Raw genomic sequence first — 72,089 nt, forward strand, 5'->3', positions numbered from 1 at the left:
CTGATGTGTGCCTTGCTATAAGTTTAGCAGGGAGGTACCAAAGTAATCCAGAAGTGGATCACTGGACAGCGGTCAAGAACATCCTGAAATACCTGAAAAGGACTAAGGATATGTTTCTCGTATATGGAGGTGACAAAGAGCTCACCGTAAGAGGTTACGTTGATGCAAGCTTTGACACTGATCCGGACGATTCTAAATCGCAAACCGGATATGTGTTTACATTAAACGGTGGATCTGTCAGTTGGTGCAGTTCTAAACAAAGCGTCGTAGCGGGATCTACATGTGAAGCGGAATACATAGCTGCTTCGGAAGCAGCGAATGAAGGAGTCTGGATGAAGGAGTTCATATCCGATCTAGGTGTCATACCTAGTGCATCGGGTCCAATGAAATTTTTTTGTGACAATACTGGTGCAATTGCCTTGGCAAAGGAATCCAGATTTCACAAGAGGACCAAGCACATCAAGAGACGCTTCAATTCCATCCGGGATCTAGTCCAGGTGGGAGACATAGAGATTTGCAAGATACATACGAATCTGAATATTGCAGACCCGTTGACTAAGCCTCTTCCACGAGCAAAATATGATCAGCACCAAGGCTCCATGGGTGTTAGAATCATTACTGTGTAATCTAGATTATTAACTCTAGTGCAAGTGGGAGACTAAAGGAAATATGCCCTAGAGGCAATAATAAAGTTATTATTTATTTCCTTATATCATGATAAATGTTTATTATTCATGCTAGAATTGTATTAACCGGAAACATAATACATGTGTGAATACATAGACAAACTTAATGTCACTAGTATGCCTCTACTTGACTAGCTCGTTAATCAAAGATGGTTATGTTTCCTAACCATGGACAAAGAGTTGTCATTTGATTAATGGGATCACATCATTAGTTGAATGATCTGATTGACATGACCCATTCCATTAGCTTAGCATCCGATCGTTTAGTATGTTGCTATTGCTTTCTTCATGACTTATACATGTTCCTATCACTATGAGATTATGTAACTCCCGTGTGCCGGAGGAACACTTTGTGTGCTACCAAACGTCACAACGTAACTGGGTGATTATAAAGGAGCTCTACAGGTGTCTCCAAAGGTAGATATTGGGTTGGCGTATTTCGAGATTAGGATTTGTCACTCCGATTGTCGGAGAGGTATCTCTGGGCCCTCTCGATAATGCACATCACATAAGCCTTGCAAGCACTGCAGCCAATGAGTTAGTTGCGAGATGATGTATTACGGAACGAGTAAAGAGACTTGCCGGTAACGAGATTAAACTAGGTATTGGATACCGACGATCGAATCTCGGGCAAGTAACATACCGATGACAAAGGGAACAACGTATGTTGTTATGCGGTCTGACCGATAAAGATCTTCGTAGAATATGTAGGAGCCAATATGGGCATCCAGGTCCCGCTATTGGTTATTGACCGGAGACGTGTCTCAGTCATGTCTACATTGTTCTCGAACCGTAGGGTCCGCACGCTTAACGTTACGATGACAATTATTATGAGTTTGTGGCACTGCCGTTTAGGTCATATCAGAATAAAGCGCATGAAGAAACTCCATACTGATGGACTTTTGGAACCACTTGATTATGAATCACTTGGTACTTGCGAACCGTGCCTCATGGGCAAGATGACTAAAACAGCGTTCTCCGGTACTATGGAGAGAGCAACAGATTTGTTGGAAATCATACATACAGATGTATGTGGTCCGATGAATATTGAGGCTTGTGGTGGATATCGTTATTTTCTCACCTTCGCAGATGACTTAAGCAGATATGGGTATATCTACTTAATGAAACATAAGTCTGAAACATTTGAAAAGTTCAAAGAATTTCAGAGTGAAGTTGAAAATTATCGTAACAAGAAAATAAAGTTTCTACGATCTGATCGTGGAGGAGAATATTTGAGTTACGAGTTTGGTATGCATTTGAAACAATGCGGAATAGTTTCGCAACTCACGCCACCCGGAACACCACAGCGTAATGGTGTGTCCGAACATCGTAATCGTACTTTACTATATATGGTGCGATCTATGATGTCTCTTACTGATTTACCGCTTTCGTTTTGGGGTTATGCTTTAGAGACGGCCGCATTCACGTTAAATAGGGCACCATCAAAATCCGTTGAGACGACCCCTTATGAACTATGGTTTGGCAAGAAACCAAAGTTGTCGTTTCTTAAAGTTTGGGGTTGCGATGCTTATGTGAAAAAGCTTCAACCTGATAAGCTCGAACCCAAATCGGAGAAATGTGTCTTCATAGGATACCCAAAGGAGACTGTTAGGTACACCTTCTATCACAGATCCGAAGGCAAGACATTCGTTGCTAAGAATGGATCCTTTCTAGAGAAGGAGTTTCTCTCGAAAGAAGTGAGTGGGAGGAAAGTAGAACTTGACGAGGTAACTGTACCTGCTCCCTTATTGGAAAGTAGTACATCACAGAAACCTGTTTCTGCGACACCTACACCAATTAGTGAGGAAGCTAATGATAATGATCATGAAACTTCAGAACAAGATACTACTGAACCTCGTAGATCAACCAGAGTAAGGTCCGCGCCAGAGTGGTACGGTAATCCTGTTCTGGAAATCATGCTACTAGATAATGATGAACCTACGAACTATGAAGAAGCGATGGTGAGCACAGATTCCGCAAAATGGCTTGAAGCCATGAAATCTGAGATGGGATCCATGTATGAGAACAAAGTATGGACTTTGGTTGACTTGCCCGTTGATCGGCAAGCAATTGAGAATAAATGGATCTTTAAGAAGAAGACTGACGCTGACGGTAATATTACTGTCTACAAAGCTCGACTTATCACAAAAGGTTTTCGACAAGTTCAAGGGGTTGACTACGATGAGACCTTCTCACCCGTAGCGATGCTTTAAGTCTGTCCGAATCATGTTAGCAATTGCCGCATTTTATGATTATGAAATTTGGCAGATGGATGTCAAAACTGCATTCCTGAATGGATTTCTGGAAGAAGTGTTGTATATGATGCGACCGGAAGGTTTTGTCGATCCAAAGGGAGCTAACAAAGTGTGCAAGCTCCAGCGATCCATTTATGGACTGGTGCAAGCCTCTCGGAGTTGGAATAAACGCTTTGATAGTGTGATCAAAGCATTTGGTTTTATACAGACTCTCGGAGAAGCCTCTATTTACAAAAAAGTGAGTGGGAGCTCTGTAGCATTTCTGATATTATATGTGGATGACATATTACTGATTGGAAATGATATAGAATTTCTGGATAGCATAAAGGGATACTTGAATAAGAGATTGTCAATGAAAGAACTCGGTGAATCTGCTTACATATTAGGCATAAAGATCTATAGAGATAGATCAAGACGCTTAATTGGACTTTCACAAAGTACATACCTTGACAAGATTTTGAAGAAGTTCAAAATGGATCAAGCAAAGAAAGGGCTCTTGCCTGTGCTACAAGGTGTGAAGTTGAGTCAGACTCAATGCCCGACCACTGCAGAAGATAGAGAGAAAATGAAAGATGTTCCCTATGCTTCAGCCATAGGCTGTATCATGTATGCAATGCTGTGTACCAGACCTGATGTGTGCCTTGCTATAAGTTTAGCAGGGAGGTACCAAAGTAATCTAGCAGTGGATCACTGGACAGCGGTCAAGAACATCCTGAAATACCTGAAAAGGACTAAGGATATGTTTCTCGTATATGGAGGTGACAAAGACCTTATCGTAAACGGTTACGTTGATGCAAGCTTTGACACTGATCCGGACGATTCTAAATCACAAACCGGATACGTGTTTACATTAAACGGTGGAGCTGTCAGTTGGTGCAGTTCTAAACAAAGCGTCATGGCGGGATCTACATGTGAAGCGGAGTACATAGCTGCTTCGGAAGCAGAAAACGAAGGAGTCTGGATGAAGGAGTTCATATCCGATCTAGGTGTCATACCTAGTGCATCGGGTTCAATGAAAATCTTTTGTGACAATACTGGTGCAATTGCCTTGGCGAAGGAATCCAGATTTCACAAAAGAACCAAACACATCAAAAGACGCTTCAATTCCATCCGAAATCTAGTCCAGGTGGGAGACATAGAGATTTGCAAGATACATACGGAGCTGAATGTTGCAGACCCGTTGACTAAGCCTCTTCCACGAGCAAAACATGATCAGCACCAAAGCTCCATGGGTGTTAGAATCAATATTGTGTAATCTAGATTATTGACTCTAGTGCAAGTGGGAGACTAAAGGAAATATGTCCTAGAGGCAATAATAAAGTTATTATTTATTTCCTTATATCATGATAAAAGTTTATTATTCATGCTAGAATTGTATTAACCGGAAACATAATACATGTGTGAATACATAGACAAACAGAGTGTCACTAGTATGCCTCTACTTGACTAGCTCGTTAATCAAAGATGGTTATGTTTCCTAACCATGGACAAAGAGTTGTCATTTGATTAATGGGATCACATCATTAGTTGAATGATCTGATTGACATGACCCATTCCATTAGCTTAGCATCCGATCGTTTAGTATGTTGCTATTGCTTTCTTCATGACTTATACATGTTCCTATAACTATGAGATTATGTAACTCCCGTGTGCCGGAGGAACACTTTGTGTGCTACCAAACGTCACAACGTAACTGGGTGATTATAAAGGTGCTCTACAGGTGTCTCCAAAGGTACATGTTGGGTTGACGTATTTCGAGATTAGGATTTGTCACTCCGATCGTCGGAGAGGTATCTCTGGGCCCTCTCGGTAATGCACATCACTTAAGCCTTGCAAGCATTGCAACTAATGAGTTAGTTGCGGGATGATGTATTATGGAACGAGTAAAGAGACTTGCCGGTAACGAGATTGAACTAGGTATTGGATACCGATGATCGAGTCTCGGGCAAGTAACATACCGATGACAAAGGGAACAACGTATGTTGTTATGCGGTCTGACCGATAAAATATCTTCGTAGAATATGTAGGAACCTATATGAGCATCCAGGTTCCGCTATTGGTTATTGACCGGAGACATGTCTCGGTCATGTCTACATTTTTCTCGAACCCGTAGGGTCCGCACGCTTAAGGTTACGATGACAGTTATATTATGAGTTTATGCATTTTGATGTACCGAAGGTTGTTCGGAGTCCTGGATGACATCACGGACATGACGAGGAGTCTTGAAATGGTCGAGACATAAAGATTGATATATTGGAAGCCTATGTTTGGATATCGGAAGTGTTCCGCGTGAAATCGGGATTTTACCGGAGTACCGGGAGGTTACCGGAACCCCCCGGGAGCTATATGGGCCTTAGTGGGCCATAGTGGAAGAAGAGGAGAGGCGGCCAGGGCTGGGCCGCGCGCCCCTTCCCCCTAGTCCGAATAGGACAAGGAGAGAGGGGGCCGGCGCCCCCCTCCTTCTCTCTCCCTCTTTTCCCACCTCGCGAATCCTATTCCAACTAGGATTGGGGGGGGGGAGTCCTACTCCCGGAGGGAGTAGGACTCCTCCTGGCGCGCCCTACGATGGCCGGCCGGCCTCCCCCTCTTGAACCTTTATATACGGAGGCAGGGGCACCCCTAGAGACACAAGTTGATCCACATGATCATATTCTTAGCCGTGTGCGGTGCCCCCTTCCACCATAGTCCTCGATAATATTGTAGCGGTGCTTAGGCGAAGCCCTGCGACAGTAGTACATCAAGATTGTCACCACGCCGTCGTGCTGACGGAACTCTTCCCCGACACTTTGCTGGATCGGAGTCCGGGGATCGTCATCGAGCTGAATAAGACTATTCCTGAGCTCTTCGCAATGCTGAAAGCTGCGGAGGTAGAAATCAAAAAGGAGCATCAAGTGTTGATGGTCAACAAGACCACTAGTTTCAAGAAAAAGGGCAAAGGGAAGAAGAAGGGGAACTTCAAGAAGAACAGGAAGCAAGTTGCTGCTTAAGAGAAGAAACCCAAGTCTGGACCTAAGCCTGAAACTGAGTGCTTCTACTGCAAGCAGACTGGTCACTGGAAGCGGAACTGCCCCAAGTACTTGACGAGCCTAGCATATGCAGATATGGCCTCGGAACACTGAGATCGAAAGATCGAGCGTGAATCATATAGTAGATATGATCAACATAGCGATGTTCACCATTGAAAACTACTCCATTTCACGTGATGATCGGTTATGGTTTAGTTGATTTGGATCACGTGATCACTTAGAGGATTAGAGGGATGTCTATCTAAGTGGGAGTTCTTTAAGTAATTTGATTAATTGAACTTAAATTTATCATGAACTTAGTACCTGATAGTATCTTGCTTATGTATGTTTGATTGTAGATAGATGGCCCGTGCTGTTGTTCCATTGAATTTTAATGCGTTCCTTGAGAAAGCAAAGTTGAAAGATGATGGTAGCAATTACATGGACTGGGTCCGTAACTTGAGGATTATCCTCATTGCTGCACAGAAGAATTACGTCCTAGAAGCACCGCTGGGTGCCAGCCCTGCTGTTGGAGCAACACCAGATGTTATGAACGTCTGGCAGAGCAAAGCTGATGACTACTCGATAGTTCAGTGTGCCATGCTTTACGGCTTAGAATCGGGACTTCAACGACATTTTGAACGTCATGGAGCATATGAGATGTTCCAGGAATTGAAGTTAATATTTCAATCAAATGCCCGGATTGAGAGATATGAAGTCTCCAATAAGTTCTATAGCTGCAAGATGGAGGAGAACAGTTCTATCAGTGAGCATATACTCAAAATGTCTGGGTATAATAATCACTTAATTCAGATGGGAGTTAATCTTCCAGATGATTGCGTCATTGACAGAATTCTCCAATCACTGCCACCAAGCTACAAGAGCTTCGTGATGAACTACAATATGCAAGGGATGAATAAGACTATTCCTGAGCTCTTCGCAATGCTGAAAGCTGCGGAGGTAGAAATCAAAAAGGAGCATCAAGTGTTGATGGTCAACAAGACCACTAGTTTCAAGAAAAAGGGCAAAGGGAAGAAGAAGGGGAACTTCAAGAAGAACAGGAAGCAAGTTGCTGCTCAAGAGAAGAAACCCAAGTCTGGACCTAAGCCTGAAACTGAGTGCTTCTACTGCAAGCAGACTGGTCACTGGAAGCGGAACTGCCCCAAGTATTTGGCGGATAAGAAGGATGGCAAGGTGAACAAAGGTATATGTGATATACATGTTATTGATGTGTACCTTACTAGAGCTCGCAGTAGCACCTGGGTATTTGATACTGGTTCTGTTGCTAATATTTGCAACTCGAAACAGGGACTACGGATTAAGCGAACACTGGCAAAGGACGAGGTGATGATGCGCGTGGGAAATGGTTCCAAAGTCGATGTGATCGCGGTCGGCACGCTACCTCTACATCTACCTTCGGGATTAGTATTAGACCTAAATAATTGTTATTTGGTGCCAGCGTTGAGCATGAACATTATATCTGGATCTTGTTTAATGCGAGACGGTTATTCATTTAAATCAGAGAATAATGGTTGTTCTATTTATATGAGTAATATCTTTTATGGTCATGCACCTTTGAAGAGTGGTCTATTTTTGATGAATCTCGATAGTAGTAACACACATATTCATTATGTTGAAGCCAAAAGATGCAGAGTTGATAATGATAGTGCAACTTATTTGTGGCACTGCCGTTTAGGTCATATCAGAATAAAGCGCATGAAGAAACTCCATACTGATGGACTTTTGGAACCACTTGATTATGAATCACTTGTTACTTGCGAACCGTGCCTCATGGGCAAGATGACTAAAACAGCGTTCTCCGGTACTATGGAGAGAGCAACAGATTTGTTGGAAATCATACATACAGATGTATGTGGTCCGATGAATATTGAGGCTTGTGGTGGATATCGTTATTTTCTCACCTTCGCAGATGACTTAAGCAGATATGGGTATATCTACTTAATGAAACATAAGTCTGAAACATTTGAAAAGTTCAAAGAATTTCAGAGTGAAGTTGAAAATTATCGTAACAAGAAAATAAAGTTTCTACGATCTGATCGTGGAGGAGAATATTTGAGTTACGAGTTTGGTATGCATTTGAAACAATGCGGAATAGTTTCGCAACTCACGCCACCCGGAACACCACAGCGTAATGGTGTGTCCGAACATCGTAATCGTACTTTACTATATATGGTGCGATCTATGATGTCTCTTACTGATTTACCGCTTTCGTTTTGGGGTTATGCTTTAGAGACGGCCGCATTCACGTTAAATAGGGCACCATCAAAATCCGTTGAGACGACCCCTTATGAACTATGGTTTGGCAAGAAACCAAAGTTGTCGTTTCTTAAAGTTTGGGGTTGCGATGATTATGTGAAAAAGCTTCAACCTGATAAGCTCGAACCCAAATCGGAGAAATGTGTCTTCATAGGATACCCAAAGGAGATTGTTGGGTACACCTTCTATCACAGATCCGAAGGCAAGACATTCGTTGCTAAGAATGGATCCTTTCTAGAGAAGGAGTTTCTCTCGAAAGAAGTGAGTGGGAGGAAAGTAGAACTTGACGAGGTAACTGTACCTGCTCCCTTATTGGAAAGTAGTACATCAAAGAAAACTGTTTCTGCGACACCTATACCAATTAGTGAGGAAGCTAATGATGATGATCATAAAACTTCAGGACAAGATACTACTGAACCTCGTAGATCAACCAGAGTGAGATCCGCACCAGAGTGGTACGGTAATCCTGTTCTAGAAATCATGCTGCTAGATCATGTTGAACCTACGAACTATGAAGAAGCGATGGTGAGCCCAGATTCCGCAAAGTGGCTTGAAGCCATGAAATCTGAGATGGGATCCATGTATGAGAACAAAGTATGGACTTTGGTTGACTTGCCCGATGATCGGCAAGCAATTGAGAATAAATGAATCTTCAAGAAGAAGACTGACGCTGATGGTAATGTTACTGTCTACAAAGCTCGACTTATCGCAAAAGGTTTTCGACAAGTTCAAGGGGTTGACTACAACGAGACCTTCTCACCCGTAGTGATGCTTAAGTCTGTCCGAATCATGTTAGCAATTGCCGCATTTTATGATTATGAAATTTGGCAGATGCATGTCAAAACTGCATTCCTGAATGGATTTCTGGAAGAAGAGTTGTATATGATGCAACCGGAAGGTTTTGTCGATCCAAAGGGAGCTAACAAAGTGTGCAAGCTCCAGCAATCCATTTATGGACTGGTGCAAGCCTCTCGGAGTTGGAATAAACGCTTTGATAGTGTGAACAAAGCATTTGGTTTTATACAGACTTTCGGTGAAGCCTGTATTTACAAGAAAGTGAGTGGGAGCTCTATAGCATTTCTGATATTATATGTGGATGACATATTGCTGATTGGAAATGATATAGAATTTCTGGATAGCATAAAGGGATACTTGAATAAGAGTTTTTCAATGAAAGACCTCGGTGAAGCTGCTTACATATTAGGCATAAAGATCTATAGAGATAGATCAAAACGCTTAATTGGACTTTCACAAAGCACATACCTTGATAAGATTTTGAAGAAGTTCAAAATGGATCAAGCAAAGAAAGGGATCTTGCCTGTGTTGCAAGGTGTGAAGTTGAGTCAGACTCAATGCCCGACCACTGCAGAAGATAGAGAGAAAATGAAAGATGGTCCCTATGCTTCAGCCATAGACTCTATCATGTATGCAATGCTGTGTACCAGACCTGATGTGTGCCTTGCTATAAGTTTAGCAGGGAGGTACCAAAGTAATCCAGGAGTGGATCACTGGACAGCGGTCAAGAACATCCTGAAATACCTGAAAAGGACTAAGGATATGTTTCTCGTATATGGAGGTGACAAAGAGCTCACCGTAAGAGGTTACGTTGATGCAAGCTTTGACACTGATCCGGACGATTTTAAATCGCAAACCGGATACGTGTTTACATTAAACGGTGGATCTGTCAGTTGGTGCAGTTCTAAACAAAGCGTCGTAGCGGGATCTACATGTGAAGCGGAATACATAGCTGCTTCGGAAGCAGCGAATGAAGGAGTCTGGATGAAGGAGTTCATATCCGATCTAGGTGTCATACCTAGTGCATCGGGTCCAATGAAAATTTTTTGTGACAATACTGGTGCAATTGCCTTGGCAAAGGAATCCAGATTTCACAAGAGGACCAAGCACATCAAGAGACGCTTCAATTCCATCCGGGATCTAGTCCAGGTGGGAGACATAGAGATTTGCAAGATACATACGAATCTGAATATTGCAGACCCGTTGACTAAGCCTCTTCCACGAGCAAAATATGATCAGCACCAAGGCTCCATGGGTGTTAGAATCATTACTGTGTAATCTAGATTATTAACTCTAGTGCAAGTGGGAGACTAAAGGAAATATGCCCTAGAGGCAATAATAAAGTTATTATTTATTTCCTTATATCATGATAAATGTTTATTATTCATGCTAGAATTGTATTAACCGGAAACATAATACATGTGTGAATACATAGACAAACTTAATGTCACTAGTATGCCTCTACTTGACTAGCTCGTTAATCAAAGATGGTTATGTTTCCTAACCATGGACAAAGAGTTGTCATTTGATTAATGGGATCACATCATTAGTTGAATGATCTGATTGACATGACCCATTCCATTAGCTTAGCATCCGATCGTTTAGTATGTTGCTATTGCTTTCTTCATGACTTATACATGTTCCTATCACTATGAGATTATGTAACTCCCGTGTGCCGGAGGAACACTTTGTGTGCTACCAAACGTCACAACGTAACTGGGTGATTATAAAGGAGCTCTACAGGTGTCTCCAAAGGTAGATATTGGGTTGGCGTATTTCGAGATTAGGATTTGTCACTCCGATTGTCGGAGAGGTATCTCTGGGCCCTCTCGATAATGCACATCACATAAGCCTTGCAAGCACTGCAGCCAATGAGTTAGTTGCGAGATGATGTATTACGGAACGAGTAAAGAGACTTGCCGGTAACGAGATTAAACTAGGTATTGGATACCGACGATCGAATCTCGGGCAAGTAACATACCGATGACAAAGGGAACAACGTATGTTGTTATGCGGTCTGACTGATAAAGATCTTCGTAGAATATGTAGGAGCCAATATGGGCATCCAGGTCCCGCTATTGGTTATTGACCGGAGACGTGTCTCAGTCATGTCTACATTGTTCTCGAACCGTAGGGTCCGCACGCTTAACGTTACGATGACAATTATTATGAGTTTGTGGCACTGCCGTTTAGGTCATATCAGAATAAAGCGCATGAAGAAACTCCATACTGATGGACTTTTGGAACCACTTGATTATGAATCACTTGGTACTTGCGAACCGTGCCTCATGGGCAAGATGACTAAAACAGCGTTCTCCGGTACTATGGAGAGAGCAACAGATTTGTTGGAAATCATACATACAGATGTATGTGGTCCGATGAATATTGAGGCTTGTGGTGGATATCGTTATTTTCTCACCTTCGCAGATGACTTAAGCAGATATGGGTATATCTACTTAATGAAACATAAGTCTGAAACATTTGAAAAGTTCAAAGAATTTCAGAGTGAAGTTGAAAATTATCGTAACAAGAAAATAAAGTTTCTACGATCTGATCGTGGAGGAGAATATTTGAGTTACGAGTTTGGTATGCATTTGAAACAATGCGGAATAGTTTCGCAACTCACGCCACCCGGAACACCACAGCGTAATGGTGTGTCCGAACATCGTAATCGTACTTTACTATATATGGTGCGATCTATGATGTCTCTTACTGATTTACCGCTTTCGTTTTGGGGTTATGCTTTAGAGACGGCCGCATTCACGTTAAATAGGGCACCATCAAAATCCGTTGAGACGACCCCTTATGAACTATGGTTTGGCAAGAAACCAAAGTTGTCGTTTCTTAAAGTTTGGGGTTGCGATGCTTATGTGAAAAAGCTTCAACCTGATAAGCTCGAACCCAAATCGGAGAAATGTGTCTTCATAGGATACCCAAAGGAGACTGTTAGGTACACCTTCTATCACAGATCCGAAGGCAAGACATTCGTTGCTAAGAATGGATCCTTTCTAGAGAAGGAGTTTCTCTCGAAAGAAGTGAGTGGGAGGAAAGTAGAACTTGACGAGGTAACTGTACCTGCTCCCTTATTGGAAAGTAGTACATCACAGAAACCTGTTTCTGCGACACCTACACCAATTAGTGAGGAAGCTAATGATAATGATCATGAAACTTCAGAACAAGATACTACTGAACCTCGTAGATCAACCAGAGTAAGGTCCGCGCCAGAGTGGTACGGTAATCCTGTTCTGGAAATCATGCTACTAGATAATGATGAACCTACGAACTATGAAGAAGCGATGGTGAGCACAGATTCCGCAAAATGGCTTGAAGCCATGAAATCTGAGATGGGATCCATGTATGAGAACAAAGTATGGACTTTGGTTGACTTGCCCGTTGATCGGCAAGCAATTGAGAATAAATGGATCTTTAAGAAGAAGACTGACGCTGACGGTAATATTACTGTCTACAAAGCTCGACTTATCACAAAAGGTTTTCGACAAGTTCAAGGGGTTGACTACGATGAGACCTTCTTACCCGTAGCGATGCTTTAAGTCTGTCCGAATCATGTTAGCAATTGCCGCATTTTATGATTATGAAATTTGGCAGATGGATGTCAAAACTGCATTCCTGAATGGATTTCTGGAAGAAGTGTTGTATATGATGCGACCGGAAGGTTTTGTCGATCCAAAGGGAGCTAACAAAGTGTGCAAGCTCCAGCGATCCATTTATGGACTGGTGCAAGCCTCTCGGAGTTGGAATAAACGCTTTGATAGTGTGATCAAAGCATTTGGTTTTATACAGACTCTCGGAGAAGCCTCTATTTACAAAAAAGTGAGTGGGAGCTCTGTAGCATTTCTGATATTATATGTGAATGACATATTACTGATTGGAAATGATATAGAATTTCTGGATAGCATAAAGGGATACTTGAATAAGAGTTTGTCAATGAAAGAACTCGGTGAATCTGCTTACATATTAGGCATAAAGATCTATAGAGATAGATCAAGACGCTTAATTGGACTTTCACAAAGCACATACCTTGACAAGATTTTGAAGAAGTTCAAAATGGATCAAGCAAAGAAAGGGCTCTTGCCTGTGCTACAAGGTGTGAAGTTGAGTCAGACTCAATGCCCGACCACTGCAGAAGATAGAGAGAAAATGAAAGATGTTCCCTATGCTTCAGCCATAGGCTGTATCATGTATGCAATGCTGTGTACCAGACCTGATGTGTGCCTTGCTATAAGTTTAGCAGGGAGGTACCAAAGTAATCTAGGAGTGGATCACTGGACAGCGGTCAAGAACATCCTGAAATACCTGAAAAGGACTAAGGATATGTTTCTCGTATATGGAGGTGACAAAGACCTTATCGTAAACGGTTACGTTGATGCAAGCTTTGACACTGATCCGGACGATTCTAAATCACAAACCGGATACGTGTTTACATTAAACGGTGGAGCTGTCAGTTGGTGCAGTTCTAAACAAAGCGTCATGGCGGGATCTACATGTGAAGCGGAGTACATAGCTGCTTCGGAAGCAGAAAACGAAGGAGTCTGGATGAAGGAGTTCATATCCGATCTAGGTGTCATACCTAGTGCATCGGGTTCAATGAAAATCTTTTGTGACAATACTGGTGCAATTGCCTTGGCGAAGGAATCCAGATTTCACAAAAGAACCAAACACATCAAAAGACGCTTCAATTCCATCCGAAATCTAGTCCAGGTGGGAGACATAGAGATTTGCAAGATACATACGGAGCTGAATGTTGCAGACCCGTTGACTAAGCCTCTTCCACGAGCAAAACATGATCAGCACCAAAGCTCCATGGGTGTTAGAATCAATATTGTGTAATCTAGATTATTGACTCTAGTGCAAGTGGGAGACTAAAGGAAATATGTCCTAGAGGCAATAATAAAGTTATTATTTATTTCCTTATATCATGATAAAAGTTTATTATTCATGCTAGAATTGTATTAACCGGAAACATAATACATGTGTGAATACATAGACAAACAGAGTGTCACTAGTATGCCTCTACTTGACTAGCTCGTTAATCAAAGATGGTTATGTTTCCTAACCATGGACAAAGAGTTGTCATTTGATTAATGGGATCACATCATTAGTTGAATGATCTGATTGACATGACCCATTCCATTAGCTTAGCATCCGATCGTTTAGTATGTTGCTATTGCTTTCTTCATGACTTATACATGTTCCTATAACTATGAGATTATGTAACTCCCGTGTGCCGGAGGAACACTTTGTGTGCTACCAAACGTCACAACGTAACTGGGTGATTATAAAGGTGCTCTACAGGTGTCTCCAAAGGTACATGTTGGGTTGACGTATTTCGAGATTAGGATTTGTCACTCCGATCGTCGGAGAGGTATCTCTGGGCCCTCTCGGTAATGCACATCACTTAAGCCTTGCAAGCATTGCAACTAATGAGTTAGTTGCGGGATGATGTATTATGGAACGAGTAAAGAGACTTGCCGGTAACGAGATTGAACTAGGTATTGGATACCGATGATCGAGTCTCGGGCAAGTAACATACCGATGACAAAGGGAACAACGTATGTTGTTATGCGGCCTGACCGATAAAATATCTTCGTAGAATATGTAGGAACCTATATGAGCATCCAGGTTCCGCTATTGGTTATTGACCGGAGACATGTCTCGGTCATGTCTACATTTTTCTCGAACCCGTAGGGTCCGCACGCTTAAGGTTACGATGACAGTTATATTATGAGTTTATGCATTTTGATGTACCGAAGTTGTTCGGAGTCCTGGATGACATCACGGACATGACGAGGAGTCTTGAAATGGTCGAGACATAAAGATTGATATATTGGAAGCCTATGTTTGGATATCGGAAGTGTTCCGCGTGAAATCGGGATTTTACCGGAGTACCGGGAGGTTACCGGAACCCCCGGGAGCTATATGGGCCTTAGTGGGCCATAGTGGAAGAAGAGGAGAGGCGGCCAGGGCTGGGCCGCGCGCCCCTTCCCCCTAGTCCGAATAGGACAAGGAGAGAGGGGGCCGGCGCCCCCCTCCTTCTCTCTCCCTCTTTTCCCACCTCGCGAATCCTATTCCAACTAGGATTGGGGGGGGAGTCCTACTCCCGGAGGGAGTAGGACTCCTCCTGGCGCGCCCTACGATGGCCGGCCGGCCTCCCCCTCTTGAACCTTTATATACGGAGGCAGGGGCACCCCTAGAGACACAAGTTGATCCACATGATCATATTCTTAGCCGTGTGCGGTGCCCCCTTCCACCATAGTCCTCGATAATATTGTAGCGGTGCTTAGGCGAAGCCCTGCGACAGTAGTACATCAAGATCGTCACCACGCCGTCGTGCTGACGGAACTCTTCCCCGACACTTTGCTGGATCGGAGTCCGGGGATCGTCATCGAGCTGAATAAGACTATTCCTGAGCTCTTCGCAATGCTGAAAGCTGCGGAGGTAGAAATCAAAAAGGAGCATCAAGTGTTGATGGTCAACAAGACCACTAGTTTCAAGAAAAAGGGCAAAGGGAAGAAGAAGGGGAACTTCAAGAAGAACAGGAAGCAAGTTGCTGCTCAAGAGAAGAAACCCAAGTCTGGACCTAAGCCTGAAACTGAGTGCTTCTACTGCAAGCAGACTGGTCACTGGAAGCGGAACTGCCCCAAGTATTTGGCGGATAAGAAGGATGGCAAGGTGAACAAAGGTATATGTGATATACATGTTATTGATGTGTACCTTACTAGAGCTCGCAGTAGCACCTGGGTATTTGATACTGGTTCTGTTGCTAATATTTGCAACTCGAAACAGGGACTACGGATTAAGCGAACACTGGCAAAGGACGAGGTGACGATGCGCGTGGGAAATGGTTCCAAAGTCGATGTGATCGCGGTCGGCACGCTACCTCTACATCTACCTTCGGGATTAGTATTAGACCTAAATAATTGTTATTTGGTGCCAGCGTTGAGCATGAACATTATATCTGGATCTTGTTTAATGCGAGACGGTTATTCATTTAAATCAGAGAATAATGGTTGTTCTATTTATATGAGTAATATCTTTTATGGTCATGCACCTTTGAAGAGTGGTCTATTTTTGATGAATCTCGATAGTAGTAACACACATATTCATTATGTTGAAGCCAAAAGATGCAGAGTTGATAATGATAGTGCAACTTATTTGTGGCACTGCCGTTTAGGTCATATCAGAATAAAGCGCATGAAGAAACTCCATACTGATGGACTTTTGGAACCACTTGATTATGAATCACTTGGTACTTGCGAACCGTGCCTCATGGGCAAGATGACTAAAACAGCGTTCTCCGGTACTATGGAGAGAGCAACAGATTTATTGGAAATCATACATACAGATGTATGTGGTCCGATGAATATTGAGGCTTGTGGTGGATATCGTTATTTTCTCACCTTCGCAGATGACTTAAGCAGATATGGGTATATCTACTTAATGAAACATAAGTCTGAAACATTTGAAAAGTTCAAAGAATTTCAGAGTGAAGTTGAAAATTATCGTAACAAGAAAATAAAGTTTCTACGATCTGATCGTGGAGGAGAATATTTGAGTTACGAGTTTGGTATGCATTTGAAACAATGCGGAATAGTTTCGCAACTCACGCCACCCGGAACACCACAGCGTAATGGTGTGTCCGAACATCGTAATCGTACTTTACTATATATGGTGCGATCTATGATGTCTCTTACTGATTTACCGCTTTCGTTTTGGGGTTATGCTTTAGAGACGGCCGCATTCACGTTAAATAGGGCACCATCAAAATCCGTTGAGACGACCCCTTATGAACTATGGTTTGGCAAGAAACCAAAGTTGTCGTTTCTTAAAGTTTGGGGTTGCGATGCTTATGTGAAAAAGCTTCAACCTGATAAGCTCGAACCCAAATCGGAGAAATGTGTCTTCATAGGATACCCAAAGGAGATTGTTGGGTACACCTTCTATCACAGATCCGAAGGCAAGACATTCGTTGCTAAGAATGGATCATTTCTAGAGAAGGAGTTTCTCTCGAAAGAAGTGAGTGGGAGGAAAGTAGAACTTGACGAGGTAACTGTACCTGCTCCCTTATTGGAAAGTAGTACATCAAAGAAAACTGTTTCTGCGACACCTATACCAATTAGTGAGGAAGCTAATGATGATGATCATAAAACTTCAGGACAAGATACTACTGAACCTCGTAGATCAACCAGAGTGAGATCCGCACCAGAGTGGTACGGTAATCCTGTTCTGGAAATCATGCTGCTAGATCATGTTGAACCTACAAACTATGAAGAAGCGATGGTGAGCCCAGATTCCGCAAAGTGGCTTGAAGCCATGAAATCTGAGATGGGATCCATGTATGAGAACAAAGTATGGACTTTGGTTGACTTGCCCGATGATCGGCAAGCAATTGAGAATAAATGAATCTTCAAGAAGAAGACTGACGCTGATGGTAATGTTACTGTCTACAAAGCTCGACTTATCGCAAAAGGTTTTCGACAAGTTCAAGGGGTTGACTACAATGAGACCTTCTCACCCGTAGCGATGCTTAAGTCTGTCCGAATCATGTTAGCAATTGCCGCATTTTATGATTATGAAATTTGGCAGATGCATGTCAAAACTGCATTCCTGAATGGATTTCTGGAAGAAGAGTTGTATATGATGCAACCGGAAGGTTTTATCGATCCAAAGGGAGCTAACAAAGTGTGCAAGCTCCAGCAATCCATTTATGGACTGGTGCAAGCCTCTCGGAGTTGGAATAAACGCTTTGATAGTGTGAGCAAAGCATTTGGTTTTATACAGACTTTCGGTGAAGCCTGTATTTACAAGAAAGTGAGTGGGAGCTCTATAGCATTTCTGATATTATATGTGGATGACATATTGCTGATTGGAAATGATATAGAATTTCTGGATAGCATAAAGGGATACTTGAATAAGAGTTTTTCAATGAAAGACCTCGGTGAAGCTGCTTACATATTAGGCATAAAGATCTATAGAGATAGATCAAAACGCTTAATTGGACTTTCACAAAGCACATACCTTGATAAGATTTTGAAGAAGTTCAAAATGGATCAAGCAAAGAAAGGGATCTTGCCTGTGTTGCAAGGTGTGAAGTTGAGTCAGACTCAATGCCCGACCACTGCAGAAGATAGAGAGAAAATGAAAGATGGTCCCTATGCTTCAGCCATAGACTCTATCGTGTATGCAATGCTGTGTACCAGACCTGATGTGTGCCTTGCTATAAGTTTAGCATGGAGGTACCAAAGTAATCCAGGAGTGGATCACTGGACAGCGGTCAAGAACATCCTGAAATACCTGAAAAGGACTAAGGATATGTTTCTCGTATATGGAGGTGACAAAGAGCTCACCGTAAGAGGTTACGTTGATGCAAGCTTTGACACTGATCCGGACGATTCTAAATCGCAAACCGGATACGTGTTTACATTAAACGGTGGATCTGTCAGTTGGTGCAGTTCTAAACAAAGCGTCGTAGCGGGATCTACATGTGAAGCGGAATACATAGCTGCTTCGGAAGCAGCGAATGAAGGAGTCTGGATGAAGGAGTTCATATCCGATCTAGGTGTCATACCTAGTGCATCGGGTCCAATGAAAATCTTTTGTGACAATACTGGTGCAATTGCCTTGGCAAAGGAATCCAGATTTCACAAGAGGACCAAGCACATCAAGAGACGCTTCAATTCCATCCGGGATCTAGTCCAGGTGGGAGACATAGAGATTTGCAAGATACATACGAATCTGAATATTGCAGACCCGTTGACTAAGCCTCTTCCACGAGCAAAATATGATCAGCACCAAGGCTCCATGGGTGTTAGAATCATTACTGTGTAATCTAGATTATTAACTCTAGTGCAAGTGGGAGACTAAAGGAAATATGCCCTAGAGGCAATAATAAAGTTATTATTTATTTCCTTATATCATGATAAATGTTTATTATTCATGCTAGAATTGTATTAACCGGAAACATAATACATGTGTGAATACATAGACAAACTTAATGTCACTAGTATGCCTCTACTTGACTAGCTCGTTAATCAAAGATGGTTATGTTTCCTAACCATGGACAAAGAGTTGTCATTTGATTAATGGGATCACATCATTAGTTGAATGATCTGATTGACATGACCCATTCCATTAGCTTAGCATCCGATCGTTTAGTATGTTGCTATTGCTTTCTTCATGACTTATACATGTTCCTATCACTATGAGATTATGTAACTCCCGTGTGCCGGAGGAACACTTTGTGTGCTACCAAACGTCACAACGTAACTGGGTGATTATAAAGGAGCTCTACAGGTGTCTCCAAAGGTAGATGTTGGGTTGGCGTATTTCGAGATTAGGATTTGTCACTCCGATTGTCGGAGAGGTATCTCTGGGCCCTCTCGATAATGCACATCACATAAGCCTTGCAAGCACTGCAGCCAATGAGTTAGTTGCGAGATGATGTATTACGGAACGAGTAAAGAGACTTGCCGGTAACGAGATTAAACTAGGTATTGGATACCGACGATCGAATCTCGGGCAAGTAACATACCGATGACAAAGGGAACAACGTATGTTGTTATGCGGTCTGACCGATAAAGATCTTCGTAGAATATGTAGGAGCCAATATGGGCATCCAGGTCCCGCTATTGGTTATTGACCGGAGACGTGTCTCAGTCATGTCTACATTGTTCTCGAACCGTAGGGTCCGCACGCTTAACGTTACGATGACAGTTATTATGAGTTTGTGGCACCGCCGTTTAGGTCATATCAGAATAAAGCGCATGAAGAAACTCCATACTGATGGACTTTTGGAACCACTTGATTATGAATCACTTGGTACTTGCGAACCGTGCCTCATGGGCAAGATGACTAAAACAGCGTTCTCCGGTACTATGGAGAGAGCAACAGATTTGTTGGAAATCATACATACAGATGTATGTGGTCCGATGAATATTGAGGCTTGTGGTGGATATCGTTATTTTCTCACCTTCGCAGATGACTTAAGCAGATATGGGTATATCTACTTAATGAAACATAAGTCTGAAACATTTGAAAAGTTCAAAGAATTTCAGAGTGAAGTTGAAAATTATCGTAACAAGAAAATAAAGTTTCTACGATCTGATCGTGGAGGAGAATATTTGAGTTACGAGTTTGGTATGCATTTGAAACAATGCGGAATAGTTTCGCAACTCACGCCACCCGGAACACCACAGCGTAATGGTGTGTCCGAACATCGTAATCGTACTTTACTATATATGGTGCGATCTATGATGTCTCTTACTGATTTACCGCTTTCGTTTTGGGGTTATGCTTTAGAGACGGCCGCATTCACGTTAAATAGGGCACCATCAAAATCCGTTGAGACGACCCCTTATGAACTATGGTTTGGCAAGAAACCAAAGTTGTCGTTTCTTAAAGTTTGGGGTTGCGATGCTTATGTGAAAAAGCTTCAACCTGATAAGCTCGAACCCAAATCGGAGAAATGTGTCTTCATAGGATACCCAAAGGAGACTGTTAGGTACACCTTCTATCACAGATCCGAAGGCAAGACATTCGTTGCTAAGAATGGATCCTTTCTAGAGAAGGAGTTTCTCTCGAAAGAAGTGAGTGGGAGGAAAGTAGAACTTGACGAGGTAACTGTACCTGCTCCCTTATTGGAAAGTAGTACATCACAGAAACCTGTTTCTGCGACACCTACACCAATTAGTGAGGAAGCTAATGATAATGATCATGAAACTTCAGAACAAGATACTACTGAACCTCGTAGATCAACCAGAGTAAGGTCCGCGCCAGAGTGGTACGGTAATCCTGTTCTGGAAATCATGCTACTAGATAATGATGAACCTACGAACTATGAAGAAGCGATGGTGAGCACAGATTCCGCAAAATGGCTTGAAGCCATGAAATCTGAGATGGGATCCATGTATGAGAACAAAGTATGGACTTTGGTTGACTTGCCCGTTGATCGGCAAGCAATTGAGAATAAATGGATCTTTAAGAAGAAGACTGACGCTGACGGTAATATTACTGTCTACAAAGCTCGACTTATCACAAAAGGTTTTCGACAAGTTCAAGGGGTTGACTACGATGATACCTTCTCACCCGTAGCGATGCTTTAAGTCTGTCCGAATCATGTTAGCAATTGCCGCATTTTATGATTATGAAATTTGGCAGATGGATGTCAAAACTGCATTCCTGAATGGATTTCTGGAAGAAGTGTTGTATATGATGCGACCGGAAGGTTTTGTCGATCCAAAGGGAGCTAACAAAGTGTGCAAGCTCCAGCGATCCATTTATGGACTGGTGCAAGCCTCTCGGAGTTGGAATAAACGCTTTGATAGTGTGATCAAAGCATTTGGTTTTATACAGACTCTCGGAGAAGCCTCTATTTACAAAAAAGTGAGTGGGAGCTCTGTAGCATTTCTGATATTATATGTGGATGACATATTACTGATTGGAAATGATATAGAATTTCTGGATAGCATAAAGGGATACTTGAATAAGAGATTGTCAATGAAAGAACTCGGTGAATCTGCTTACATATTAGGCATAAAGATCTATAGAGATAGATCAAGACGCTTAATTGGACTTTCACAAAGTACATACCTTGACAAGATTTTGAAGAAGTTCAAAATGGATCAAGCAAAGAAAGGGCTCTTGCCTGTGCTACAAGGTGTGAAGTTGAGTCAGACTCAATGCCCGACCACTGCAGAAGATAGAGAGAAAATGAAAGATGTTCCCTATGCTTCAGCCATAGGCTGTATCATGTATGCAATGCTGTGTACCAGACCTGATGTGTGCCTTGCTATAAGTTTAGCAGGGAGGTACCAAAGTAATCTAGCAGTGGATCACTGGACAGCGGTCAAGAACATCCTGAAATACCTGAAAAGGACTAAGGATATGTTTCTCGTATATGGAGGTGACAAAGACCTTATCGTAAACGGTTACGTTGATGCAAGCTTTGACACTGATCCGGACGATTCTAAATCACAAACCGGATACGTGTTTACATTAAACGGTGGAGCTGTCAGTTGGTGCAGTTCTAAACAAAGCGTCATGGCGGGATCTACATGTGAAGCGGAGTACATAGCTGCTTCGGAAGCAGAAAACGAAGGAGTCTGGATGAAGGAGTTCATATCCGATCTAGGTGTCATACCTAGTGCATCGGGTTCAATGAAAATCTTTTGTGACAATACTGGTGCAATTGCCTTGGCGAAGGAATCCAGATTTCACAAAAGAACCAAACACATCAAAAGACGCTTCAATTCCATCCGAAATCTAGTCCAGGTGGGAGACATAGAGATTTGCAAGATACATACGGAGCTGAATGTTGCAGACCCGTTGACTAAGCCTCTTCCACGAGCAAAACATGATCAGCACCAAAGCTCCATGGGTGTTAGAATCAATATTGTGTAATCTAGATTATTGACTCTAGTGCAAGTGGGAGACTAAAGGAAATATGTCCTAGAGGCAATAATAAAGTTATTATTTATTTCCTTATATCATGATAAAAGTTTATTATTCATGCTAGAATTGTATTAACCGGAAACATAATACATGTGTGAATACATAGACAAACAGAGTGTCACTAGTATGCCTCTACTTGACTAGCTCGTTAATCAAAGATGGTTATGTTTCCTAACCATGGACAAAGAGTTGTCATTTGATTAATGGGATCACATCATTAGTTGAATGATCTGATTGACATGACCCATTCCATTAGCTTAGCATCCGATCGTTTAGTATGTTGCTATTGCTTTCTTCATGACTTATACATGTTCCTATAACTATGAGATTATGTAACTCCCGTGTGCCGGAGGAACACTTTGTGTGCTACCAAACGTCACAACGTAACTGGGTGATTATAAAGGTGCTCTACAGGTGTCTCCAAAGGTACATGTTGGGTTGACGTATTTCGAGATTAGGATTTGTCACTCCGATCGTCGGAGAGGTATCTCTGGGCCCTCTCGGTAATGCACATCACTTAAGCCTTGCAAGCATTGCAACTAATGAGTTAGTTGCGGGATGATGTATTATGGAACGAGTAAAGAGACTTGCCGGTAACGAGATTGAACTAGGTATTGGATACCGATGATCGAGTCTCGGGCAAGTAACATACCGATGACAAAGGGAACAACGTATGTTGTTATGCGGCCTGACCGATAAAATATCTTCGTAGAATATGTAGGAACCTATATGAGCATCCAGGTTCCGCTATTGGTTATTGACCGGAGACATGTCTCGGTCATGTCTACATTTTTCTCGAACCCGTAGGGTCCGCACGCTTAAGGTTACGATGACAGTTATATTATGAGTTTATGCATTTTGATGTACCGAAGGTTGTTCGGAGTCCTGGATGACATCACGGACATGACGAGGAGTCTTGAAATGGTCGAGACATAAAGATTGATATATTGGAAGCCTATGTTTGGATATCGGAAGTGTTCCGCGTGAAATCGGGATTTTACCGGAGTACCGGGAGGTTACCGGAACCCCCCGGGAGCTATATGGGCCTTAGTGGGCCATAGTGGAAGAAGAGGAGAGGCGGCCAGGGCTGGGCCGCGCGCCCCTTCCCCCTAGTCCGAATAGGACAAGGAGAGAGGGGGCCGGCGCCCCCCTCCTTCTCTCTCCCTCTTTTCCCACCTCGCGAATCCTATTCCAACTAGGATTGGGGGGGAGTCCTACTCCCGGAGGGAGTAGGACTCCTCCTGGCGCGCCCTACGATGGCCGGCCGGCCTCCCCCTCTTGAACCTTTATATACGGAGGCAGGGGCACCCCTAGAGACACAAGTTGATCCACATGATCATATTCTTAGCCGTGTGCGGTGCCCCCTTCCACCATAGTCCTCGATAATATTGTAGCGGTGCTTAGGCGAAGCCCTGCGACAGTAGTACATCAAGATCGTCACCACGCCGTTGTGCTGACGGAACTCTTCCCCGACACTTTGCTGGATCGGAGTCCGGGGATCGTCATCGAGCTGAACGTGTGCTAGAACTCGGAGGTGCCGTAGTTTCGGTGCTTGATCGGTCGGGCCGTGGAGACGTACGACTACATCAACCAAACGCTTCCGTTGTCGTTCTACAAGGGTACGTAGATCACACTCTCCCCTCTCGTTGCTATGCATCACCATGATCTTGCGTGTGCGTAGGAAAATTTTGAAATTACTACGTTCCCCAACAGGTGGCCCCCCTCTGGTACTTCTTGCGCTCAGTATTTTTTATATATTCTGGAAATAACTTCCATGAAGTTTCGGGACTTCTGGAGCTGTGCAGAATAGGTCTCTAATATTTTCTCCTTTTCCAGCCCAGAATCCCAGCTGTCGGCATTCTCTCTCTTCATATAAACCTTGTAAAATAAGAGAGAATAGGCATAAGTATTGTGACATAATGTATAATAACATCCCATAATGCAATAAATATCGATATAAAAGCATGATGCAAAATGGACGTATCATGGGGAACCAAGAACAAGAAAATCAGCAGGATATTTAACCTTCCCACACAAGACTTCAACATCTCTAACAATCCGAATTGGTGAAATAGTATCTCTATTGGCAAGCTTAATGGTAACATCAATAACTTCTATCTCAGCGGGTGCAATATCATGCATAATTTCTTTGTATAAGGAATGGGGTATTGCACTTGCACTAGCACCCATATCACATAAGCCATGATAGCAATGATCTCCTATTTTAACAGAAATAACAGGCATGCCTACAACACAGGTCTATGTTTATTTTTAGTATCAGGTCTAGCAATTCTAGCAGTATCATCACAGAAATAAATAACATGCCCATCAATATTATCAGCCAAGAGATCTTTAACCATAGCAATATTAGGTTCAACTTTAACTTGCTCAGGGGGTTTGTGTGTCATAATATTACTTTTGTTGACTACAGTTGAAGCTTTAGCATGATCCTTTATTCTAACAGGGAAAGGTGGTTTCTCAACATAAGTAGTAGGAACAATAGGATCATTATAAGTGGCAGTCTTTTCTTTAACTTTAATAGGTGCAACTACTTTTACTTCAATGGGAGGATTATATTTAGACCACTTCTCCTTAGGGAGATCAACATGAGTAGCAAATGATTCACAGAAAGAAGCTACTATCTCAGAGTCAAGTCCATATTTAGTGCTAAATTCGAAAGAATCGGTATCCATAAAAGATTTAACACAATCAAACTTAGGTGTTATACCTGACTCCTTACCATCGACGAGATCCCAGTCTTCAGAGTTGCGTTTAATTCTTTCCAATAAATCCCATTTGAATTCAATAGTCTTCATCATAAAAGAGCCGATACAAGAAGTATCGAGCATGGAGCGATTACTGAGAGAAAGCCGAGCATAAATTTTTTGAATAATCATTTATCTTGAGAGCTCATGATTGGGGCATGAATATAACATTGACTTAAGCCTCTCCCAAGCTTGAGCGATGCTTTCTCCTTCGCGAGGCCAAAAATTATATATATAATTAGGATCACGATGAACAAGATGCATAGGATAAAGTTTTTGGTGAAATTCCAATTTCAATCGCTTATAGTCCCATGATCCCATATCATCACATAGCCTATACCATGTCAATGCATCTCCCTTTAAAGATAAAGGGAAGACCTTCTTCTTGATAACATACTCGGGCATACCTGCAAGCTTAAATAATCCACAAACTTTATCCACATAGATTAAGTGTAAATCGGGATGCAATGTTCCATCTCCTGTAAAAGGATTAGCTAGCAGTTTCTCTATCATACCCGAAGGAATTCCAAATTAACATTTTTAGTAGGTTCAGTAGGTTGAGGGGTAGCTAATTGTGGTTCCGGACGAGGTGAAGATACCCCGAACAAACCCCTCAAAGGATTATGTTCCATAGTAACAAGTGACAGTAAATTTCAGCACACTATATAAATTTTTTCCTTACCAAATTCCACCTACCAAAGGCGCTTCACTCCCCGGCAACGACGCCAGAAAAGAGTCTTGATGACCCACAAGTATAGGGGATCTATCGTAGCCCTTTCGATAAGTAAGAGTGTCGAACCCAACGAGGAGCAGAAGGAAATGATAAGCTGTTTTCAGCAAGGTATTCTCTGCAAGCACTGAAATTGTCGGTAACAAATAGTTTTGTGATAAGATAATTTGTAACGAATAACAAGTAATAAAAGTAAATAAGGTGCAGTAAAATGGCCCAATCCTTTTTGTAGCAAAGGACAAGCCTGGACAAACTCTTATATGAAGGAAAGCGCTCCCGAGGACACATGGAAATTATCGTCAAGCTAGTTTTCATCATGTTCATATGATTCGCATTCGGTATTTTGATAATTTGATATGTGGGTGTACTGGTGCTTCGGTACTGCCCTTACTTGGACAAGCATCCCACTTATGATTAACCCCTATTGCAAGCATCCGCAACTACAACATAAGTATTAAGGTAAACCTAACCATAGCATGAAACATATGGATCCAAATCAGCCCCTTACGAAGCAACTCATAAACTAGGGTTTAAGCTTCTGTCACTCTAGCAACCCATCATCTACTTATTACTTCCCAATGCCTCCCTCTAGGCCCAAACAATGATGAAGTGTCATGTAGTCGACGTTCACATGACACCACCAGAGGGATGACAACATACATCTCATCAAAATATCAAACAAATACCAAATTCACATGACTACTTATAGCAAGACTTCTCCCATGTCCTCAGGAACAAACGTAACTACTCACAAAGCATATTCATGCTCATAATCAGAGGGGTATTAATATGCATAATGGATCTGAACATATGATCTTCTACCAAGTAAACCAACTAGCATCAACTACAACAAGTAATCAACACTACTAGCAACCCACAGGTACCAATCTAAGGTTTGGATACAAAGATTGGATACAAGAGATGAACTAGGGTTTGAGATGAGATGGTGCTGGTGAAGATGTTGATGGAGATTGACCCCCTCCCGATGAGAGGATCGTTGGTGATGACGATGGTGATGATTTCCCCCTTTCGGAGGGAAGTTTCCCCGGTAGAACAGCTCTGCCGGAGCCCTAGATTGGTTTCGCCTCGTGGCGGCGGAGTTTCTTCCCCAAAGCTTGCTTATAATTTTTTCTCGGACGAAAGACCTCATATACCAGAAGATGGGCATCGGAGGGCTACCAGGGAGCCCACGAGGCAGGGGGGCGCCCCCCACCCTCGTGGCCAGGGTGTGGCCCCCCTCTGGAACTTTCTTCGCTCAGTATTTTTTTATATATTCTGGAAATAACTTCCGTGAAGTTTCAGGACTTTTGGAGCTGTGCAGAATAGGTCTCTAATATTTGCTCATTTTCAGCCGAGAATCCCAGCTGCCGGCATTCTCCCTCTTCATGTAAACCTTGTAAAATAAGAGAGAATAGGCTTAAGTATTGTGACATAATGTGTAATAACAACCTATAATATAATAAATATCGATATAAAAGCATGATATAAAATGGACGTATCATCGATCAAACGTGTGTTTATGTTGTGATGAGCTATTGACTTTCGTTCACCGAACATCTTGTATTTTTCATGTGGACCGTGGCATGTAGCATGTGTCATGTTTTTCATTTGGACCGTGGAATGTTTGCATGTACCATTTTTATTAGAACCATTGATAATAGTACTTGTAACAGAGCATGCTTGTTGTTTTGTGTAATCTAGTTGCACTTTTCCTCCGTGAGCTTTTGAAATTGTAAAAATTGCATTTTTAATTGTAATATAGTGGTTTTGCAAACCTTGTGTATCAATCCCTGCGTACCAAATAGGTGAGGGGTTTGGGGCTTGGGGGAATTTGAGAGGATTGGGTGAAAGGAAGGGATTCACCAAAACCCCTGCAATCCCCCCCCCCCCCCCAAAACCTCTCAAATCCCCTGAAACCCCACGTTTCATGATGCATTTAACAATATTGATTTCATATTATGAATCTTAATATTTTATTCTATAAACTTAGTCAAAGTTAAGAAAGTTTAACTTTGACCAAATTTTATATGCAGACTAAAAAGAAACGGAGGAAGTATTAGTGACACGTACATATAAAGTATACGTTTTGGACATCAAAGTATAGCTGGCCAAACGGGACGGGCCAAACAGGCCAGCCCGCGAGCACGCCGGCACGACACGGGCTAAATGGGCCGTGCCCGGCATGTGGCACGCCTTGGGCCTGGAGCCTGGGCACGCGAGCTGGCACGGCACGATCCGTTTAATTTTTTTATATAATTTTCAAAAAAATTACATATGTATACCTAAAATATAGCCTAATAGACCAAAAACCAGCCCAAAAGGTTAAAAATGTGCAGCCCAGCGTGCTAAACGGGCCATCAAACCGACCCATTTACTAATCAAGCCGTGCCTGGGCCAAAGAGCAGCGCCCGTGGGTCGGCACGGCCCGGCCCGGCTATTAAACGTGCCATGGCGGGCCGTGCCGGGCCAGGCATGATTAGCACAGGCCGTGCCGGGCCGGCCCGTTTGGCCAGGTCTGCGTCAAAGTGGGAGCAGGCAGGTATACGTTTTCCACCTGAAGAAACGGAAATACCAAACCCCCAAAGTAAAATCAATCCCCTCCTCCGTTCCACTCCACCCCAATGGCGTCGCCGGAGCCGCCCTTCCCCGATGCCCCTCCGCCGCCGCCCTGCCCCGACGCCCCGGCGGCTCCGCCCTGCATCCCCGGCACCTTGCCGGCCTTGGAGGCGCAGGCGACCCTCCCGGGCCACGTCACGGAGGAGATCCTCCTCCGCCTCCCCACGGCCGCCGACCTCGCCCGCGCGTCCATGGCCGGCCCCGCCCTCCGCCGCATCATCGCCAACCACACCTTCCTCCGTCGCTTCCGCACCCTCCACCCGCCGCCTCTCCTGGGTATACTCTCGGATCCCTTCTTCCCAGCCCAGCCGCCCCACCCCTCCGCCGCCGCCGCCGGAACACTCGCAGGCACCGACTTCTCCTGCTCATTCCTCCCCTCCCGCGAGCAGCGGTGGCGTCGCTGCGACTTCCGCGACGGCCGCGCCCTCCTCTGCATCGACACCGACGGCGGTGCCATGGTGAGGGACGTCGCCGTCTGCGACCCGCTGCACCGGCGCTACCTGCTGCTACCTCCCGTCCCCCAGGGCCTGCCCGATCTGGTCCATCACTTGGATCCTTTCCTTGCTCCTGCCGGCAGAGACACTGCTGCGGGCGCTCCCTTGAGATTCAAAGTCATGTGCTTGGCCCAGTACCACACCCGCTTGGTCCTCCACGTCTACTCTTCATCAGGCCCCCATGCCGGACAATGGCGCACCGTCACATTTGATGGCTGGGCCGCTCTCCTCGCAGGAGTCAGTGTCCATGTGCGATCCTCTGTTGCGTTCGGAAAGCGCTACTACGCGCACGGGTGCTTCTGTTGGCCGATATGTGCGATCAACAAGTTGCTCTTGCTCGACACAGCTACCACCGAGTTCTCCTCCGTCGATCTCCCGCCTGATCTCATGAATCACCAGGTGGCCTTTGTGGAAGCAACCGAAGGGCGGCTTGGGATGTTCGCTCTCAGCCAAGTTCCCACACACCTCGTGCCTCGCCTCCGGTATTCCATTTTGGTTTGCACCGGGGATGACCCAGGGCGGTGGGAAAAGAAAAAGGTGGTCACATTGTCCCATGATTACTGCTATCAGATCATTGGTGTAGCTGGGGGGTACCTGCTCCTATATCTGGTTACAGACAACCCAGATTCGTTCCCTCCGGGTAAAGTGCCGGACCCGGGCTGCTTTTCACTGAATCTTCGCACTATGGATCTTGAGTGCTTCTCTCGGAATAGAGATATACTGCCATTGCTGGGCCAACTGTATTCGGGCTTCCCGCGATACTTGTCTCCACCAACTATTTGAAACGGTAAGCTTGCTCCTAGTTTTTGCCTCTATTGTTCATATGCAGTATAGAGGGTCGACATTGCTATATGATCCAAGTATTAGTTAGTTTGGTGGTACTGTGCTCTGTCATTCTGCTAATCTTAGCAAACAGTCCTAACTTCAGAGGGGCTGTGCATTGTAATCCCCGGTCACCTTTTGGCATTTAGATGATATTCTGATGGTTAATTTATAGTAAAAAGTATGCAAATAGAATGATATGAAACTCAGAATAGCAAGAAATACTTCTTTCACATCTTGAGGCTGACATACAAATAAATGCAAGAAATCATCAAAGCAGCGTCATCATATCCCTAATATGCTATTGTAACTTGGATTTGGACACAAATTAGCTAGTTCTAGTTTAGTTATTTATGTCTTGCAACATCAATTTGAGTTTTCTAGTTCTTAATTTTATCCATCTGTACCCTTCGCTTCTGCGAGGTCCTTGTTCTCATGTCATTCCCGGTGTATGCCACTAAGTAGTAGTAGATTAGATTGTGTAAAGACTGGGTATATATCGCGGCATTAGTAGCAGCAAGCACCACCTGTCATGATCAACAATAACACTTTACAACCGTCTATTTCTGAATGCTGTTGTGCTTTGTTGTGCGCCCCATGTCTGATGAATGCTCATTGGGGTTGTGGTAGTGTGAGACTCACGGTTCAGTTTTTATTTAAAAAAAAATGGTGCTCACCACCACTAATGATATAATACCCTGTGTCCTGTGCATGACAGCAGTTTATGACTTTATGTGTTGATGATGGATTCCTATTTTGCATGTCCTCGTGCATCTATTAGTTGGCCATTCCGCTTATACACAATGATAAGCTCCAATCTACTAGCAGTTTGTGTCATTCCACTTACTAGACATTATAGTATAGCTTCACACCTGCATAAAGAGTGCTGGTATGGTACCTCCGGTGGTGCTGGGATAGATACTCGCAGTGGCTTGGATATAATTTGAAGAGGATTTAGTCCCTTGGCTTACTGTCATTTTTTGTGTCCATAGCATCCAGATTGACACTGTTTACATGGTTGCTTAACTTGATCAGAGAAGTTTGTCCTTGAGCAGCAATTACATGGTTGATTAACTTGATTAGATAAGTTTGAAGGCCCAAACGAATTTTCGTCAGTATAATATATGAATGTATCCTGTTGAGTATCTGAAATTATATATTTTCGTTGTGTCTGATTAACTAGAGTGGTTGGTTTCTGACCACACACTGTTATCATCATTGCAGGGCTTAATCTGCTGGGTACAGGACCAATTGACTCCATTTGGATTGTTCTTGACTTGATCCATCTCATATAAGGCAGTGCCAAGCCCGGTAATTGATGGAGTGCCTAGCAGCAGCAGCAGTGATTAAGTTGCTTTGTTCCTCTTATTTGGTGGACTGGATGGAACCATGTATGTATGTATATATGTATGCACATCGTGTTAATTCTGGCTAGCACGTGTAAGTGTCCTGTTGTTCCGTTAACTTGTATGTTTCATTTCATCTTGACGCTCAGTAATGTACTACATTGTACTCATGGACCACATCAGGGAGAAGAAATCTTCATTCTTTCTCCTTTTTGCGGGAAAGGAGGCCTCTTCCTTCGCTTGCGCCTATTGCTATTGATAAGAATGCGAGGTTTATAGACTGGACCCACATCAGTAACGAGTTGGAGTAATTGTTGATTCTGAAGAAATACAAAGCTTCTTTTTGCTATACTGGACTAGTTGGTTTCTGATCACATACTATCATTGGATTGCATATGGGACTTATTCTGCGCCAGGCTGCTTACATACAACTGCAAGAAAAGATGGATGACACACACACACACGCCCACACATTTGCCTGTTCTCCATGTGTCTTGTTTCATTTATGACCTTATGTCTTCAAACAATCTCTTCTTAAATCTGTTGGATTTGATTAATTAGAGAAGGTCATGTTTGGGACTGCTCCATCCCACCAAAATCAGCTGTATCAAAATCGGTTCATGACTCTCCAGTTGTTTGCTCCTCTAGTTGTTTGCTGGACAAGGCTGCGATCTGGGGGCACATCTAGGTGAAGTGAAAAATTGTAGATCAGATGTTTTGTTTTGAGTAATATATAGTAACCCCGTATGCTGATGTTTTCCTTAATCCAATGTATATTCATGTGTACGACACTCGAACCACACGTACATGGGTTCAAGTGTAATATTGTATTTTTTTTTAAAAAAAGGTACAAACCTTGGCGAAAAAAACAATTGCTCAAGGGGGACAAATGTTGGGCTTTCAAAACATGGTCCATTAGAAAAACTAGGGGCACGATTGACATTTGTTGGCAAATTTTTCTCATTCTTGAAGTAGAAGCTAGCTGAAAGGAGAACTAGGTAAACTTGGATGTGGAATTGTGGATCATTGCAAGTGGTTGGCACCTCTGTGGGGTGGGGTGGTGCCTGCCCTCCTGGATGTACATGCACTTCCTACCTACACAACCGACCATCCTCCCTTAGCCCTCATACAGTTCCTTCCTCCGCCGCACTAGTAGGATATAGAGACGTTTTCCTCCAGCAGAAACGGGAAGCCAAACCCCCAAAGGACACTCTCAATCCTCTCGTCCGTTCCCCACTCCACTCCACCACAATGGCGTCGCCGGCCATGGAGTCGCAGGCGAACCTCCCGGACCACCTGACGGAGGACATCCTCCTCCGCCGACCTCGCCCGCGCCTCCATGGCCGGCCCCTCCCTCCGCCGCATCGTCGCCGACCACTCCTTCCTCCGTCGCTTCCGCACACTCCACCCGCCGCCTCTCCTGGGTATACTCTCGGACTCGAACCCCTTCCTCCCAGGCTCCCAGCCCAGCCGCCCCACCCCTCCGCCGCCGCCGCCCGAACCCTCGCCGACACCGACTTCTCCTGCTCCTTCCTCCCCTCCTGCGAGCGGCCCTGGATTCGTCACGACTTCCGCGACGGCCGCGCCCTCTTCTGCGTCGCCCCCGACGGCGACGACCGCGCCCTGGTGAGGGAGGTGGCCGTGTGCGACCCGCTGCACCGGCGCTACCTCCCGTCCCGCAGGACCTGTCCGATCTAGTCTATCACCGGGAGCTTTTTCTTGCTCCTGCCGGCGGAGACGAGGGCGCTGACATTGCTGCGGACGCTCCCTTGAGATTCAGAGTCATGTGCTTGGCCAAATACCAGACCCAGCTGGTCATATTCGTCTTCTCTTCGTCGGGGGGCTGTGCCGGACCATGGCACGCCATCCCATTTGATGGTTGGAGCGCTCTGGTCGCAGGAATCAGTGACCATGCGTTCGGAAGGCGCTACTACGCGCACGGAAGCTTCTGTTGGGCGATTCCTGGGATCGACAAGTTGCTCATGCTCGACACTGGTACCATGGAGTTCTCCTCCCTCAACCTCGGTCCTGATCTCCAGGGTCGTCAGGTGGCCTTTGTGGAGGCAAAGGAAGGGAGCCTTGGGATGTTTGCACTGGGGATGGCCCAAGGCAGTGGCTAACGGATGATGTAGTCCCATTGCCTCATGATTATAGCTATTACATCCTTGGTGTAGCTGGGGGATACTTACTCCTACATGGGTCCCCGGACGATGACCCGGACACATTCCCTTTGTTTGAACCGCCAGAGCCCAACTGCTTTTCACTGAATCTCCAGACTTTGAAGGTTGAGCGCTTCTGTGGGACTGATCTCATGATGCCATTGCGGGGCCTACTGTATGCGGGTTTCCCGCCATCCTTGTCTCCACCAACTATTTGAAGGGGGTAAGCTTGCCCTTATTTATTTATTTCCATGTATTGTCCATGCCATATATAGGATCCACACTGCAATATGATGCAAGTATTAGCTAGTATAGCATCCAAAATTGCTGGGTGATTAGCTTTAAATTAAATTCCATGTGTTTCCGATGTCATGCTGACGCTCTTATGCCCAGTAAAATGTCTGTCCTTGAACTGCAACCTTGTGGTTAATTAACTTAGTGATGAACATTTGTGTCTATTCAAGTATCTGAAATTAGCTAGTGTAGATGTTTTCGTTGCATCTAATTAACAAGTGTAGATGTTTTGCAGGGCTTGATCCGCTGCGTGTGGGACTCATTTTGTGTCAGGCTGGCTGCTGGTGCTGATCAATGCAAGGAAGGATGACACATACATCAAGCAATTGCCTGTGTTTGGCTTCTTGACTCAGAGTCCCGCCTCCTGTCCTTTTGATGTCCTCAAATCCCACATGCATGCTACATGTTGGTTGATTTGGCATGTGTGCATCTTGAGCGCGTTCATATTAGATGGCCGACCTGCCTCATATATATTAGGTGGGGTCTGCAGACTGCAGTCTCCCTAGCTACTGTTAATTTGCATGTTTTCTACCATGTAGTCTCTCTTGCTTGTCTTGCTAGCAGTGCCAAGTCTAGTACTAAGACTAGTCGTAGTAGTAGTAGTAGTAGTATGTATGAATACCGTGTTAATCCTTGCATGGTGCGTACGGGCAAGTGCCCTGCCGTTACCCTGGATGTTCCATTTAATATTAATGCTTAGTAACCTACATGCACTCCCGGATCACATCAGGGTTCCTTCATCTGTGCCTATTGTGTATTTTCATTGATGAAAAGCTTTTGGTTAACGCCAGCATGGCAAATCTGCTTATTTTTTATAAAAATGGAAGGTTTTTTTTAACACCAATGTGGCAAATCTGCTTATATTATCTGAAATGGAGATACCAACACAGCCAGAATTTGAGCCGAATCATAATCTACATACAGTTTACATGAAGCATTACAATTCTCTGTAATTGTAGTACATCTGTGATAGTCTGAATCAAGGGACATAATGATCAGAATTATCACGGCTAAATCTAGGACTAGCTGAGCTAAAGTGTGAGCCTCAATGTTTGCAGACTATTGAGATATTGAAAACCTGAACTGAATCCGGGTCTGATGGTACACAACACAAGTCTGTTAATAGGCCGGCCTCTGGTTTCCCAACTGAATCTGCTTTTGCTGTCAAAGTTGCTAGAGGCAAGTTGTCTCTTGAGAATGGCTGTTCCCTGAAGGTGCCGTCTTTCACAGCAAAGTAGCTGCAAGTTTTAGACCCCGAGATTCCGCTCGAAGAGCTCAACTGGCCTGGAAGTAATACAGCTATGATTTTGGCTTCCAACCTGTTATCACCTTATTTGATCTGTATATAACCCTGCTTTTGTGTTTCCATCACTAGTTGTGGGGTCTTGTTCCTTCCATGCAGCATCTGTGAGTATCCTGTTTATTGTAGGCAGCTTGAATATGTCCATTGTCGATCCCTGCATGAGGCAATTTGTGCCTTGAATTTATTTTTTTACTTTCGGCGTCCCCTTGAGTTTGCTCTCTGATATTAGCTTTCTCCTCGAGAGAAAAGCAATTTGTGATTGCTTGTGCTGCTTAGAAGAGACATGTATATGAGTTTCCTTTTTTCCTTCTTTGATATAACCTGTTATTCCACATGAACGTAAAGATATTGCTTAAGAGTGGGCATGTGGGTGATTTGAGCTAGCAAGGTGAAGAATGATACTCGTAATGGAATCAAAGTTTTGCAAACGAATATAAGCTTTAATATATTTGCCTGCTCATGTGAAAGGACAGATAAAAGGAATGTGCATCTCATCTTTCTTTAGACCACAGCTTGAACAAGATTTGCCTATGTGAATAGTTTATTTGCCTGCTCTCTTACCTGTTGGAAGGATTTCCTTGCCAGCCTCCATGCAAAGGTTTGAACTGTAGCAACTGAAGTATATCTGTCTCTTGCTTTCCAAACAGCTCTTTTGAACCTGTAGAGAGAGGTCTGGGCTAGGGCTCTCCCTCTGCCTCCATTATCTGTGAACAGAATCTATGTGCACTTTTGGAACAGAACTTTCCTGTAGGTGTTAGTTTCCAGCAAAGAAGATCCCTCGCTGCTAGTTTGAGCAATAGAAGGAAGAATTGCTGAGAAGATTGTGTTTCATAATGCTAAGGTTGATGTTCCAAAGATAGGCCTGATACAACTCAGCCACAGAGGGGCCTCAGCTGCTTCAGTATGTTCTCAATGCGGCTTTCCTTGCTTCTTTGTGTACCCATATCTGGACGCCGCAGGCACACCAGGGTGGAGATGTGGACCTGATTTCTACAGCACACAAGCCCTCCGAGACTTTGCGAGGTCAAAGGTAAGGTTTAAGGGTTAGTATGCTCATCTCAGTAATCCTATATTACTCGGCATGAATATAAATAAATTGTTGATAACTCAATCTGAAGCTTGATTACATGTTAGGCAAGAACCCACTGCTACGTACATTGTCGGTTTTGGAAACAAGTACCCCGAACGTGTTCATCACAGAGGGGCATCGATCCCTTATGACAGTGTTAAGTATGGGTGCAAAGGAGGTACAGAATGGAAGCAGAGAGTAAGAAGGCAAACCCTAATATCATCGTCTCGTCAGAGCAATGGTTGCAGGTCCTGACAGGCATGATGGCTTCAAAGATGTCCGCGATGACTACAACTACACGGAGCCTTCTCTTGCAGCAAATGCTGGTCTGGTTGCAGCACTGATTTCCCAACCTGATGTTGGCACTGCAGGCAAAAGTAGTTGAGTTGATAAGAACACAATCTTCTCAGCAATTCCCCCCAGACAGAAAGGAGACAACGTAAGCTTACATAGCTTCTAAATTCTGAACCTCTTGAAAATTGCATGCATGATGAAATTGATGATCAGTATCAAACAAGCAATCCGCCAATCATGGACTATAACTTGTGAGCGATTTCTTAAACTAATTCTGGGATCCTTGTTATTCATATGCAAAGGTTCTTCCTTCCTGTTGAAATGCTAGGCCTTCAACTCAGATTGTACAGGAGCGACGTTCTCGTCCTAGCAAAGGATTTCTGTATCCTTGATACATACGGCTCGTTTCATCTTATTTCACTCATCTATGATCTATGTCTTCAATCCTAATACAGCACAGCACACGACTAATGGCCAATTCGCTGTAGCCATCGTCCATGGTAGTTAAGCTCTGATATGCACGACGACAGCGCTTCCCGTACCATCATGCATGCATTCCCTCGCCTTCCTCAAGATCTCTGCAGCCTCCTTAACGTTGCGGCCAAACTCTTGAGCATCTGAACCCACACCGGCACCACCCTCATCATCATCTGTAAGTGGTTGTTCCTCGACACTGGTGGTGGGGCTGCACACGAATTCATCAGCCGGCATCCCCCGTGCTCCACTCACTCGGCTCTCACTGCCATCGCAGCGCTCAATCTTCAACCTGTATGACCTGTCCCGGATCTCGAGCGTCCTCTCCAGCAAAGAGGACTCCGCGGATTCAACGGCGGCAAACCTGCCGCCTTCTTCAAAGGAGCCATCATTTCGCACCCTGCTGCCACGGCCATACCTATGCTTTGACACCAGCCTCTCCAGCCGGTCGTCGTTTTCCTGCCCACTCTCAGAACTGAACCCTGCATCCTCAAACCTACCGGCAGCATCCTTGGCATAGAACGGCAATTGATTCGGTCGAATTGTCGTTCTATCAGACCATAATGAAAACGCAATTTCTGTTTTTCTTAGAGGCCAATACGATATTACTCCTTTTCCCCATAATTGAATTTTTTTGAAAGATTACTTCCGAATTTAGTTGTTTTTCTAGTGAGCCCCGATAAAGCTCCCAGACGGCGTTTTGTTAAACAAGGTCCTCGATAACTGGACATGAAAACTCATTTGTTATTTTATTGAAATTTCATTTTACACAATTAATTTCATTGTATTTACATTACAAAATACATGGAAATTAAAATTGAATTAAACTACAGAATAAACAAAGTAAAATCAACTAAAGTACCACAAAAATGGAATTTCATCAAAATCTATATATTTTTGTATATATATTATTTATTTATTGTTTTGTATATTTATTTATTTATTTATTGTTTTGTATCTAGCAAAATTGTAAGGTAAAAAACATAATTGATCCTGGATCCTCCATTTAATTCAGAAAAAAGATTCTTGTTCGTATGACATCAATAGAGAAATCTCCGAGTTAAATCACACGAACAAAATTAGACGTGTATCTTTCTCCTTAAATGAAAATTGAAACATTTTTTAAATAACAGAAAAAAGCAGGTGTGTGTCTTTCTCCTTAAATGAGAGATAAAAAACAGTGCATAAATCACAGAAAAAAATCAGTCGATATTACTCACGATTGTTTCAGGCAAATTGTCGCTTTGTCAGACCATAATGAAAACACTATTTCTGTTTTTCTTGAAGACGAATACGATATTGCTCATTTTCCCACAATTAATTTTTTTTAAGATTACTTCCGGGTTAAGTGTTTTTCTTGTGAGTCCTCGTAAAGCTCCCAGGTGGCGTATTTTTTTTTCTAAATGATATGCATGATAATGGGATATGACAATTCCTTTTTTATTTTATTGATATTTCATTTTACACAATTAATTTGATTGTATTCACATTACAGAATACATCAAAATTAAATTTGAATTAAACTGCAGTATAAACAGAGTAAAATCAACTATAGTACCACAAAAAATGGAATTTCATCAAAATCTGTAATTTTTGTATATATATTATTTATTTTATTGTTTTATAATTCAAGAAAAATTGGAAGGTAAAAAAGATAAAAGATCCTGGATTCTCCATTTATTTTGAATAAAAGAGATTCTTGTTCGTAGAACAACGATGGAGAAATCTCTGTCCTTATTGCTTTTGAGTGCATGAAATATATTCAGTCTGTTGGTGCCGGTTCACCAGCATGTTGTGCTTACAAACTTGACCTGTCCAAAGCATATGATCGAGTGGATTGGGAGTTTTTGGAGAAGGCCCTTGCCAAATGGGGTTTCTCACAACAGTGGATATCGTGGATCATGGCATGTGTTTCTTCGGTTAAGTATTCTGTTAAGATTAATGGGAAATTGTTGGAGCCGTTCACCCCATCCCGTGGACTCAGACAAGGTGACCCACTATCTTCATTTTTATTTCTATTTGTTGCTGATGCACTCTCCCGTTTAGTCAGAAAATCCGTATAGGAGGAGGGACTGCAAGGTGTGAAAATTTGTCGTCGGGCACCAACAATATCTCACATGTTATTTGCGGATGATTCACTCCTTTTCTTTCAAGCTTCAGAGCAGTAGGCAACTATTGTTAAAGGTTTGTTGAGCACTTATGCAAGGGCGACGGGTCAACTTATAAACCCTTTAAAGTGTTCCATCCTTTTCTCAAACAACTGCAATGAGGTTGTCTCGCTGGAAGTAAAACGGATATTGGAAATCACGAGTGAAATCTTTGAACCCAAATATTTAGGATTGCCAGTACTAGAAGGAAGAATGCATAAGGAGCGGTTTGAAACTACAAAGGCACTAGTAGAAAAAGGGTCAAATGTGAAGCACATTAGTGCCGGTTTGAATTTGAGCCGGCACTAATGTGTGCATTAATGCCGGTTCCAACGGCTAGCCGGCCGCTCTCATTAGTACTGGTTCGTATCACGAACCGGTACTAAAGTGAGTGGTGGCAGGATGTTGTCAGTCCGGGGCCCCTCCATCACCTTTAGTACCAGGTCGTATCACGAACCGGTACTAAAGGTCGTCCTACATAGACCCTTCGTCCACCCGAGCTCGCTCTGTTCTTCCCCTTTCCCCTCTCCTCTCTGTTATTTTCCCTCTTCCTCTGAAGCTCATCACAAATTTTGCCCAAAATTTGTCAAGATTTGAAGGCCACTATCCATTCAAATGATCACAAAGGTTAGCAACTTTGTCCTTTCATCTCTCATTGCTAGATTAGCTCGTGCAATGCTTTATATAGTGATTGATTTTTGAGTTTAGTAATTTGGGAGGAATTATATATATGTGCTAGTATTTGATTTATATGCAATTTGAGGTCAAAAATAACACTTAGTTTGCATATATAGGTGTGGTTTACTTAGTGCCTTCTAAATCTCCATCGTAACCACCGTCGATCGCCCGCAACGTCCCGTCGCCGGCACCACCTTGTGGTGAGCCTCTTGTTCATGAAGTTTTATATAAAAAATTGATGTTTGTGTGATTTGGATATATAGTTACTCATATAATTATCTTACCCATACGTTGTTTGTATACATAGTGCCATGGTTTTGATATCCGTCCCCGTCGGCCCTCGTCCGGGTTATGATTCGGATGTGGTATATTCTCTTTTAGAACTATTCATTGCATTTCGTGTTTATGACAAATTATGCCCATCAAGTTGACATAGATATTTGTATGTAGGAGGTAGTTGAACCGGAAATTCCAACCGACCCTATTGTCGAGAGGTTAAATTTAGCTCAAAGAGAAAACGAGGATTTGAAGGAAAAATTGAAAGAATTGAGGGCGAGAAGATGGAATTGGAGTTGCATGTTGCCGATGTCGTCGATGATCACAAGATTAAGATGGAGAAAATGCACTTGAAGATTAGAAAGATTAGAAAATATGCCATTCATAGTGAGGCTTGGTATCATTATGCTGTTGGATCAATTGTTACCTTAGTTGCGATCTTGATCGCATTTGTTGTTGCATTTAAATTCTTTAGCTAGAGAGTTATTTGTTTGTTGCATTTAAGTGTTGTATGATCTTTATGTATGAACTTTATGTATTGTATTAATTTGGTGTTTTCGGTGTCGTGTATTGAAGATGAGCCGGCAATGGATGTACGATGACCGATACTCTCCCGAGTTCATTAATGGCGTGCGTACTTTTCTGCTTGCGGCTGAGGCAAATAAGCGGGCGGATGGTTTTATGCCTTGTCCATGTGCTGGCTGTAAAAATGGTCACAATTACTCTACGTCAAGAACCATTCGCGTCCACCTGTTTGAGTCCGGTTTCATGCCCCACTATAATATTTGGACCAAGCATGGAGAAAGAGGGGTTATGATGGGAGGCAATGAAGAAGAAGAGGACGACGACAGCTATCTTGGCCATGGGTTCCCTGAATACGATGATACAACAATGAGGGAAGAAGCTGAGCCGGTAATGCGGGAAGAAGCTGAGCTGGCAATGCGGGAAGAAGCTGAAGAAGAGGCATCGGATGAGCCCGTTGATGATCTAGGTCGGGCCATTGCCGATGCAAAGAGAAACTTCGTAAGTTATTTGGAGAAAAGTTGCAGCGCATGTTAGAGGATCACAAAAAATTGTTGTACCCGAATTGCGTAGGTGACAAGAAAAAGCTGGGCACCACACTGGAATTGCTACAATGGAAGGCAGAGAATGGTGTATCTGACAAGGGATTTGGAAAGTTACTGGTAATGATAAAGAATATGCTTCCAAAGGACAACGAATTGCCCGAGAGTACGTACGAAGCAAAGAAGGCTGTCTGCCCTCTAGGGTTAGAGGTGCAGAAGGTACATGCATGCCCTAATGATTGCATCCTCTACCGCGGTGAGTACGAGGATTTGAACGCTTGCCCGGTATGCGGTGCATTGCGCTATAAGATCAGCCGCGATGACCCTGGTGATGTCGAGGGCGAGCACCCCAGGAAGAAGATTCCTGCCAAGGTGATGTGGTATGCTCCTATAATACCACGGTTGAAACGTTTGTTCCAAAACAAAGAGTATGCCAAGGCAATGCGATGGCACAGAGAAGACCGTAAGAAAGACGGAAAGTTGAGAGTATCCGCTGACGGGTCGCAGTGGAGAAAAATCGAAAGAAAATACGGGAAGGAGTTTGCAGATGACGCAAGGAACGTATGGTTTGGTCTAAGCGCAGATGTCATTAATCCTTTTGGGGAGCAGAGCAGCAACCATAGCACCTGGCCTGTGACTCTATATTTGTATAACCTTCCTCCTTGGTTGTGCATGAAGCGGAAGTTCATTATGATGCCAGTGCTCATCCAAGGCCCTAAGCAACCCGGCAACGACATTGATGTGTACCTAAGGCCATTAGTTGAAGAACTCTTACAACTGTGGAATGGAACATGTGTACGTGCGTGGGATGAGCACATGGGGGAAGAATTTGACCTAAAGGCATTGCTGTTCGTGACCATCAATGATTGGCCTGCTCTCAGTAACCTTTCAGGACAGACAAACAAGGGATACCGCGCTGGCACGCACTGTTTGGATGATACCGACAATATATATTTGGCTAATTGTAAGAAGAATGTGTACCTGGGACATCGTCGATTTCTTCCGAGTAGGCATCCCATAAGAAAGAAAGGCAAGCATTTCAAAGGTGAGGCGGATCACCGGACGAAGCCTCGCCACCGTACTGGTGCTGATGTACATGATATGGTCAAGGATTTGAAGGTGGTCTTTGGAAAGGGTCCTGGTGTTCCGAATGACGCTGACAGACGCGCACCCATGTGGAAAAAGAAAATCTATATTTTGGGACCTGCCCTATTGGAAAGACCTAGAGGTCCGCTCCGCAATCTACGTGATGCACGTGACGAAGAATCTTTGTGTGACCCTGCTTGGCGTCTTGGGTGTGTATGGGAAGACAAAAGATATACCTGAGGCACGGGAGGACCAGCAACGTATGCACGGAAAAGACGGCATACATCAGGGTCATGCAAGCTACGCTCTTACCAAAGAAGAGAAGGAAAACTTGTTTGAATGCCTGCTCAGTATTAAGGTACCGTCTTGTTTCTCGTCAAATATAAAGGGAATAATAAACATGGCAGAGAAAAAGTTTCAGAACCTAAAGTCTCATGACCGCCACGTGATTATGACGCAACTGCTTCCGGTTGCATTGAGGGGGCTTCTACCGGAAAACGTTCGATTAGCCATTGTGAAGCTATGTGCATTCCTCAATGCAATCTCTCAGAAGGTAATCGATCCAGAAATCATACCAAGGTTAGAGAATGATTTGGTGCAATGTCTTGTCAGTTTTGAGTTGGTGTTCCCACCATCCTTCTTCAACATCATGACGCACGTCCTAGTTCACCTATGCGAAGAGATTAACGTTTTGGGTCCTGTATTTCTACACAATATGTTCCCCTTTAAGAGGTTCATGGGAGTCTTAAAGAAATATGTTCATAACCGTGCTAGGCCAGAAGGAAGCATCGATCCAAGGGCCATGAAAATGAGGAGGTCATTAAGTTTTGTATTGACTTTATTCCTGACCTTAAGCCAATTGGTGTTCCTGAATCGCGGCATAAGGGCAGACTGGATGGAAAATGCACGCTAGGAGGGAAACAAATAATATGTATGGACGGACATTCTCTCACTGAAGCACACTACACAGTTCTACAGAATTCCGCCTTGGTGGCTCCGTATATGGATGAACACAAGAATTTGCTACGCTCCAAACACCCGGAGCGGTCTGATGACTGGATTACACGTGAACAAACCAGGAGTTTCGCCAGCTGGTTGCAGACACGTACCATGCATGACGCCTCTAGTGAAGATGACCTGTACTTGCTATCTCAGTTACCATCTTCGGATATAATGACTTTCAAAGGGTACGAGATAAATGGTAATACATTTTACATGATCGCCCAAGATAAGAAGAGCACCAACCAAAACAGTGGTGTCCGCTTTGATGCAGAAACCAAGACGGGAAAGGAAACATATTATGGTTATATACAGGACATATGAGAACTTGACTATCGACGTGGTTTGAAGGTCCCTTTGTTTCGGTGCAAATGGGTTAATATGACACGAGGCGGGGTAACGGAAGACCGGCAGTACCGAATGACAATAGTGGATCTCAACAATCTTGCGTATGCAGACGAACCATTCGTCCTAGACAATGATGTGGCACATGTTTTCTATGTGAAGGACATGTCTACCAAGCCGAGAAAAAGAAAAGATAAGGAAGCGAATGCATCGTACGATGAGCCAAAGCGGCACATAGTTCTCTCTGGGAAGAGAAATATCGTGGGAGTGGATGACAAGACAGACATGTTAGAAGATTATGAAAAGTTTGATGAAATTGCTCCATTCATAGTGAATATTGACCCGAGCATCCAGTTAAATGATGAAGATTTTCCATGGCTACGGCGCAAAGGGACACACGCGAAGAAAAAGTTTCACACCCAAAGATCTAGGAAGTGATCGGCTTCACTATCATCACTTTCTTTTGTGTTTCACACCCAGGAGGGAATCTCTGTAATAGTTAGGGTAGCTAATTATGTGTTTTGGCATTTGAAACGCGAAGAAATTTTATGTGCAAGCAAATTCTTGCATGCATTTACTGATTTTTTCAGCTAAATGACCCTGAAATTGAAAAGCATTTCAAATGAACTCAGAAAAGGTTGAAAGTTGGCACGGTATCATAATTTCACCCACATAACATGTGCAAAAAAGTAGAGAGGGTTACCGTAAAAACTGGATGCACTTCATGTACAAAATGGACAATCTCTTTCGAAGTATTAAGGTTTCGGACGAAAACTCATCCGTTACAAAGGCATTTCATTTTTTAAATAACCTAAGCATTACCAAATTGAATATAATGATAAAACACACTAATATTAAATATAAGAAAGAAAAATCACTGAAAAATCTATTTTCAAAGTTAAGTTATTCACAAACTAGTGATTCACACAAATTTCAAATAATTCAAAATTTAAACTATTCAAATATGTAAACTACTGGTACTAACAGAAAGTTTGTAATTTTTTGCACCTAAAGCAAAAATATTCATAAAGAAACTCTAAATACAGCAAAAAACAACTCAAAAATAAATAAAACAAAAATAAATAAAGCAAAAAAAAATAAAAAAACCCACCTACTAGGCCACAGCGACCTGCATACGACTAGAAACCCAAATTCTAGTTGGGCCAGGATGCAGGCCCGCTAGCCCAGTAGGCCCAACAAGGCATCGCAGCAGAGGTAGGCCCAGAAGGCTTGCTTAAGAGAGGAGCTCAAGACAGCAGCGACGGCGGGGCTTATAAGCAGGTGCGAGTGCCCCTCGGCTAGCAAGGTGAGACTAAACTTCCGCGCCCCTCGCCTGGCAGCGCACACCCTTTAGTACCGGGTCGTGGCTCCAACCGGTACTAAGGGGGGGGGGGGCTTTAGTACTGGTTGGCTACCGATTGGTGGCTCCAACCGGTACTAAAGGTGGGTTCTATATAAGAAAACACTTCAAAAAATTTGTCAGTTTCTCATCTCTCCCTGCTTCTTTCTCCTCTGCCCCGTCGCCGTCGCCGTTGCCGTCCTCGTCCCCGTCCTCGTCGTCCCCGTCGCCGCGCCCCGCCCCGTCCTCCCGTCGTCCCCGCCCGGCCCGTCCCCGTCTCCGTCATCGCCGCCCCGTCCCCATCGCCGCGCCCCGTCGTCGCGCCTCGCCGGTGAGCTCCTGCCCCGGCCGCCAACCACACACACACACATTGTTATAGAATTGTTAGCAATCTTTCTGTTTTTAGTTATAGAATTATTAGAAATGTTAGTTATATAGAAATGTTTTTTAGTTATAGAAATATTAGAAATGTTAGTTATATAGAAATATTAGAAATGTTAGTTATATAGAAATGTTAGTTATATAAAAATATTATAAATGTTAGTTATATAGAAATGTTAGTTATATAGAAATGTTTTTTAGTTATAGAAATATTAGAAATGTTAGTTTTAGTTATAAAAATATTAGAAATGTTAGTTTTAGTTATAAAATTTAGAATTTGCGTATATGAAATCACAATGGCAATATGATAATCTGTGATGTCATACGAATGGACGCATGCCACTTGTTATTGGGGAGACCATGGCAATATGATCACAGTGCTACACATGAAAGAAGGTCCAACACTTATTCTTTTTGAGATGCAGGAAGGCAGCGTGTGTTACAGCCCATGTCTGATAGCACAATCCAGGTCAATGTCGCCGTTTCATTGCCGAAGAAAATTGAGAAGACTACATTAAAACCGAGGATGGTTTCTTTTAAAGGAGGAGAGGATGATGTGGCCAATGGTGTTACAGCTACTACGAAAGAGAGAAATGCCATGGAGGTGTCCTGTGTTGTGCCATATACTCAAAATATGGTGAGACACAGTAGCATGAGTGCCAAGGAATTGAAGGCGTCGATGCATGCAACTATACGGGATTCATCTATACTTTATATTGGCTCATTTGGTTTTCAAATTCCCTCGTCGGAATTATTGAAGGAGGACATCAAGCCAAACTTCAGAACGCCACCGTGTAATTATAACCTGGTGGTGAAATTCTAATCGAGGTTCCAGTTTGATCAGATGTTTTTTTTGGTGAGAGTCCTAATTAGGTTGGATTAGATCCTACGTGGTCTGTTTTTGTTGGGTCAGATCCTACGTGATCAACGCTGCCGGATTATTTTATTAAAAAAAATGTCCTAATTAGTATGGTTGAGAGAGAGTCCAAATAATATATTGCTAGTACTAGTTGGGTCGGTTTGCATAGATAGAGTTTGTTAGCATCACGCTAGCTTCTAGTTTTAGTTGGTTCACAATTTGAGCGTGCGTGCACCTTTAAGTATCGGCCGCTCCGGCCATGTAAGTCAGATTGTTTTTTATCGAGAGTTGAGAAAAATACAAGAAAAGTACCAGGTTTGGGTACGCCAAATATCGGTTTTTGTTTGCTGATTTTTGAGAGAATCAGGTGCTGCTACGCATGGGAATTGATGTGTTTAATTCCGTACGCCAGTTATATTCTTTAGTCTTCTTGCTTATTGCTTGATCCGAAGACTTGATCTGCTACTTCATCTTCTACGCTTGCTATTACGACTTCTATTTCGTCGAGGAATTTTTAACTTCATTGGGTACCATGAAAGATTGGGCCTACGAACGACTTGCCGTCTTGTCGGGTCTCATCAGCTGGCGTCCCTTGTTTGATTGTATTCACTAAGATTGTTAATTATTGCAAATGGGTAGTTTGGGTTTTCCTCTAGTATAGCAGGTATGTGGGACAAACAAACTTAGTGATAAGCATTTGTGTCTACTTATCAGTACCTGAAAAATAGATGTTTTCGTTGCATCTAATTAACGAGAGAGGTTAGTTTCTCATAACATCACATGCTATTATCGTGAGGCTTAATCTCCATGTTTGCTAGCCTGAACATACATACCGAATTACATGTTTCGTGCGTGAATTAACAATCAAACATCTCTCTAAGAAATAGAATTAAACAAACTTTGGATTGCCTTTCCGACTGAAAGACTCCTAAAGTAAGTGTACAAGCCCCCCCCCCCCCCCCCCTCCCCTCCCCAGCCAAATTCGGAGTGTCGTACCAATCGCCAACAATAGCTGGACTTGGACGAAGGTGGGAACATGTCGATGTTTGCGGTGGCGACTAGTACGACTATGATAGTGTTATCATGCATCAATGGTGTCAACGACATGAACAAAGGTTGGACATTGGTGTTGTACTCGAACCCCGACTACTTTGTAGGTGGCATTAAGCTAGCGGCGCTGCTTGAGGAGCAACGAAGGGGCAATGAGGTCATCGCTGGTATGGTGAGGGCTAGAGGATGACATAGGTAGGCAGCGACTCGTCGTGGTAGTGCTCCTCTCATATTTAACAATTTTTTCACCCGGGGGGGGGGGGGGGACTTCCCCACCTGAATATATATATTGAGCCAGCCTAGGCAACACAATACAACAACAGGAGGGCGGGGACGGGGAACAGCTCCCCTAAACTACACAACACCATGCACACACACTTTTTACAGATGCAGGACGCCAAGCCACACGTCAACGTGCCCACGATCGTCCAGGCGGAACCGACTACGCCAGAGGACGGCGTCGTCTCAGCAGGCCTTCAGCGTAGCGGCAAGAGAGGGGGATTCCTGCCTGAACACCACCGCATTCCTCCGCTTTCAAAGGTGCCAGCAGCATAACAGGGCGAAGGCGTGTGGCGACACCGCACCTACGGCCCCGGAGACGTCGAAGAGGTGCAGGGCACGCACCGTCGCCCCCGTGGTGGAGAGGCGCAGGGCATACCAGAATGCATGTGCGAAGGGGCTACCGAAGATCAAGTGATCGGGTGTCTCGAGCGCAACACCGCACTCGGGGCAGCCAGCGTTGCATGGCTCCACGATGTGTTTCTTGAGCAGGTTATTGCGGGTGTGGATCCGCTCAAGAGTAAGCAACCAGGAGAAAAACCGGACTCTGGAGGGAGCCGGGGAACTCCAAAGGAAGGCGGCATTCTCCGTGACCTCACCACCAAGGCGTAGGAGGCCATAGACCTTATTGGAGGCCAGCAGCCCCTTTGGCTTCGTGCACAGCACCAGGGGCCGATGATCTTCGGCGTCCGCGCCAGCGCCCCTCCGCTTAACGAGAGGGGGCAGGAGGAGGCGCTCCCGAGAGGCCGCGACGGAGAGCCGCAGCACCAGGACCGTGTCAAGCCCAAGGGTGCGAACCGCCCAGACAGACACCTCCGTGCAAGCAGCGTGGGAGGCAAGCGCCGGGAAGGCGCAGCGCAGGGAGCCACAGGGCAGCCAGTGGTCTTCCCAGAAGACGGTCGTTCGCCCGTCGCCGCCGACGACCCGGGTAAGCGAGCGGTAGAGGGGCATGAGGCTCCGGAGGTGAGCGCAGTGTTTCCCGGCAAGCGACGAGCCATGAGCGTCCAGGAGGAGGCGCTCACTGAGCGAGTTCCAGACCCACGACGCCCACCGGGTGAGGGGCAGAGTGTGGAGCAGGTGAAGAACCTTCAGCAGGAGCGAGTCGTTTTGGGAGGCGAGGTCACGGACCCCAAGGCCGCCCTCAGCCTTCGCACGACACACTCGGTCCCAAGTGACGAGGCACTGCGCCCCAGACGCGCGATCGGCAGCATTCCACAGTAAAGCCCGACGGAGGGAGTCGAGCGTGGCGACCACCTTCTTGGGGAGCTTGAGCGCGCCCATGGCATAAGACGGGAGGGCATCCAAGACGGCGTTGATAAGCACCAGCCGCCCAGCCGGAGAGAGCAGGCGAGCACGCCAGCCGGCCAGGTACCGATCCACCTTGGCGATGATGAAATGGAAGTCAGTGAGCGACATCTTGGAACATGACAGAGGGAGCCCCAAGTAGGTTTGCGGGAACCCCTCCACCTTGCAGCCCACGACAACCACGACCGCGGCCAGGGTGTCGTCATCGACGTTCATCGGGACCAGAGTGCTTTTGGAGTAGTTGATGACTAGGCCGATGGCAGCGGCGAAGTCGTCGAGCGTGGAGCGGAACCGCGCCGTCGTGAGGGGGCACGCGCGCATGATGATCAACGTGTCGTCTGCGTACTGCAGAACGAGCGGCGGCTCCCCATCCACCAACGGGTGCTGCATCAAGGCGTCCCAACGAATCAGCCTTTGGAGCACGTCGGCGACGAGGAGGAAGAGGTATGAGGAGATGGGGTCCCCCTAGCGCAGCCCGCAGCGGAGGAGGAACCACTTTCCCGGGACGCCGTTGAGAAGCACGGCGGAGCGCGAGGAGTGGAAAATTGCGTCCATCCAATCGCACCAGAGCTTGGGGCACCCGCGCGCCAGCATGATTGCATGCAGACTCGCCCAGTTCATGCAGTCGAAGGCCTTGGCGAAGTCGAGCTTGAGCACAAGGGTGGGGCCCCCCCTCATGAAACAGCACTGCACCATCTCGGCGGCATAGACGAAGTTTTCGGCGATGCTTCGCCCAGGGATGAAACCGGACTGATCCTCATCGACGATAGAGCTGATTTGCTTCTGCAGCCGAGAGGTAAGGCCACGACAGAGAATCTTGATATCTATGTTCTGGAGAGAAACAGGCCGGAAAGATCCCGGCGTCGGCACCCCCGCTTTCTTAGGGAGCAGGGCGATGTGCCCCCGGTTGATCCCGTCCAGCCGCGCCGTGCCGGCATGCACAACGTTGAGCAGGCGGAGACGTCTGGGCCGACGGTCGCCCAGGCAGCGCGGTAGAAGGCAGGCCCCAGTCCGTCGGGGCCCGGGGCGCTCGTCCGGTCGAGGCAGAAGGCGGCCTGCTTGACCTCCTCGGGGCCGAAAGGGGCCACCAGAGAAGGCCCATGGACGCGGGGAGCGGCGCCGAAAAGGGCCTCCACGTCAAAGCACCAAATGGGCGCCGTCTCACGGCTCAGAAGGCTGGAATAGAAGCCCAGGAGGGCGTCGGCCTTCTCTGCATGTCCCATGACGTGAGCCCCGCCGACGTCGAGGACGCGAATGTAGTTGGTGCGCCGGCGCTGAGAAGCATTCGCGCGGAAGATGCGCGTGTTCTCATCGCCCTCGCGCATGCCCTTGCACTTGCCCCGCATCTTCCAGCAGGCCGCCTGACGCCGGACCGCAGCGTCCAACGCACGGTTTGTGTCGACACGGAGGGAGGCCTCATCTGCAGAGAGGCAGCGACATTCTTCCAAGAAATCCAAGAGATCAATCAAGAAAACACAATCATTCCTAAATGTGGAAACGTAACGGTGTTGTCGTTTCTAGGTCTTGGCCGCGGACCAGAAAGCCTTCTTATGAGAGGCCAGGTCCCCGGCCGCGTCCCGGCCACGGCGGCTTCCCGTCTAGGAGGGTAGGGTGGAGGGGAGGAAGAGAGGGTCGGTCAACCACGCCGTCTTGAAGAAGAAACGAGTGGAGGCCCGGATTTTCGAAAAGGCGGTGACCACGATGGGGACGTGAACGCTAGTGGCCCGAGGGCGCGAACAGAGCAAGGAGTCCAGGAAGAGGGCATCCCACCCGGTGTCGAGAAACACCCGGTCAAGCCGAGCAAGGGTCGGGGGGTGCGCTTGTTGGTCCATGTAAAGAGACGGTCAGAGAGTAGCAGTTCAAGCCAAGCGAGGTTGCTAATCAGGGAGTTGAAGGAGGCCACTCTAGCAGCGGCGAAACGCGGGGTGCTCTTCTTGTGAGGCGCCCGAATGAGGTTGAAATCACCCAAGATGAGCCACGGGGGAGAGACCGCGCCCGCGACCTCACGGATGTCCCCCACAAAAGCCTAAGTGAAAGAGTGGTCAGCGGGCACGTAAACGTTCGTGATCGTGAAGGAGAGGTTCATGGAAGTAGAGCGAAGGACCGTGGTGAGAGAGTATCGAGAGGAGGAGGAGGAAGCCATAGCGAAGAGACGGGGATCCCAGGCAGTGACAGTCCCACCTCGGCTCCCGTCCGTGTCATGAACAGTGAAGGCAGAGAGGCGACCGGGGAGGAAGGAGGCCAGCTTGAACGAATCAAGACTAGCCAATTTCGTTTCTTGGAGACAAGCAATACAGGGGTTAATCGAGTCGACGGCCGCGCGCACCCGATCACACTTATCTGACTCACCTAAGCCCTGGATGTTCCAAGAAAGGAAAGAGAGAGTTACACTGGGGGGTTAGACATGAGGACACGGAGACAACACCCGAACACGGACACACACAACAATGCGAGCCATACACCTCCCAAACAGAGGGGGGACATAAGTGACACCAACGGGGCTTCCCGCCGGGGCGGAGCGATGACGGACCAGGCGTCTACACATTGGCAGAGCGGTTCACCTAGGAGGAGGGGATGGAGGCAGCGGCACGTAGCTCGGCCAGCGCCTTCTTGCTCAAAGGATGGGCCACCGCCTCCACCACCTTGAGACTGAGGGCTTTGCCCTGCAGGCGAGGCGAGCAGCCGAGGAGAGCCTCTTTCAACGCTTTGCGTTTGACCGCCTTCTTCTCCATGCTCACGAAGGTGGCGGGCTCGAGGAGAGCAAGCCGGGGGCTGCGGCGTTGCTCGTCGGGGGCAACCGGAGCGGCAACAGGGATGGCATTGACAACTGGTTCCACGGTGTCGTCCTCCCCCAGCTCAGAGATGACCACGGAGGAGCGAGCACCCCCCCCCCCCCCCCCCCCCCCCGGAGCCGTGGGGAGAGAGCGGGAGGGAGGGGGCCTGGGCCCCGTCATGCACCTCGGCTGGAAGAGGAGGGGCGTTCAGCACGCGGAGGAGGGAGGCTGAAGCCTTAGATCCTGAGCTGAAGTGACTTGGAAACATACAGCGGTAAACATATAAGTTCCCAGCCCTTTGCTTTTCTGTTTCCATTACTGGTTGGGAGTCTTGTTCCTTCCTTGCAGTGCAGCATCCGTGAGTATCCTGTTTATGTGGGCAGCTTGAATATGTCCATTGTTGATCCCTGCATCTGCTATGACACAATTTGTGCCTTGCCTTCATAAACAGTCTGTGAGTATCTTGCTTATTGTAGGCAGTTTAATTAGCAGTTCGTCTTGTAACTGTTGAGGATGGCTCCCAACCACACTGGCCGACAAACTGAAATGGTTGCCAACTCTTCTGCCTTGTCGTGCTCACGGTGCGAAAGTGCATATGCTGCACAGTTGGATGTGCCCGCTATGTATATGATTTCAATTGGCGCACATACCTGCAATACTCAGAGTTTATTATCAAGATAGATCAGCGCAACCTGACATATCAGAGGCTCAACACGCCAATTCAACAACAAGCATTCACGAAGATGGTGGGTTTGCATTTAATTATCAACGGCTAACAGCAGAGCAAGACACTCTTTTTCATATGCCGATAGCCAACAATCCCTAGTTGCGCGACGACAATGACTTGTTGATGTATGACATTGGGTGTGAATCTTGCATACGCACTACTGCTATCCCCCTGGTACTAGCATCAGTTTCCATGATGAACTTTTCTATAAAACCTGGAAGTGCCATACCGAAGCTTGCACTAGTGCTTGTTTAAGCGCTTGGAATATTGCAGTTTGTGTCCAAATTAACAAGGTATTTTTCCTCAGAAGATCATTGTGGGCCAAGAGAGACCGCCAACATTTTGGACAATTTCCTGTAGTAGACCGCTAATCCCAAGAATCCCCGCAGTTGTCTGGCAGTTTGGGGTTGTTCCCATGTGTTGATGAACTTCACATGTTCATCCATCCAGATTCCAGAGTGGCCACACCTTCTCCATTCATGTGATGCCCCATGTAACTGGTGTGTCGTTGAGCGTTGGTGTTCCACTGGAATGTTGAATGCTTGCTGGGAGGCATGTGCTAGCGGTGCTGCCCACGTGGGCGGCGAGGGTCGGGGATGCCACCACATCTGCTGTCATTGCACCGGTATAGCGACGGTTGGAGGATGGCACATCAGCAGTGGGAGGTGAGTAGGTTGCCGTAGATATGAATGTTCCTTGTCATGGTTCCTCCTAAGTGTTTCTTCTCCTACGAGGCTTGGTCGACAACCATGCTCAAAAATATAATTCATGGTTTGATAGGTCGATGTAGCCTTCCATAAACAACCGCTCATCTAAAAAGTTGGACTATGTATCACGAGACTCATAAAACTCTTTGAAAATGAATATAGTGACAACAATTCCATGCCGCCCTCTCCCTACCGCCTACCCGTATTTACTGCAGCAGATTCACGTCGTAACCGGACAAGCCCAGATTCCGATCCATGGATCAGGACGTCGGCAGCATGTCGAGCCACAGCTCCGCCTCTCATCGTCCACGGGGTACAAACGCCCGTCGAAAAGATGGCCCACCAGTCAGGAGTATATTACATTTTTTCTGTCCTGGTGGACCAGCACCGTATCAAACGCATTGAATAGAGAGAATCGCAAAGCTGAAACGAAGGGGTCAGATTCCGAGTGCGTGTGTGCTCGTGATCACATACTCCATGTCCGCTCAAATCCCACTTTTCACAATCTTTTCATCGTGAAAAAACATACATTATCTCCGTCCTTAAACCACGCGAACAAAATCAGACGTGCATCTTTCTCCTTCAATGAAAATTGAAACCTTCTTTAAATGACAGAAAAAATCAGGTGTGTATCGTTCTCCTTAAATGAGAATTAAAACAGTCCACAAATCACATGGAAAAATCAGTCGAGATTACTGGCGAGCGGGCGAGCGGGACAGGATCGCGAGAGCGTCCATATACGATTGTGACCGAACGCTTCTTGGTGCATTCGGATCTTATGCAAAATCCATGTGATTCGGAATTTAGTAATTTCGTTTTATTGTAAAATAGGAACACAAGCAGAAACGAAAGGTGGGTTTCACTTCCAGAAGATGAGATAAGTAGAAACGGAAAAACCAAACCCCGAAGCAAAACCAATCCCCTCGTTTGTTCCACACCACTCCGCACCAAATGGCATCGTCTGCGCCTCCATGCAGACCCGACCAAGGTTTTGGTTACCGATCGAAATTTCGAGATTTCCCATGGTTACCGCATATTTCCGTGCCCCTCCGTAAATCTCCGTACCAAGCAAAAAATACCAGTTTTTTAAATTTTTTGAATTTAAACACTCAATTTATAGTAAAGTACGTAGGATCTAATTAATGCTATGAGAGTTGGTTATGGCGTGTTGGTAGCAACCTAGTTCCTGTTTTGAGAGGTCTCTCGGTCAAATGTTCGTTCATTCAGTTATTTGAATTCAAAATTCAATTGTAAAATTCGTTTGAAATATTCTCGGTATTTCTCGATAACCGTGGTAACCGCGTTTATCAGTCCCCCTTGATAAAAATGCCTCATTCGGTAACCAAAACCTTTAACCCGGCGCCCCTCCGACGCCGCCCTGGCGCGATGCCCACGCGGCGCCGTCATGCAACCCCGACGCCTCCCGGACTGTGTGGACGCAGGCGACCCTCCCAGACCACCTCACGGAGGAGATCCTCCTCCGCGTCCCCACGGCTACCGACCTTGCCCGCGCCTCCATGGCCGGCCCCTCCCTCTGACGCGTCATCTCCGACCACTCCTTTCTCCGCCGATACTGTAGCCTTCACCAGCCGCCTCTCCTAGGCATACTCTCGGACTCCTTCGTCCTAGCCCAGTCGCCCCACCCGTCCGCCGCCATCGCGCGAAGCCTCATCGGCACTGACTTCTCCTGCTCCTTCCTCCCCTCCCGCGAGAAGCCCTGGGATCGCTGTGACTTCCGCGACGGCCGCGCCCTCCTTTTGTGTCACCACCGACGGCCGCCCCCTGGTCAGGGACATCGCCGTCCGCGACCCGCTGGCCGCTGCACCGACGCTACCAACTACTACCTCCCCTCCCCCAGGACCTTTCCGATCTGGTATATCACTGCGAGCCCTTCCTTGCTCCTGCCGGCAGGGATGAGGGCGCCGACATTGCTGCGGATGCTCCCTTCAGATTCAGAGTCATGTGCTTGGCCAAATGCCAGACCCAGCAGCTAGTCCTATTCGTCCTCTCTTCACCGGACAATGGCACGCCGTCACATTTGATGGTTGGAGTGCTCTGGTCCCAAGAAGCAGGTACGATGCGCGATTCTCCACTGCCTTCGGAAAGCGCTACCACGCACACGGACCCTTCTGCTGGTCGATACCTCGGATCAACAAGCTGCTCATGCTCGACATTAGTACGATGGAGTTCTCATCCGCCAACCTCCCGCCTGCTGCCCGGGGTCAGGCGGCCTTTGTGGAGGCAAGCGAAGGGAGGATTGGGATGTTTGCTCTCGGCCACAATCGTGTATACGATTCGTACCACCTCTGGTATACCATTTTGTTTAGTACCGGGGGTGACCCAAGGCAGCCGCAAACGGAGGACGTAGTCCCATTGCCCCATCATTTTCGCTATGTCATCCTTGGTGTAGCAGGGGGATACTTACTCATACATGGGTTACCAGATGACCCGGAAATGCCAGACCCAGGCTGTTTTTCACTCAATCTCCAGACTATGAAGCTTGAGCGGTTCTGTGGGACTAGGTACTCAACTATGTGGGTTTCCCGCCATCCTTGTCTCCGCCAACTATGTGAACGGGTAAGCTTGCTCCTATTTTTCGCTTTTATTAGCTAGTATAGCATCCATGCCATATATAGGATTGACACTGCAATTGGATGCAAGTATTAGCTAGTATAGCATCCAAAATTGCCCGGTGATTAGCTTTAAATTAAAATCACTAGTCCTCAACCTGTGCACCCGCACGGGCTAGGAACTATCTTTTCAGAATTATTGTTTATATTTAAACCATTAGTTCTCCTTTCTTTATACTATGTATAAATGAAATTGATTTTTAGGAGAGCAAAACTGGCCTCATCCTCAGTCAAGTATTTTTCTACATTCTATCTCCATTCGTGTCAGCCTAATCCAGTCTATGTACGTGATATTTCTTTATTTAATGAGGTAACATATTTTAATATATCTTGCCCAATAAATTTTAAACGGATGGCTAAATTAATTTTGTTGGCTTTCCATAGATTTCTTTTTCAAAAAGGCAGTAATCTGCGCCGGTGTGCCGGCCGAAAGTTTCAGCCGGTCGCACCGCAGTCGCCCGATTTACCTCTGTATTAACTGTCAGATCTAATCCTCACCAAGTCAACGCAGCTCATCTCTTCCTCCGCTAGTGTACGCATCTAGCCGCCATGGATGAGCGAGGCACCCAGACTCGAAGCACCACCGGGCTTGGCCGCCCCCAGCGCCGGTCACCGCCCTTGCCACCGTTTGCCGCCCTCGCCGCCGGTGGCCACCTGTGTTTCATGTTGGCTCGGTGCATGCAGCAGCGTGTGCGCCGGTTGCAACTCCCCCGATGATGGTCACAACTCCGCTACGGTGGTCGGAGCTGCGGCGGCGAAGATCACCAGACGCGCGCCCTTGAAGACAAGCTCACGTCTGAACCGAGGCAAGGCTTGAACTGTCGCACACCTTCTGTGTTGCAAACGTTGTTAAAAAAGCTTCAACCCCTGGATGGAAAAGCTTCAAGCCCTAGATGGAAAAGCTTCAACTGGCACTGCGATTCACGAGGAGATACAACCACTGACGCAAAATGCTTCAACCTTAGATGAAAAAAGTTTCAACCAGATGATAAAGAGAGCTTTAACCAAGGGCTGCTCAAAACAAAAAAAAGTTTCAATCGTTTACGCAAAAGCTTCAACCGTGGACGGAGAAAGCTTCAACCGTGTATGAAAAAGTTTCAATCGTTAAGAAAGAAAGCTCTAACCTGACACTGCAACTAGAGAAAAGTTATGTGTTATAGCAAAACGTGACGCCGGTCATAACAAAATGCTATGTCGGTTGTAGCAAAATCTATGCCGGTTGAAGCATGTAGCAAAACTGCAGCGTTTTGTCATCTTCTTCCACCTCCAGCCGTCGCTGGTTGAAGCTTTTTTTTTGCATTGGTTGTAGCTTTCCAGACCGCCCGTTGCAACATCAGGGGGAGTCTCCCATGGTGCTCCTAGCTCGCCGTCCGCCTCGAGCTTGTAAGCCATGGGTGACTTGCATGTGAGCTCGCAGGTGATGCCCCCTGTCATGGTAGCACCGGTGCTCAGCCCCATCGCGCATGCAGCCATGGCTTATGAGCTCGTCGACTCAAACCGTGGTAGCAAAATGCGACGCTGATTGTAGCTGAGTGGGATGCCGGTTGTAGCAAAATGTGACACTGGTTGTAGCACGTAGCACAAAACACGACGTCTGCAGTGTTGCTCGGAACAGCGCCGCCGTCCTCGCAGCTCGCCGTCACCATGCTCGCCATCCATGATGGAAGCTCTCCTGGGCACCGGTTGCAGCAGGAAACGACGCGGTTCCAACTTCCGCCGAGGCCGGCGAGTGAGGACGGCGAACGGCGACGAGGACGGCCGGTGCGGGTGGCCACCGGCGATGAGGACGGCCGGCGGGGACGGCAAACGGCCACGAGGACGGCCAACTGAGGTAGGGACCGGCGAGATGAAAGAAAGAGAGGAAGCAGTGCAGCCGCGTGGGGCGTTTTAATGGCGAGCGATTGGTGGGCCCCGTCAGCCTCATGTCCCATCCACGCGGAAAGGCTGGCCATATGATGGGAGGGGATCGCACGGGTCGCGCATGACCGGCCGAGTGGTTCGGCCGGCGCCCCGGCCCCAAACGTTTCCCTTTTCAAAATCAAGAAGACTCCCCTTTTTCCAGAATGTGAGGTTTAAGTCTCTTTCTTGTACATGCATACATTTTTTTGGGGCAGGCATATGAGACGTGGGGAATTAGGACTTATTATTTGTTTGCCCCTTCAAGGAAAGGAGGCACACGATGTCCCTATATTTTTTAGAAATTGTTGTACGTGTCAGCTCAAACTTATCTATGTAGATAGTTTGTCTTTAAAATAAGGCAACGTCTTTTTTTGGGACATGCATATGAGATGTGGGGCATGAGGACTTCTTCTTATTTGTTTGCCCCTTCAAGGAAAGAAGGCACACGACCTCCCTATTTTTATTTTTATTTTGAAATTGGTGGACGTGTCAGCTCAAAGCTTATCTATGTACTCCCTCCATTCCCTTATACAAGGCCACTATAAAAAATACATTTTGCATCTACACAAGGCCACTAACAATAATCGAGATAAAAATTAATGATGTTTTCTCGTACTAGCAACTTGTCTAGTAGTTTCATGCATGTAGCCATAATGACACTGTGCTACTTCCTTCTCATTCCTTCCTTGCATGCATGTGGGCGTATTAATGATCCCAGTTAACGAAAAGAAAAGTTGGTTTGCAAATCAGTCATTAAATTTTACTTTGGTACCTGTAATTTGAGTTTGTGGCCTTGTATAATGAAATGGAGGAAGTACGTAGTTTCTCTTTAAAATAAGGCAACGTCTTTTTAGAGATCTTGACCATCGAATATAAAATTGGATGGCTAAATTAATTTTGTTGATGTGGATTAATGTGGAGCTTTTTATGGTGCCTCCAATTAGTAAATATATAAATATAAGATGTGTTTCCAATGTCACGCTGAAGCTTATGCCTAGTAAAATGTACGTCCTTGAACTGCAACAACTATGTGGTTAGCGAAGTTTGAAGACACATTTGGTGCACAGGGCACTAGGTACGTTTGGGTTTCCTTTAATATAGCGTGTAAGTGGGAGAAACAAACTTAGTGATACACCTTTGTGTAGCTCCAGTCTTCGTCCTGGGTCCGCCACTGCATTTGGTCCTCCTGAAAGCAAGATGGGATACATATATTTATATACCCTGACCAACCCAACTTTCGTCCGCATAATATATGAATGACACAAAGATACATGTTTCACTTTCGTCAGCATAATATATGAATGACACAAAGATACATGTTTTCACTGCATCTAAATAACAAGAGAGGTTGGTTTCTCATCACGTCACATGGCATTATTGCAGGGGTTAACCCGCTGCATATGGGATTTATTTTGTGTCTGGCTGGCTGCTGGTTGATCATTGCAAGGAAGGATGACACATACATCAAGCAATTGTCTGTATTTGGCTTGTTGACTCGAGTCTCGCCTCCGGTCCTTTTTTATGCCCTCAAAGCCCACATGCGTGCTACATGTTGGTTGATTTGGCATGTGTGCAACTTGAGTGTGTTCATATATATTTGATGGAGTCTGCAGACTGCAGTCCCTTTAGCTACTGTTAATTTGCATGTTTCCTTCCATGTGGCCTCTCTTACTAAGTACACCCTCTGTAAACTAATTAAGACCTTTTAGATCACAGTGATCTAAAAGGTCTTGTATTAGTTTACAGAGGGAGTAGCTCTCCTAGATTTTTGCTTTTATTTGGCCATTTATAAACCGCTAGAACCGCCGAGTCCAGTAACTGATGGAGTAACACCAACACGGCCAAATTTGGAGCCGGACGGTCGGCGGGGAGTCTGGCTCGTCCGAGTTCTGTCTGGCAAGGAGAGACTGGTTGATGAGGCTCTTTTATTTTTAACAAACAAGATGCCCCGTAGGTGTCATAAAGTTAATTCAATCTGCATACACATGGAGGATTACAATTCCCTGTAATTGCAGCACATGTGTGATATTCTGAATCAAGGGACATAATTATAAGAATTATTGCAGCCAAATCTGTGACTAGCTACATTTTCCTCATTGATCACCAGCTGAGCTAAAGTTGCTATAGGCCCTTGAGGCATGGGAAACCTGGACTGCACTGAATCTGTATCTGAGATTGTACACAAGTCTGTCAATAGGCCTCTGGTTTCCCAATGACCTGGCTTTGTCCTGGGAGATCTTTGGTAGAGGCAAGTTGTTTGTGGTGCATCTTTGGACGTAAAGTAGATGCAAGTTTTCAAAAAAAAAAAGTAGCTGAAAGTTTTCAAAAAAAGTAGCTGCAAGTTTTAGATCCTGAGCTGAAGTGACTTGGAAACATACAGCTGTAAACATATCAATGTTCGGCATATCGCTTATAGTTAGTTCTCGGTCGACTGGGGATAAGAAAGTAATTGGAAATTGTCTGATTAATCAATTTTACCGGTTTATTATTAATCAATCAGTTTTTTTAACAAGTCCTAAGTTTCAAGCGCTAGTAAGATAAAAATGGAAACAATGATCAGCAGGCACAAAATTACATAATAAGAGAATGATACATCAATATATAAGAGCAACACATGTTCTCTTGTTGCATGTTTCCTATTTGAATTATGAAACATGTAAAAAGAGGTAGGGTGTCCGTGTGTGTGTTCATAGGGGTAGGGTCTGCGTGTATACGTTCATATGGGTAAGTGTACACGCGTATATATGAGTGATTGCGTTTGTACTGTGTTAAAAGAAGTACAAATACTGCATAACTACTTGTCAAGAGCACAGACCCCATTATGGAATATATTTTTGAGTATGTTGTAAGGTCCGGTCATCCGTTTCTGTGCTTGCACTTCTACGTTTCTATGTAAGGTCCGGTCATCCGTTTCTGTGCTTGCACTTCTACGTTTCTACACATATGATGAAAGGAATCATTGACTTACATCACGATATATTTTTCTTCCTCATTCTCATATTGGGTTTAAACAAAAATAAGACAACACTACATCAGCATATGTCCCGTTTTTGCATGTTACAAACATGATGGCAGTGCATGTCAAACAACTCACAAGGAGGAGCAACTATCTCTCTCAAATGCTAAAGAACAAGAGGAAACATATAACTAGCTTGGTTTATAAGGACGCAACCCAAATCATGACACTTATGAACCTAGGTAGAATCACAAGAGGGAACCACAAGGATCCTATATGAATTAAGGACAGGCCCACAAATCCACACACACTCGAACTAACACTCAACGATACTAGTGCTCTCAGCACAACACAACCTCACCGGCTGTGTACAAACATAAACTTAGAAATCTCATCCCCCTTCGCATGGAACAACTGGGGAGTAGTTATACTAGAAGCACCTACTAGTTAGGTGTGAAAACAACTCAAAATGAAGTGTAAATTCATGAGCACCAAGTCGTAGCAGGAGCAAACTTGTTGAGCCTTGCGCTGAATTAATTCCTGGACACCTTGTATGAGAACTTGCAGAACTTTTGACTCAAGACCTGAAATGATGCACCATTTTTTTAATGAAAGATGGCTTCAAACACCATCTTATGCAGCCACTAAAACATGCTAGACCCTTCTAGAATTAGTTAGGCTTAGGTGGGAAGTTGCAGCTAGAAATCTAATGTGTCATTTCTGTCAAAATAGGCACCGGAAGCTTCCCAAATAAGATAATGGTTTTGCCGATGACTTCCTTTGGTTGCCCTAATGGTTTAACATATGTGCTAGCATGAACTTCACTCTTTGATGCCTTGGTCATGACCTGGTCCGCATCATCCTCCCTTCCTTCAAACAAAACCGTCCTCGATTTTGAGGTATTATTTTGGACTTCTTCACGTGTGGGAATTGCTCAACTTTGAGTGCTTGATCCACTAGTTCCAAGACATGTTTCATTCCTTGATGCATGAAGAAATACTTGTCAGACCTCCCATGGTGAGTAGCATTGTGATCAAACTTCCACGGCCTTCCCAAAAGAAGATGACATGCTTGCATTGGTACCACATCACATACCACCTTGTCCACATAACTTCCCATTGAGAATTGCACCCCGGCATGATGTGTAACCTTCAGCTTACCAACACTATTCCACCACTTAACATAATGTGGCTTGGGCTGCCTCCATGTTGATATCCCAAGAGAATACACAAGATCAATACTGATGATGTTATTGTAACTACCTCCATCGATGACTACCTTGAAGTTTTTGCCCTTGATCACTGTCCGGCTGATGAACGGAAGGGTCACCCCCGATCAGGGTTGGGCCACTTTCGTCGCTGCCCATCAGATCAAAATCGGGTACATGGTGACCTTCAAGTTGCTGACTTCCGACATGCTCAAGGTCATCGTGCGTACACTAGTAGAAAAAGGGTCAAATGTGAAGCACATTAGTGCCGGTTTGAATTTGAGCCGGCACTAATGTGACCATTAGTGCCGGTTCCAACGGCTAGGCGGGCGGGCATCATTAGTACCGGTTCGTGGGCAACCTTTAGTGCCGGTTCATGCCACGAACCGATACTAATGAGGCTGTGTCAGGCTATGGTCAGGCTGGGGCCCCCACGAAGACCTTTAGTACCGGTTCATGCCATGAACCGGTACTAGAGTTTCTTAGTAAGCTGATTTTTAGTCCCACCTCGCCAAGAAAGAGGCAGTATGAGCGGTTTATAAGCCGTGAGTGCACAGACAATGACGAAGATGCGCAATGCTCACCTACATGTTGATTAGCTTCAAGCCTTTTGAAATAGCATAGATTCCACTGAGCTATGTGCAGTGCAGTCTACACTATTCCGAAAGGCTTGAAGCAAATTAACCAGCATTGCACCTCTTTTTTATTTTTAATAACTTATTTGAACTCCAGACTTCTTTTGTGTTCAGTATGCCGCATTCAAAGTGACGTCATCAATTTCCAACATGTTCTGACATCATTTGTTGTTTTTAGGTCATTTACCTAATTGTTTAGAGAGCTAAATGACCGTGAAATTGAAAATCACTACAAAATGAATTCTGAAAATGTTGAAACTTAGCATGGTATCATCATTTCAACCGCATAGCATGTGCGAAAGAGTAGAGAGCGTCACGGCAAAAACTGGACGCACTTCATGTACAAACTGGACAAACTCTTTCGGAGTATCAGGGTTTCGGACGAGAACTCATCTGTTACACGGGCACTTCAATGTTTTTTAAACTTATTTGAACTCCGGGCTTCTTTTGTGTTCAGTATGCAGCATTCAAAGCGACGTCATCAATTTTCAACATGCTCTGACATAATTTGTTGTTTTTCGGTCATTTACCTAATTGTTTAGAGAGCTAAATGACCGTGAAATTGAAAATCACTACAAAATGAATTCTGAAAATATTGAAACTTGGCATGGTATCATCATTTCACCCGTATAGCATGTGCAAAAGAGTAGAGAGGGCACGGCAAAAACTAGACGCACTTCATGTACAAACTGGACAAACTCTTTCGGAGTATCAGGGTTTCAGACGAGAACTCATCTGTTACACGGGCACTTCAATGTTTTTTAAACTTATTTGAACTCCGGACTTCTTTTGTGTTCAGTATGCAGCATTCAAAGCGACGTCATCAATTTTCAACATGTTTTGACATCATTTGTTGTTTTTCGGTCATTTACCTAATTGTTTAGAGAGCTAAATGACCGTGAAATTGAAAATCACTACAAAATGAATTCTGAAAATGTTGAAACCTGGCATGGTATCATCATTTCACCCGCATAGCATCTGCGAAAGAGTAGAGAGGGTCACGGCAAAAACTGGACGCACTTCGTGTACAAACTGGACAAACTCTTTCGGAGTATCAGGGTTTCAGACGAGAACTCATCTGTTACACAGGCACTTCAATGTTTTTTTAAACTTATTTGAACTCCAGACTTCTTTTGTGTTCAGTATGCAGCATTCAAAGCGACGTCATCAATCTCCAATATGTTCTGACATCATTTGTTGTTTTTCGGTCATTTACCTAATTGTTTAAAGAGCTAAATGACCGTGAAATTGAAAATCACTACAAAATGAATTCTGAAAATTGAAAAAACTATACAAAACAATTACTCAAAAATAAATAGAAGAAAATAAATAATGCAGAAAAGAAAAAAACTATATAAAAAATTACTCAAAAATAAATAGAAGAAAATAAATAATGCATAAAAGAAAAAACTATATTAAAAATGTTTGTCGCGCTGCCCAGTGGGCCTGCCAGACCTAGGGTGTGCAAATGCAGGCCCAGAAGGGCCAGCAGACTCACAGGGCAGCGCGCCCTAGTTAGGCCCAGAAGCCTGCTATATAGAGAAGTTCGAAGGAGCAGCCGCGGCTGGGTTTATAAACCAGTGCGGCTGCCCTTCGCTCGGCGAGGTGGGACTAAACATTGTTCACCGCCGGTGGCAGCGCACAATCATTAGTACCGGTTGGTGGCTCCAACCGGTACTAAAGGGGGGGGGGGTCTTTAGTACCGGTTCGTGGCACGAACCGGTACTAAAGGGTCGTTTCCCGCCCCTTGGCCTGGCGAAAATTGGCCTTTAGTACCGGTTGGTGGCTCCAACCGGTACTAAAGATCCCTCCTATATATATATGACACTTACAAAAAATCAGTTTCATCGACCAACAGTACTTCTTCTCGATCCAACTTCTTTGCTGCGCCCGTCGCCCATCGCGCGCCGCCCTCGCCGCCCCCGCCGCCCGTCGTCGCCATCACCGTCGTCCCCGCCGCCCGTCGTCGCCGTCACCGCCGTCGCCCCCACCACCCGTCGTCGCCCCCGCGCGCCGCGCCCATCGCCGCCGCCTCTCGCCCCCCGCGCCCGTCCCCGTCGTCGCCCGCCGCCGCCCGTACACCCACCCTCCCTCATACACACACACACACACACACACACACAGACACACACACACAGATACACACACACACACACACACACACACCACACACCACACACCACACACCACACACACACATTGTTTTTACTTATTTTCTATTTTCTGCTGTTTAGATTAATGTTAGATAAATTACATAGATAATAATGTTAGAATGTTAATGTTAGATGAATTATATGGAAAGGATGTTAAATATTAATGTCCAATATATTTTACATGAATTAGAACAAGTTGAACTAGTTGAATTAGTATAGCTAGATATTAATTAGGTATACATATGAGATTTGAACTAGTTGAATTAATATAACTAGTTTATTTTTAGTATGAAAATTAATAGAACAAGTTTATTTTTAGTAAGAAATTTTAGGTATATGAGATTTGATGATCTAATCAAAATATTACTATATAGAACTACCTACTTTATTTTAGTAAGAAATTAATAGAATTAGTTTATTTTTAGTAAATGCTTAGTTGAATTAATAGAACTAGTTTATTTAGTTGAATTAATAGAACTAGTAAGTGTTTAGTGTTTCACCTATATATGAACATATGTTAGATATTAATGTCAAATGTTAGATGAAATAGATATAAATTATATGTTAGATATATATTTAATTTAGTTACATGAGATTTCATTATCTAATTAACATTTTATTATATAGAACTAGCTACCTTATTTTTAGTAAGAAAATTAATAGAACTAGTTTAGTTGAATTAATTAGTTAAACTAGTTAGTTGAATTAGTTCAATTAATTAGGTATATTCTTCGTAAGTGCTTAGTTGAATTAGTTCAATTAATTAGTTGAACTAATTGAATTAACAGAATTATTTGAATTAATAGAACTAATAAGTGTTTAATGTTTCACCTATGAACATAGGAATGTCGTTTGACGACGAACACGATTTCATTATGTGCGAACACTACGAAGACCAGCGCGGCCTGTGCGGTAGAAATTTTCTAGTTGATGATAGACGCTTCAGCATCAAGCTGGATGAGAACTTCGAAGTGGATACAGTAAGTCACAACGACATGTCTTTTTTCGTAATTAAGCATGACTTATGCTTCATTTGCTTCAACTTTTAATTTTAATTTTTCACTATTCTACTAGCGTATCTGAAGGAAATATGCCCTAGAGGCAATAATAAAGTTATTATTTATTTCCTTATATCATGATAAATGTTTATTATTCATGCTAGAATTGTATTAACCGAAAACATAATACATGTGTGAATACATAGACCAACAGAGTGTCACTAGTATGCCTCTACTTGACTAGCTCGTTGATCAAAGATGGTTATGTGTCCTAACCATGAACAAGGAGTTGTTATTTGATTAACGAGGTCACATCATTAGTAGAATGATCTGATTGACATGACCCATTCCATTAGCTTAGCACCCGATCGTTTAGTATGTTGCTATTGCTATCTTCATGACTTATACATGTTCCTATAGCTATGAGATTATGCAACTCCCGTTTACCGGAGGAACACTTTGGGTATTACCAAACGTCATAACGTAACTGGGTGATTATAAAGGAGTACTACAGGTGTCTCCAATGGTAGATGTTGGGTTGGCGTATTTCGAGATTAGGGTTTGTCACTCCGATTGTCGGAGAGGTATCTCTGGGCCCTCTCGGTAATGCACATCACATAAGCCTTGCAAGCACTGCAACTAATATGTTAGTTGTGAGATGATGTATTACGGAACGAGTAAAGAGACTTGCCGGTAACGAGATTGAACTAGGTATTGGATACCGACGATCGAATCTCGGGCAAGTAACATACCGATGACAAAGGGAACAACGTATGTTGTTATGCGGTCTGACCGATAAAGATCTTCGTAGAATATGTAGGAGCCAATATGGGCATCCAGGTCCCGCTATTGGTTATTGACCGGAGACGTGTCTCGGTCATGTCTACATTGTTCTCGAACCGTAGGGTCCGCACGCTTAACGTTACGATGACAGTTATTATGAGTTTATGCATTTTGATGTACCGAAGGTTGTTCGGAGTCCCGGATGAGATCACGGACATGATGAGGAGTCTCGAAATGGTCGAGACGTAAAGATTGATATATTGGAAGCCTATGTTTGGGCACCGGAAGTGTTCCGGGTGAAATCGGGATTTTACCGGATTACCGGGAGGGTTACCGGAACCACCCGGGAGGCTAATGGGCCTATTGGGCCTTAGTGGAAAAGAGAGAAGAGGCAGCCCACAAGCCTAGCCGGCGCCCCCCCCTTTCCCAAGTCCTAGTAGGACTAGGAGAGGTGGGCCGGCCCCCTCTTTCTCCTTTTCCCCCTTGAGTCCTAATTGGAATAGGATTGAGGGGGGGAGTCCTACTCCCGGTGGGAGTAGGACTCCTCCTGCGCCCTCTCCTCCTAGCCGGCCGAACCCCCTGCCCCTGGCCTTTATATACGGGGGCAGGGGGCACCCCATAGACACACAACTTGATCCTTGTGATCGTTCCTTAGCCGTGTGCGGTGCCCCCTGCCACCAAATTCCACCTCGATCGTACCGTTGTAGTGCTTAGGCAAAGCCCTGCGTCGGTAGTACATCAAGATCGTCACCACGCCGTCGTGCTGACGGAACTCCTCCCCGAAGCTTTGCTGGATCGGAGCCCGGGGATCATCATCGAGCTGAACGTGTGCTAAGAACTCGGAGGTGCCGGAGTAACGGTGCTTGGATCGGTCGGATCGGGAAGAAGACGTACGACTACTTCCTCTACGTTGTGTGATCGCTTCCGCAGTCGGTCTGCGTTGGTACGTAGACAATACTCTCCCCTCTCGTTGCTGTGCATCACCATGATCTTGCGTGTGCGTAGGAAAATTTTCAAAATTACTACGTTCCCCAACAGTGGCATCCGAGCCTAGGTTTTATGGTTTGATGTTATATGCACGAGTAGAACACAAGTGAGTTGTGGGCGATACAAGTCATACTGCCTACCAGCATGTCATACTTTGGTTCGGCGGTATTGTTGGGTGAGACGATCCGGACCAACCTTACGCGTACTCTTACGCGAGACCGGTTCCCTCGACGTGCTTTGCACATAGATGGCTTGCGGAAGACTGTCTCTCCAACTTTAGTTGAACCAAGTGTGACTACGCCCGGTCCTTGAGAAGGTTAAAACGGAGTCTATTTGACGAACTATCGTTGTGGTTTTGATACGTAGGTGAGATGAGTTCTTACTTAAGCCCATAGCAGCCACGTAAAACTTGCAACAACAAAGTAGAGGACGTCTAACTTGTTTTTGCAGGGCATGTTGTGATGTGATATGGTCAAGGCATGATGCTGATTTTATTGTATGAGATGATCATGTTTTGTAACCGAGTTATCGGCAACTGGCAGGAGCCATATGGTTGTCGCTTTATTGTATGCAATGCAATCGCGATGTAATGCTTTACTTTATTACTAAGCGGTAGTGATAGTCGTGGAAGCATAAGATCGGCGAGACGACAACGATGCTACGATGGAGATCAAGGTGGCGCGCCGGTGACGATGGTGATCATGACGGTGCTTCGGAGATGGAGATCACAAGCACAAGATGATGATGGCCATATCATATCACTTATATTGATTGCATGTGATGTTTATCCTTTTATGCATCTTATCTTGCTTTGATTGACGGTAGCATTATAAGATGATCTCTCACTAAATTATCAAGAAGTGTTCTCCCTGAGTATGCACCGTTGCCAAAGTTCGTCGTGCCCAGACACCACGTGAAGATCGGGTGTGATAAGCTCTACGTCCATCTACAACGGGTGCAAGCCAGTTTTGCACACGCAGAATACTCAGGTTAAACTTGACGAGCCTAGCATATGCAGATATGGCCTCGGAACACAGAGACCGAAAGGTCGAGCGTGAATCATATAGTAGATATGATCAACATGACGATGTTCACCATTGAAAACTACTCCATCTCACGGATGATCGGTTATGGTTTAGTTGATTTGGATCACGTGATCACTTAGAAGATTAGAGGGATGTCTATCTAAGTGGGAGTTCCTAAGTAATTTGATTAACTGAACTTAAACTTATCATGAACTTAGTACCTGATAGTATCTTGCTTGTTTATGTTGCTTGTAGATAGATGGCTCGTGCTGTTGTTCCGTTGAATTTTAATGCGTTCCTTGAGAAAGCAAAGTTGAAAGATGATGGTAGCAATTACACGGACTGGGTCCGTAACCTGAGGATTATCCTCATTGCTGCACAGAAGAATTACGTCCTGGAAGCACCGCTGGGTGCCAGGCCTGCTGCTGGAGCAACGCCAGATGTTATGAACGTCTGGCAGAGCAAAGCTGATGACTACTCGATAGTTCAGTGTGCCATGCTTTACGGCTTAGAATCGGGACTTCAACGACGTTTTGAACGTCATGGAGCATATGAGATGTTCCAAGAGTTGAAGTTAATATTTCAAGCAAATGCCCGAATTGAGAGATATGAAGTCTCCAATAAGTTCTATAGCTGCAAGATGGAGGAGAACAGTTCTGTCAGTGAGCATATACTCAAAATGTCTGGGTATAATAATCACTTGATTCAGATGGGAGTTAATCTTCCAGATGATTGCGTCATTGACAGAATTCTCCAATCACTGCCACCAAGCTACAAGAGCTTCGTGATGAACTATAATATGCAAGGGATGAACAAGACTATTCCCGAGCTCTTCGCAATGCTGAAAGCTGCGGAGGTAGAAATCAAAAAGGAGCATCAAGTGTTGATGGTTAGCAAGACCACTAGTTTCAAGAAAAAGGGCAAAGGGAAGAAGAAGGGAAACTTCAAGAAGAACAGCAAGCAAGTTGCTGCTCAGGAGAAGAAACCCAAGTCTGGACCTAAGCCTGAAACTGAGTGCTTCTACTGCAAGCAGACTGGTCACTGGAAGCGGAACTGCCCCAAGTATTTGGCGGATAAGAAGGATGGCAAAGTGAGCAAAGGTATATGTGATATACATGTTATTGATGTGTACCTTACTAGAGCTCGCAGTAGCACCTGGGTATTTGATACTGGTTCTGTTGCTAATATTTGCAACTCGAAACAGGGACTACGGAATAAGCGGACACTAGCAAAGGACGAGGTGACGATGCGCGTGGGAAACGGTTCCAAAGTTGATGTGATCGCGGTCGGCACGCTACCTCTACATCTACCTTCGGGATTAATATTAGACCTAAATAATTGTTATTTGGTGCCAGCGTTGAGCATGAACATTATATCTGGATCTTGTTTAATGCGAGACGGTTATTCATTTAAATCAGAGAATAATGGTTGTTCTATTTATATGAATAATATCTTTTATGGTCATGCACCCTTAAAGAGTGGTCTATTCTTGTTGAATCTCGAAGATAGTAATACACATATTCATAATGTAGAAGCCAAAAGATGCAAAGTTAATAATGATAGTGCAACTTATTTGTGGCACTGCCGTTTAGGTCATATCGGTGTAAAGCGCATGAAGAAACTCCATACTGATGGGCATTTGGAATCACTTGATTATGAATCACTTGGTACTTGCGAACCGTGCCTCATAGGCAAGATGACTAAAACACCGTTCTCCGGTACTATGGAGAGAGCAACAGATTTGTTGGAAATCATACATACCGATGTATGTGGTCCGATGAATATTGAGGCTCGTGGCGGATATCGTTATTTTCTCACCTTCACAGATGATTTAAGCAGATATGGGTATATCTACTTAATGAAACATAAGTCTGAAACATTTGAAAAGTTCAAAGAATTTCAGAGTGAAGTTGAAAATCATCGTAACAAGAAAATAAAGTTTCTATGATCTGATCATGGAGGAGAATATTTGAGTTACGAGTTTGGTGTACACTTGAAAAATTGTGGAATAGTTTCGCAACTCACGCCACCCGGAACACCACAGCGTAATGGTGTGTCCGAACGTCGTAATCGCACTTTACTAGATATGGTGCGATCCATGATGTCTCTTACTGATTTACCGCTATCTTTTTGGGGTTATGCTTTAGAGACGGCCGCATTCACGTTAAATAGGGCACCATCAAAATCCGTTGAGACGACACCTTATGAACTATGGTTTGGGAAGAAACCAAAGTTGTCGTTTCTTAAAGTTTGGGGCTGCGATGCTTATGTGAAAAAGCTTCAACCTGATAAGCTCGAACCCAAAGCGGAGAAATGTGTCTTCATAGGATACCCAAAAGAAACTGTTGGGTATACCTTCTATCACAGATCCGAAGGCAAGACATTCGTTGCTAAGAATGGATCATTTCTAGAGAAGGAGTTTCTCTCGAAAGAAGTGAGTGGGAGGAAAGTAGAACTTGACGAGGTAACTGTACTTGCTCCCTTATTGGAAAATAGTACATCACAGAAAACTGTTTCTGCGACACCTATACCAATCAGTGAGGAAGCTAATGATGATGATCATGAAGCTTCAGGGCAAGATTCTACTGAACCACGTAGATCAACCAGAGTGAGATCCGCACCAGAGTGGTACGGTAATCCAGTTCTGGAAGTCATGCTACTAGATCATGATCAACCTACGAACTATGAAGAAGCGATGGTGAGCCCAGATTCCGCAAAGTGGCTTGAGGCCATGAAATCTGAGATGGGATCCATGTATGAGAACAAAGTATGGACTTTGGTTGACTTGCCCGATGATCGGCAAGCAATTGAGAATAAATGGATCTTCAAGAAAAAGACTGACGCTGACGGTAATGTTACTGTCTATAAAGCTCGACTTGTCGCAAAAGGTTTTCGACAAGTTCAAGGGGTTGACTACGATGAGACTTTCTCACCCGTAGCGATGCTTAAGTCCGTCAGAATTATGTTAGCAATTGCCGCATTTTATGATTATGAAATATGGCAGATGGAAGTCAAAACTGCATTCCTAAATGGATTTCTGCAAGAAGAGTTGTATATGATACAACCAGCAGGTTTTGTCGATCCAAAAGGAGCTAACAAAGTATGCAAACTCCAGCGATCCATTTATGGACTGGTGCAAGCATCTCGGAGTTGGAATAAATGCTTTGATAGTGTGATCAAAGCATTCGGCTTTATACAGACTTTTGGAGAAGCCTGTATTTACAAGAAAGTGAGTGGGAGCTCTGTAGCATTTCTGATATTATATGTGGATGACATATTGCTGATTGGAAATGATATAGAATTTCTGGATAGCATAAAGGGATACTTGAATCAAAGTTTTTCGATGAAAGACCTCGGGGAAGCTGCTTACATATTAGGCATAAAGATCTATAGAGATAGATCAAAACGCTTAATTGGACTTTCGCAGAGCACATACCTTGACAAGATTTTGAAGAAGTTTATTTTAGTAAGAAATTAATAAAATTAGTTTATTTTTAGTAAATGCTTAGTTGAATTAATAGAACTAGTTTATTTAGTTGAATTAATAGAACTAGTAAGTGTTTAGTGTTTCACCTATATATGAACATATGTTAGATATTAATGTCAAATGTTAGATGAAATAGATATAAATTATATGTTAGATATATATTTAATTTAGTTACATGAGATTTCATTATCTAATTAACATTTTATTATATAGAACTAGCTACCTTATTTTTAGTAAGAAAATTAATAGAACTAGTTTAGTTGAATTAATTAGTTAAACTAGTTAGTTGAATTAGTTCAATTAATTAGGTATATTCTTCGTAAGTGCTTAGTTGAATTAGTTCAATTAATTAGTTGAACTAATTGAATTAACAGAATTATTTGAATTAATAGAACTAATAAGTGTTTAATGTTTCACCTATGAACATAGGAATGTCGTTTGACGACGAACACGATTTCATTA

The 72,089-nt window shown here is 44.6% G+C and overlaps 2 protein-coding genes and 2 pseudogenes across 2 annotated transcripts; 3 read left to right on the plus strand and 1 right to left on the minus strand.

The window, feature by feature from the left end:
• Positions 1–28,544: 28,544 nt before the first annotated feature.
• On the plus strand, positions 28,545–31,489 carry LOC123149903 (uncharacterized). Its single transcript, XM_044569693.1, has 2 exons — positions 28,545–29,877; positions 31,137–31,489. The coding sequence occupies exon 1, from the start codon at positions 28,602–28,604 to the stop codon at positions 29,871–29,873; it is 1,272 nt and encodes a 423-aa protein (XP_044425628.1). The 5' UTR covers positions 28,545–28,601; the 3' UTR covers positions 29,874–29,877; positions 31,137–31,489.
• Positions 31,490–32,509: 1,020 nt separating this feature from the next.
• On the plus strand, positions 32,510–36,699 carry LOC123153964 (uncharacterized; annotated as a pseudogene).
• LOC123153965 (uncharacterized) lies at positions 34,649–35,174 on the minus strand. Its single transcript, XM_044572813.1, has 3 exons — positions 35,115–35,174; positions 34,822–34,901; positions 34,649–34,685 (listed from the first exon to the last, which is right to left on the minus strand). The coding sequence occupies exons 1-3, from the start codon at positions 35,172–35,174 to the stop codon at positions 34,649–34,651; spliced, it is 177 nt and encodes a 58-aa protein (XP_044428748.1).
• A 16,057-nt stretch (positions 36,700–52,756) lies between the features above and the next one.
• Positions 52,757–57,327, plus strand: LOC123153966 (uncharacterized; annotated as a pseudogene).
• Positions 57,328–72,089: the final 14,762 nt, after the last annotated feature.

This window comes from Triticum aestivum, chromosome 7A (genome assembly GCF_018294505.1).
Source record: "Triticum aestivum cultivar Chinese Spring chromosome 7A, IWGSC CS RefSeq v2.1, whole genome shotgun sequence".
Classification (NCBI taxonomy): Eukaryota; Viridiplantae; Streptophyta; class Magnoliopsida; order Poales; family Poaceae; genus Triticum; species Triticum aestivum.

Coding starts and splice junctions, on each gene's coding strand:
- LOC123153965 (XM_044572813.1), bottom strand. CDS start 35,174: ATGCAGGGATCGACAATGGACATATTCAAGCTGCCTACAATAAACAGG. Junction 34,902..35,114: donor TAAACAGGATACTCACAGAT/GCTGCATGGAAG, acceptor GCCATTCTCAAG/AGACAACTTGCCTCTAGCAA. Junction 34,686..34,821: donor CGGCCTATTAACAGACTTGT/GTTGTGTACCAT, acceptor CCCTTGATTCAG/ACTATCACAGATGTACTACA.
- LOC123149903 (XM_044569693.1), top strand. CDS start 28,602: ATGGCGTCGCCGGAGCCGCCCTTCCCCGATGCCCCTCCGCCGCCGCCC.